We start from the raw sequence: 71,830 nt of genomic DNA, 5'->3' as shown, positions 1-71,830 counted from the left end.
TGTGTTTTATTAAGTATAAATGAGTGTGCATATAGTGTGAAAAAGTTTAAGGAGTATTATTACCTTTTCACAGCACCACAGTAGCTGGGTGTCCATTTCAAATGTACACAAAATTTTGTAAATATTCTGCTAACCTCAAAAAAAACAACAAAAAAACAAATTTGTTTGCATGATAAGTCATTAAAAAACATGCCGCACCATCATCCTCCAACTGCTTCCTGCCATCATCTTCTTCATGGTTTACGCCAGTGGTAACATCCGGTTGTTGATCATGTGACTCTTGATGCCAAAAAAGTGTTTCCATTGCAGTTTTATGAATACGGACAAAAAAACTCCCAACTCATCCCACCGTCAAAACTTCATATTGAGAAACAAGAGGTTTTTCTAAATTGCCCTGTTTCCAATCAAGTAAATTTATCTTTTGGAAAAATCCGATTGTAGGATTATAAGGTCAATGGAAACGCAGCCAGTAGTCTCTTGGTAAGCCTTGCATCTGGCCATATTGATAAAGATCATTTACTCGGATCTCACTGAACTTTAAAGTCTGTTAACTCTGGTTTTAACCCAAGAGAGTGTGTGTTAAAAGAGCTAAGTTGTGTACTTCTGTCTCTGGAGTTAACTTGACTGGACATCTTCATTATGGCTCAAAAAATACAAGTATAAACTTATTTTAATAAAGCCAACACACGATTTAAGCTGAAAGTATAACCAGTCCAGATGTTCCTGATGAGGACCAGATTCAATCTAAGACTCACTAGGATCAAAACAATCAACTTTTACAGTACTGTAAATGCAACACAGCCTAAAGCGATAAAAGATGAAATACTCCAACTGCTCAGTGATGTTCCTCTTTAATTGGCTGTGTTGTAAAGAACCCCCCCCTAAAAAAAACAAAAAAAAACAAAACAGGATTTTTCAAAGAATATCTGCTGGTCCTGAATAGATGATAAAGAAACATAAGTATGAAAAAAATAAATAAATATGTGCTCTGTTTACTTGCCATATACGACTACTTTATATCAAAGTAAAAATCAAAAGCATGTTTTGATACAAATACAAAGCGGAGCCCGAAGAGTCAGAAAGTGGTGAAGTTGGAACTAACACAAAGATTTCTGTTGCTCTAATTTTCCCTGATTCGTCTGTGCTGGACGGCGGCTCTGTTGCTAATTAGGATTCTGTTTGTAGTGTTGCACCACAAAGATGGCCGGCGTCATTTCTTCTCCTCTGACAGCTGGCCGTTGATCAGACCAGACTCCCAGAGATGCCACAGAGGAGCCTTCTGACCTCCAGCTCTGTGAACTTTCGCCTCCTGCTGTGAGATAAGACAGAGAAAAGACGAGGCTTTAGAGCCGCAGATAAGCAACTGCAGCTTGATCCTCTCCATTTCAGCTCTCGCTCTCAGCTGAGCATTTGTAAAAACGTTTGGACATAGTCGTTTCCTGTTCTTGTACGTGGAAGAAACATAATGGTTGAGCTAAGAACAAGAAGATTAGATTAAAGCTCATGCTGGCTTTCAGATATTGTCATGATTTTTTTATTTTATTTTTTTTCACCTGCACCTCCCCAGATTTCTTCGGATCCATTTTAGATGGAGGTGGCCAAAGTCTCTCCAGCTTTCCCCTGGACTGTAGCTTGTCATCTAAAGGAACGGATAAAGAAAAGATAAAGACAATTAAAGTTTGAAACTAATCCAAGCTTTTTGGCTCCTGTTCATATTACAAATGTTTATTAGGCCTCAGTATGTTCAGCAGCACATGGATTCCTGGATAGCTTTTTTTTTCTTGAAATGTTGCAATTCATTTGTTTATCGTGAGAATAGCAGTCATTTTAGAACAAGGCTACGTGAAATACCAAGACAAATTGTGGAAAATGTGAAGAAGCTAACCTTAGCTTTTTTTAGGTTGAACAACTTGCTAACTGACAAATATTTGAGTTTTATTTAGTTCAAACACAACATTTTTATAATTAACTTGTTTATCCTTGATACAGTTTTCATTTCAGAATAAGAATGTTTGGAATATTATATGGAAATTGGTGAAATATGAAGAAGCTGATGCTAGCTTAAACTTTTAGCTAGCCCACAAAAATAGCATGGAATCTGATGAGACACTAGATTTCAAGGCCTTAGGTTTACTGTATGTTTAAAAGTATTTAAATCAATCAGTCTGTACAGCTATAAAAAGATGTTCATAGTTCTTTAGAAATTATTTTTATAATCGGCTAAGATTCCTCCAGATTTGTGCAGAGATCTGTAATTTTTCATGTAAGCCTGGTCAAAATAAAATCTTTCATCTAAGTCCATGTCAACACAGTCTTCTGTCTGAAGCTTTCTAACATGGGCAATTTAAAGAGGAGCAAACTTTTATAAGTTTAAACACAAGGGTAGGATATTGTTAATGCAGTCCCACTTGTTGAGCATACAGTTCCCACTTTAGAACAAGATTGCCTGAGATTACTCCTCCTTTTAGGAAGAAGCTGATTTTGGCCTAAATAGAGATATAGAGGCCATAGTCCTCAACACACCCATCTATAGTCTTCCTTCTTCCTCTCTCTGTTTTATTTCCTGTATTGGTAACTTTCAATAAAAGCACCTAGTGACAAGAAAACATCTTAAACTACATCAAATTTATATTTTCATAATCTCTGTGATGGACTGGTGACCTGTCCAGGTTGACCCCGCCTCTCACCCGTTGACCGATGGAGATGGGCACCAGCACCCCTCCCAACCCCAATGGGATAAGGGTGTAAGAAAATGGATGGATGGATGGATTTTTATAATTTCCCAAAAACATATCATGCAAATTAATAATATGTCCTCCAAAATATCTAAGCTATTTGAACTCATCAATGGAGCTCTGTAGTAAGTAGAACTCCTGTTATAACTTAATGGTTTATCAAGATTCATTTTGTGTTTAGAAACTAGGATTAAAAGCACCTAATGCTTAAAATTCACAAATATCCCTATCTTGTCACACTTTTCCTGGGTGGCTATGCTGTCCATTAAAATGTAAATGTAAAATAAAGACAGATGAAAGGCCTCCTGTTGTCACTCAGCCTGCTGGCAACCACAGACTCAGATCAAGCTTGTTTCTAAAATAACTGCCCTTGACCACAAGTGACAAGGAGGACAACAAGTTTGTGATAAGACTCATTAGATAACACTATTTGATGTTAATGTTGAGAGGCATACATTGAAGAGCCAAAAGGCCTGGGAGGTTGGGATGAATACAAATGCCTGTGATTCTTAAACTAGACCTAGTCGACTGATTGTTGAAGCATCATAGAAGGAAAAGTTCTGCTGGATAAACTATTATTTTTCTCAGTTTAATGCTTGTATGTTCTCAGTTGAATTAATGTTTTATCGAACGCATCATGCTGATGCAGACTGACCTGATTTAAGCGTCATTGTACACCGATGCTTTTCTTCATCTTCACTTTTGTGTCTGTCCTCCCCATACAGAGTGCACCGCTGTCTGCGCAGTTCCTCTTCTCTTTCCTTAGCCTCACGAATGTCCTTCTCCACCTCCGGCTGCAGGGCCATGGCTGGGCGCAGCTTGAAGAAAGGGTTTTGCCTCAGGATGGGGGATCCTTGCCTTTCCTTTGTTTTACCCCTAGACTCCTCAGCATAAACGGAGGACTCGCTATTTATCGAGTCCATGCTCCTGTGCAGTCGTAGGTGCTTGTCATGCTTTGAGTAAGGGGATAAGCGCATTTTGTCACGAGAACCCCCAGTTGGGCTCTTCGATCTGAGGGTTTCTGGACTTTTGTTTCCTTCGAGGGTTGTAGAGTTGCACAGCCTCAGAGAGTGTGCCCTTGAGACCAGACAGGTCTTGAGGGAAAACATCTCAAGGCTTCGTGTGCGCTCCAGAACAGAGGGGTAAACGGGACCCTTCATTGCTGTGGTAGGGAGCTTCCTGTGCCTTGTAGGTCCCCCCGTGTTGCCCTGCTGAAAAGCCTCAAACAGCAGTTTTGTCTCCTTTAGCTGCCGGGCCTCCCCTTTGCAGTACTCCCCAGGAATCTTACCCTGGTTGACCAGCACCAGCTCCCTTTGAATTTCCTGGCTTATCTCTTTCTGCATCTTTTTTTCAGAAAACTGCCACTGGCTTTGCTGGACGGTACACGTCTTCGTAAGGAGTGACTCAAGAGAAACATCTGTCTTGAATGGAATTTCCAACACATCCGGATTATCTGCGAGGTTGAAAACACCCCCAGCCCTCTGCAAGTTCTGCCTGGCCCTGGCCGCCTCCTGGATCTGTTTCTCCATTGAAGTTTCAGCAGCTGAAAATCGATGCCCAGCAGAAATGAATGGTATTTCACCGGGCATTTCACCAGGGCTGTGAAGTGGCAAAGTTGAAGATAGCAAGATTTCACTGTAGTCGTCCAAAGACTCGTCTGCATCTTTTGTGTCGATCTGCTTGTTCTGTGCCGTTCCTGGTGGCGTCAACAAACTGGTCCTTCCTTCTGTGCCATTGTCCTCATTGTTTCCTTCCTTTGTCACATTTGTCCTCAGTTCCTTCTCCTTTGATGCACCCTCCTCTTCATATTCGTCACTTGTTACCCTCTTTCCTCTAAGTCCCCCGTTGTCAACCTCAGACCTGAACCTATCTTCTTCCTCAGCTTTTGCCGCTTTGATAATCTCCTGGGTTGTATTTGGGATGTCATCATGTCGTAGCTGCACCATTTGCAGACGCTGAAGCAGCTGCTCTCCCTGTTGGATGTCAGAAGCTATTCTCCGGTTTCCATCAACCTGCTCAATTGTTTCTTCATATTCTTGCTCAGATCTTGTGAGGATGTTGCCCGAAGATCTGGTTCCGACATACTCTTCCTTGCTACCGCACTTGGTTCTGTCCTCCGTTCCATCATTGGTAAATTCTAATGGCTCTGAAGATGTGAAATCATTGATTTTATTGAGATCAGACATTGTCCTTGATAACTCCAAGTCTCTCTCATCAAGGCAAGAAATACCTTTGTAATTTTTATCACATTCTTTTTCTTGATTAGTCGTATCCCCCAGATTTTCATCCACATCTGAATATATTTGTGTATAGTTGTCTTCTTCTTTCCATGGCTTTGGGTCATCTTCAGGCTCATCGTTTGATTCTTCATCCCCTGATGTGTTATTCCTCTCAGTTTTGTCATGGCGTCGCTCCACCAGACAAGTCGAGTCATCCGTGGATTTTTGGTCTTGATAATCCATTGGTGTGGAGTTCATGTCATTGGAAAGCAATGTGTCATCCATAGGCTCCATAGAGGGCTGCATTGTACTAGTTATCTCTTCATCCAGCTCGTTCCGTGCTGCCATTAACTGCTTCTCACCATGGTGCCTGTCTAAGCTGCAGGGATTAGCTTTTGTTGCGTCAGCTGCTTTGGTTGGTAGGATCACACCAGAATCAGCTGGTGTTGCGCTTGTGCTTCCCTCTGTTGGCGAGAAAACAGCCCTGCAGGGCGAAGGAGAAGGGGGCTGGATGAACACATCATCCGGCCCTTCGTCATCCATCAAGCTGTAGTACCGTTTGATCTGTGCAGGAGCATCAGAATGAACTTCTGCATCGTCTTGGGAATTTTTAAAGATTTCAGAGGAATTCGTTGTATTTTGGGTCATGTCTTTGGAGTCCTGATTTATGCACATACATCCATGATTCTGGGAGAGAAAGCTTGATGAGCTGAGAGATATTGTTGAATGACAACTTTTAGAAAAACTCAGAGGTTTATTGGTATTTTCCTTTTAGAGCCAATAAGCTGCAATAAAACAACAACATAAATTGTTATTGAGGTAGATAAATTAATTATGCCAATAGTTTGATTATTCTGCTGATATACAAAGGGCAGCAAACATTTTGACCATTCATAAAATTATGGTCATTGTTTCCTAAAAGTAGGAAACATCTTTTGACAAAAAAACAAAACAAACAAACAAAACAAAAAAACGAATTGAGCCATTACTTTAGTAAGGTGATGATTTTGAACAGCTGAAACTTTGCTACATTCTAAAAGGTCGTATGGTTTATTTCACGGATCTGAAAGTCTACAATCCAAAGATGGTGAACAACTTTTCTTTTAAATTACCTTCCCTTTAGCAAAGATCATGAACCACCAGTCAAGAGTTAAGATGCATGAGGTAGCATTGTTCATGAAACCCTATGAAAGATGTCACTAAACTTAAGACATTTATCTGTAACCAGACATTTACGTAAACATTCTGTCTGATGTTAAATCAGAGCAAACTTTTCCTGTTTTAGGTCAGCTAGGATTATTTAAATGTGTACATATGGTAATGCTAGAATAATAGTTTTTTATATGACATTCTTCAAATGTAAAAGTTTGCATCTACTGAAATTGCTAAACCTTTAGGTAATGTAAGTAAGCCCAGATGATGATGTCGTGGCTTTGTAAGCTTCTTGAAGACTTAAATGGAGGCAGAGCTGTGAATGTATTTTAAGGCAACACCTCACACACACGCACACACACACTGCTTCCCTGTGTGACCTCATGGACAAATCAAAGGAAACCAACTAAGGAGGAAAACTTTGGACCTTTGAAGATGTTGTCTGAAGCTAACAAGAGAGTGTCATTGTCCAATTAAACCTGTACTGAAAGGCCAACAGCCAGGAAGAGGCCATTCGATTAAAAAGCAACATAAATGTCAGATTACAATTTATAAATTAACTCAAGGCAAGGCAAGTTTATTTATATAGCACTTTAAAACAGTACCACTGACCAAAGTGCTGTACAATCACAAGATTAAACAAATAAAAATCAAAATTAAAACACATCAAAACCAACAATGCAGTGACGTAAAACACTCTATATAATACATAAACATACCCAGATTAATACAGAAAAGCAGCATCTCAAACTGAATCAAAGGCCAACCGAAAAAGATAAGTCTTAAGAGCAGATTTAAAAATTGCTAAAGAGGGGGCCTGTTTTACCAACATAGGTAAAGAATTCCAAAGTTTGGGAGCTGCAACAGCAAACGCCCTGTCTCCTCTCTGCCTCCTGGAAGTCCTCGGCACCTCCAGGTTCATTTGGCTCGCTGATCTAAGAGCTCGAGGAGGACAGTGTATATGTAGCAGCTCAGAGAGATAGGAGGGAGCAAGGCCATTTAAAGATTTAAATACAAATAAAAGAATCTTAAAATGCACTCTGAAACGTACCGGCAGCCAGTGCAGAGAATATAAAATCGGGGTAACATGTTCTCTCTTCCGCGATCCAGTTAAAAGCCGAGCAGCCGCATTCTGGACCAGCTGAAGACGGGACAAGGAAGACTGGCTAACACCCACATATAAGGAGTTACAGTAATCCAGTCGTGTTGTGATAAAAGCATGGATTAATATTTCAAAATAATCCACTGGTACAATATTCCTAATCTTAGCAAGCCGCCTCAAATGGAAAAAGCTCGTTTTCACAACGGCACTGATTTGTTTATCCAACTTAAAATTTGCGTCCATTACAAAGCCCAAATTTGTAACAAATGGCTTTACGTAATGTGATAGCGGACCCAAATCCACAGGAGTGGACTTGCAGGTAGTACCAGGGTCAAAAATAATAACTTCCGTCTTTCTTTCATTAAAATTCAAAAAACTCAGACCACAATTTTTGGAGACATATCTAGTGACATTATGAAACTACAGTAAAAGTGTTTGGTCTTAATCACCTTTTTCTACAAAATGGATAAAAAATGGAGAAACTTGCTCGTTGAAGAACATCTTCTCAACTGTAAAGTACAGTGGTGGCAGTAGCATGTTATACGAGTTCTGCATTTCATGAAATACAGATGACATTAAGTAGAAATACTGAAGCAATCTCTCAATACATCAACCAGGAAGTTGAGGCTTGGACATAAACATGTCTTCCAAACAGACAGTGAGCATAACCATGCCACCAAATAGATGACAAAACAACTTAAGGGCAAGAAAATCAATGTTCTGGAGTGGATATCAGAAACTCCTGATCTCTGGTCCTTAGAACCAGCAGCACCTCAGACAAGGCCAGTAAAAAACTAAATTTGGCCATTTCCACCTTTGGTAGGAATATTTGTAGACAGAGTTCAAGAGGTGTGTGTGAGTAAGCTGACCAACAAATCCAACACAGTTACTCTTGTTCTGTTAGCAGAAAGGGGCCAAATTTATTAAATCAAACGGGTGTGAGAAGCCTATGTGAGCAAACCCAAAATGTTTGACACAACTTATCCAGACAAGATAAACAAACAAACAATAAAAACAACTAGAAATAATTTGGCAATTCTACCTGACCTACAACAGAAAAAAAAAACAAAACAAAAAAAAAACGTTTAGTCTGAATTATTGTCTGGCATTGAGAAAATAAAAGGTTACATTATTTTTGCACAGTGCATGTAAATATGGTTTTAAGTGTATGGATTAATGAAGCATCAAAGCAACCAGGAATTCAATTAGCTTCCTGTACTTATCTTGGTGCACAGCTACGGTGTTGCCTGGGTGACATTATTCTGCCACCGTGTCCGAGTCCTCAGTTGTGCTGATAAAGGGAAAGAGTAATCGGCTTTCCTCCGTCTGTCTAAACAGAGGAAAGCTGTGTGGACAGCGTCTGCCTGCCTGGCTGGCCACTCAGACTCCAATACTCTATTTGGCGATTTATGTAGGTCCAGTAAATAAAGTGATCTGGGACATGACAGTGGTTTAATAGCTCTAATCAAACTACTCTGCTCTGACTAGACAGAATTTTATTCTCATGTTATTAATCAGTATACTTAGTATCTGATTACCTTTTTTTTATTTTTTTATTTTTAAACTTAGCTTGTTGTAGACTAATTATGATTTACAACAACACAGATTTTAACCAGCTGGTCTATATTTACACCTGCACTGAAGGATTTAAAGCCAGTCACATCGCACCTTTGGATTATCAACAGTAGTTCACTGAGCTCTTCCAGCGAGACATATTAATTCACTTTAATGAGCTTAACCTGTTTACACTTTATTTTTACAGAACATTTTGTTTTACTGCATGAAACCAGTAATTTAAACAATTGTATTTGAAGTACTTTTGTGATTTCAGCGTTTACCGTCTTGGACAGCTCCCATGTTTGTTTATTTCCCGATGTGGAAGTGTATTTTCTGAAACCTTGCATCAATCTTAACTGCACATAATCTTAGCTTTACTCTAAACCAACCTAAACCTAATTTCTGAAAATAAGTCTCGATTTTCCCCATAAATCACTTCATGTTTTCGGCAGATCAAACTGTAGCCCCCTTTTTTTGGGGTCCCGTCCGGTTTCGGACCTGGTCATGATCAAATAAAAAACTCACACAGAACAATGCACACAATTAATCTGTCGGTACTCATTTTGGGAAAAGCAACACCTCATGACTTGATAAAAAAATGTCACTACATTTTACATTATTACAAAAACAGTGCCGTTCAAACCAGGCTGTTTTTGAATATGACAGACAACAAACACATAAAAAAATTGTTACTTTGTGTGGATTTTAAAGGAAGAGACCAACCTGACAGAGCTGCTGTCTTTGCCTGTGCGGGGTAGTACTAACCTCGATGGAAATATGAATGATCAAGGTGATCTGCTTAGCAGCTGTATCCTCCTGTCCTCTGTGTTGCGCACAAACGAAATCCTCTTCTTTGAGAAGCAGCTTGGTTAAAAATAATCCAGAGCAGCAGCAAAGTTTATGATCTACAATTCTACTGACGTCAAATCTGATCTATATTTCAGACGGCATGTTTTAATGCAACTCCTTCACAGAAAACAACTCAAATACTTCAGTATTTAAATAATGCAGTCAACACGCTTTTCTGTCCTAGATCGTGTACTGGAAGAAAAAAGTTGGATCCAAAAACTCACACTGAAACATGCAACTTCTCAGTTTGCAAGCACAACTTCATGACAGTTTCTTTGGGGTTGTACACAACTGATCAACACAGGGTGCAGAACTGTGAATCAAATGGAAAAATCATAGATGGCTTCTTTAGGATTTTACAGACTTAAGATTCAAAGTGCAGCGTTAAGCTGATAAAGTGTGAAATGCTTATGTGGTCGACCCCTTTTGATATTGATAACCCTACGTATAACCCAGGAAAAACAATTTTATTAATCCCTTGAGGAGCAAGTTGTTTCCAGCCAACCAGTCTATAGAAATAAAATAACTATAACTATACGTAAAACCAGGCCTGCACAACTGCAGTTTACAAAACTCAAATTTACAATAAATGACATAATAATAGGAGGAGTCAAATAAAGGAACTTCTGCAGTTAAGACAATGTTTATACCACAGTGAGAACACATTGGTGAAGGGCCAATCATTTTTGTGCATGGCAACCAGTTGCACAGCACAAAAGAGATAAAAAAAACAAACAAAAAAACAACACAGACACAAGTAAATGCAAAGAAAAAAGTTTTATTTATTTGTTCATATTTACATTTTTCAAGAGGGGGCCATGGGCCCAGCTGCCCCTCTCTTGGAAGCGACACTGGTTAGAGAACAAGCAGCATCATAAAGACTATTAAGTAACAGAGTGATAATGTCATAGAGCCGTAAGCAGGGTCAGGTTACAAAACATCCCAAGCTTTAGCGAGTTCATGGAGCACCAATCACCTGAAAACGAGAAGGCTATGCCACCATAACAAGGATTTACTAAGATATAAGGAGTGATAAAAACCTGTTTCATGATCAGTAATTTATCAGTGCATAATATCCTGCCATCATTCTGAACTTAAAATTACTACATTAAATGATCAAATATACAATTCATATATATATATATATATATATATATATATATATATATATATATATATATATATATATATATATATATATATATATATATATATATATATATGTATTCTACCTCAATTTCATTAAAAGGTAGATGACAAAGTAGCTGAATTTCCTGGTTATGTATAATCAGAGTCTGTTTATTTGGGTTATCCTCCCATTCTTTGAAACATGAAGCTTTACCTATGATTTAAGTTATCCTGATAGAGGCAAAAGGTTGATATTCTCATGTTTTAATCTGTATTTGCTTTGGAATATAGCATTATGAAATATAGGAATAATGTGGATAATTCTTTTTGAGAGGATTTAGGGGTTTTGATGCCATTTCTTCTCAGAATGTGAGTAGAGAATCACTACCAGATGATTTTATTTGTCCTGCTGGTTAGCTGTATTTAACATAAAAGATTAGTACACGGTTAAACCTTTTTGTATGCGTAGGTTTAAGAGGGTTCAAAACACGCCTTTGTTAGCACCACAATGTAATAGAACATTCAACTTTACATCAAGATTATTTATTCGTTCTGTATTTATTGAAAAAAAAGGCACAGACGTTAGGAGTTAGGTAGGCACAAGGTGTTCTTGTTATACAACAAACGTAAGAAATGTAATATATAAAGTTATTAAATAGCCTCAATAAAAGAAATAAATTTAATCCAATAAGGCAGTCCGATTTGAAGTCAATTCAACATATTAAAATCTCCTTATTCTTTTCAGCAATCCCTCCTACATTAGCAAACTTAGACCAAAGTATCCATAGCGGCACAACCATGTTTTTGTTCTTTGTGGCAACTGCACTCTTGAAGCATCTAGTCAAGAGATGTCACAGTTTTTATACCTAACAAGAACATAAAACTTGACAAATTACACATTAAACCAGGCAAAAACATGAAAAATGATGCAGACAGCAATCCCCAAACATACAGTATCAAATTCTTTTGGCTGTTGTATGACCAAATTTTTTTGCTTGAGTCTTGAAAAAGAAATTCTGTGCTCTGCCCACTAGGAGGGGGAAGCAGAGATACATCTAACTTTGATGAAGACTGAGCTCAAGGGAAATACGTGTCTAAAAATGCACCATCTTCCATTAGTTATCTTCTACATGACAGAGCAACAGCGACATTTCTTCTGCCCGCCGTCATTCCCAACACTGTCTTCTCTCTGGGTTTCAGGTTCTGCGTTATCATTCAGTGGAACATCCTGAAGGGTCGTGTCTTGAGTCTTTTTCTGAGTCTCTTGCTCTCCTTTGCTTGCCGAGGACGATTGTAGTGAAGCAGTGGTTTCTGGCTCCACTACGTGTTCTTCACCGTCCTCAGTAATAATGACCCGCTCTGCAGTGAGCATGCCTTCGTAGTCCTCTTCATTGTGATCCTCCTCAGGCGTTGCATCAGTGTAACCCAGGAACACAAGGGTGACTGGATCTTCCTCCAGGCTTTGACCCTCTATGTTCTCCAGAATTTCTGTAGTGTCTTTGGTGACGATCTTGGTTTCTTTATCTGGGATTCTAACACTTGCACACTCTTTTATCCTCTCAGCTTCCCATTTATAGCCAGAGCTGTCCAACTGTGTATAGTCCTCCTTTGATGTGCCATTAGGGGTGATGAAACTCAGGACGTGATCTTGACTTTTGTTTCTTTCTACATTCCCAGTGGTAATCTCTATCTTGTTTGGCGTTACTGCTACGTCATCCAGCAGCACCGTCATCCCAACGTCATTAATGACGGTCAATATCTCGCCAAGCTCTTCGGTCGAAGGTTCGCCTACCGAACCGCCAACAGTGTGGATGCTCTTCCTCCCATCGTCAAAGATGGTTGTAGATGTTGCAGCACCAGGAGGTGAGGAGATGGGGGCCACTGATTTGATGACGGTGGCACCCGTCTTTGGGTCTCTCTCCACCTGCACAGCCAACATCCCAAGGACTGCAAAGACAAAGTGAAGGTATTTGACAAACTAGGTGGTTGAGAAACTAGATGGTACACATGAAGATAAGCAATGTAAGCTACTTGATTTGATTTGCATTAAGAGTCGCACATCTCCCAAAGGGAAAAACTGGTACAATCACAAGTAAAGTAAAAAAATTGAAGTCATTGAAGTCGGAACAATGGGTTAAGGCAGTGGTCTCAAACTCCAGTCCTCAGTGTCCTGCAGCTTTTAGAAGTCTCTCTGCTTCAGCACACCTGGCTCCAATATTAGCTCATTAGCAGAGTTCTGTAAAGCTTGACTGCATGCTAGTGAGGCAGTTTCACCATTTAATTCAAGTGTGTAGGACAAGGGACACACCTAAAAGTTTCAGGACTTGGCAACTTACAGATGCTAAGTCTAAAGGTTTGAAGCCAAGGGGCTTCAAACTGCAGTTCCACAAAGGTAAAAACGACCCAGTTTAGAAAATCCAGCTCCCCCCCTCCACCCCTTTCCTCTCAGGCCTCCAGCGGCCATAAAAAATTAACATAAAGAAACAACAAAAAGCTAAAAATAACGTAGTTCACATGCTGCTCACTGCAGTTTGTACCCTTGGGGCTGAATTTGGACACGACGACATTGAATAAAAATGACATATTTAGTTGGAGAACAGAAGAGCAAGAAAAAAAACATGAATATTAGCAATGATTAAACTTCAATCAATTAGAAGGAGGATTGTTTTTTCTCACCTGATCGGCCATCTTGTCCACCAGCTTCATGAGACATTTGCTGTGCCATTTAACTGGATTAAAGATCGACCCTTTCTTTAAAAACTGCAGAAGAAAACATGTTTAGACGTCAGTAGGGATACGTTATTTTTAAACCGTCACACCCTGAAAGCAGATCAACGGCATCTAAAGAGCTCAAAATGAATGATATTCATGCTCACGATGAGTAAACTTTTCTTGAAATGAAGTTTGATTTTATTATTACTAACCTTGGTATGTTTCCTGACTGCTGAAAACAATGTGGCCACTAGATGTCCTCGTTAAACAGTTTTAATGGGCTGCTATAGGAATCATTACAAAACTGCCAACACATAAAGCAAAATACTCAACCACATTTCTGAGCTTCTTTCTTTCTACTTTTGCCCATAGTGATGTATTAGCTGCAAAGCTTTTAGTTTCACATCATCACTTTTTGTGTTTCCACTTCAACCTTTATTTCAACTTTATTCACAGTGTTGACATGTGATGAGGACGGGTTCGCATAAGTCCCTGTGACAGCCTGATCCCGCACGGTGGAGAGACAATTACAGACAAGGGAGCTGTTGTCTCAAAGCCGAGCTGTTTTCCTTCCGTAGCTCCGCTCTGTCACTTTGTTTTAAATTCTTTTTCTTCAGCTCAGGCCTTAGCTACGGTTAATCATCTTCTGGGAAAAAAATAAATAAAAATTTCTAGACAGGCATCACAAAGAGACTGATATAGTGGAGAAATAAGCTAACTTCAAGCTAACGACCCGTACTTTCAACTCTTGACCTTGTTTGACCTTGTTGATGTCCGTCCCCAGGCGAGGAAAGAGAGGTTTTTAGGGGCTAATTACGCTCACAGGCTTTAAATAGACACTGACCCTATAATGTGATCCCTCTCAACCCCTCTCCCCCCCCCCGTCTCCATTTCCTGAGCCCATGAACATTTCAGTCATAGTGAGACAAATAGCGAGACAAGATTAGCTCCATTATGTCAACAGGCGATGTGGTTGTGTTTTAGCCCAGCACTGGGCTGCCATAGAGGATTGGATGATATGTCGACTGTACTCTTAAAGTTTGACTACAGCCTCTCACAAAAGGATCCTAACTTTCTTACACTTTGCCACATTGCAACCAGAATGAGTTTTATTGGCTACATTGTATTCAAAAACATGAGATTTGACTTTTGCTTCATGCGCTAACAGCTGATGTTAGCATTGAGCCGTCAGAAGAAAACATAAAAGGAGCAATGTGTACATAGATATTGATGTTCAGCTAATTACAGTATTATGTTTTCCATCCACATACTGAAAATTTATGGCACATTCAAGTAACTATGTAACCTTCAGAAGTTATAAAAATGATGTAGAAATATGACTTGAAAGAAATTCATAATTAGCAATTTTGCCATGAAGTTTTTTGCATAGAAGTTTAAATAAAAACACACTAAACAGGTTTGGGAACCATTCAGCTGTGCAAAATGCCTGGATGTACCTAGCTCTGCCTTCGAGGACGAAGCTCCTCCTCTGAGCTGCCTCACCGAGCAGCACACCCCTCCAGAACTCCCCAACTCTGTTCCTTCAGACTAGCCAGCAGCAATTAGCAACCAACTTGGTGGAACTGTGAGTCTGTCGAGCTGATCACAATAGCTATTTCTGAGTGAAACACTGGTAAAAACATTATTAAAGGGTTAATAGAGTAATGATGTTGAGTTTCTCTCTGAAACTCCTGAAGACAGAGTTGCAGAAAGAGCAGGAGCTTCTTAAAGAGAAAGAGACCCAATTTCAAGGTGTTAAATTATGAAGTCAAATTTGATGTCTACAGCATTTTTATAAAAACTGAAGGTAACAAAATGGCACCATGTGTCTCGTAAAACATATTTCTGCCTCTTTAACAGATTAGAAGACAATGAACTGAAATGCCCCGTCTAGATAAATTTATCACTGAGCTTCAGTCTGTGAGAGAATACACCATGTTGCCTTTTGTGTATTTCGTCGTACCCAGTAGTCGCTGTGTGTTTGTGACTGCAGTAGAACAGTTGATAGTCTGTGTTTTCTTGCTAAGAGACCTCCTTTCTGGCAGCAGCTGCCTTTTTAGTGTCCTCCTCAGGCGTCTTTTGACTTTTGGTTTGTTTCCTGACAAACACACACAGGCACACACACGCACCCAATGCCAAAGACAAAATATGTTTCAGCACAAATACAAACACAATATAGCTCCTAACCAGTGATTCACAGCAGTGAATCAGGGAGAAGAGCCAGATGTCTGTGTGTCCCAAATGTTCCCACTTTGTATAGAACGTGGAACAAGCATTTCATAAGTGTTTTTATGAATGTTGATAAATGAAACTTTTCTGGACCAAGAGTGGCTTATTTCATTGGCTTCTGCTTGTCCACTTGCTTTAAAGATGTCAGAATGCTTCCCCTTATTTATTGGCTCATAGCTGAGTAGGGAGGCCTCTGATCTCCATTCCTACGATTGGAGAAAACTCTGCACTGTTTTTCATACAGCTGGAAAATTTTCACGTTTATAACACCTGGAGGAACTACGAATCTGCTGAGCTCATTATAGGAGCTACTTGTCAGTGTAACAATGGTCAAAATGTTGTTGAAGGGTTAATAGAGGAGCCATGTTGAGGTGACATCTAGAAGGCAGAGATTCAGAAAAAGCAGGAGTTTCTTAAAGAGACAGTGGTACAATTTCAAGATGTCATAAGGAAGACAAATTTCTTTAAAGTCATATCTAATATATGACTTTAAAAAAGTCATTAAAACAAGGGAAGGTAACAGTTACGTGACTGTGCTATAAAACTGGCACATTGTTCTTGGAAACACATAGTACTGCCTCTTTAAAATCACAAATACTTTTTCTCCCTCTTCATAATTGTGTACAACTTTGTGTTGTTGCTTAAAATACCAAAGTATATAATTTTAACAATAATAATACATTACATGTTTATAGTGCTTTTCAGTTACTTCAAGACGCTTAGATGTTACTGTAAAATGACAAAATGTGAGAAAGTCCAAGATGTCTGATGACTTTCGGAAGGCAACGTACCTTGAAACTTGAAATAAGTGTTTCCAGTACGACAAGCTGACAGTGAAAACATTGTGTCTAAAAATTGCAACACCACGCTGCTTCGTTTGCTGAAAAATTACACAGTCTGACAGATCTTTTTCTCTGCATTTACGTTTTTGGATCATTTAGAGCCACGGAGACGCGCTTTGACACAACAAGACATATTGCACAACGGGCGGGCGCATTGCCGCATTTCTTAAGCGCTCGTTCAAGAGATCAAGATGAACAGCTTGCCATCTGGCTGCGGTCGTCTGTCATTTTATCTCCACTACAACGAGCTGAACAAAAGCTTGTGGTGCTGCCATCTTGGATCTCATTTGGGATGACTAAAGCAAACAGGCTGCTGATGTCAGACAGGGACTGGAGGAAACACACGCCGCAGATTGGTGCTAAGCGGTAACAAAATCACCTGCCTCAGATGCTAATCCACGACAAGATAACTTGAAACCCATTGTTGGGATTGAAACCAAGTTTATGTTTAAAGCACATTTCAGAAGGACAGCATCTCAAAGTGCTTTACATCATGAAAACAATCGAGAAACAAGCAACAAACACCAGATACATTGATCAGTTTTCCTTTTACTTCTAATCAAAGGCCGTTTTGAACAGGTGTGGGTTTAACCTTGATTTCACAAAACTCAGTGTTTCGGCTGTTTTGGAGTTTTCCAGTAGTTTTTTTCCAGATTCAACCGTTTAACAATGTGAACAACAAATAGCAGTGTGTAACTTCTGATGCCTGAACTGGTAAAAGAACTCCAGATCCCAGCATTCACAGCATTTCACCTTTAGAGGGGAAAAGTCAAACCCATTGGCCTGATAGATCCCTAAATGGCAGAGTTGACCTTTGACATCATAAAAGGCCACGACAAACCAAAACACAGAGAGAGCCTGTGGATTTTCCTCGACATAAGGAAGCACAACGGCAAACTGTAGAAAGACAATTATCCTGAACTTTCTGTCCTAGTCAAAGACCTCCCTGTCTTCAAAGAACGCTGGGTCTGAAGCAATGCGGTGTGCATCTGGTGATGCTGTAAAAGCCTGAGATATGTGTGTATCTTGTGTGTAACAGTTTTTTTTTTTTGACTCAAGTAATCCAAGTGTAAAGCTGGGATATTTAATTTTTAACTTTTTGATTTAAAGATAAGTTGTGTGTGACTTTGGCATTGATTGGTGATTCAGAACGCAGGTTGTGGGATTCATTTCTCTGAACCACATCGCATCCAGGCTGGTACTTACAGAACAACAACAACTGATGCAGACAAAGTGTGAAGCTATTGATTTCTGACTATCAGGTTGTGCCAAGACTTAAGATTTTAATCACACATCACTCAGTTTTATCAATAAAGTAAAGCCGATTTCCCCCCCAACACTCAGTTTTAACTTCAAGAGTAACATATGTGGCTGTCAGGACATCATCTTCCTCACTGTGGAAGGTTTATCCTCCATCTTCACGTTCCACCCGTTCACCTGCACTACGAACCGTCTGCAGCTGAGGAAGCCTCAGGCTGGGAAACGGAGTGTGTGTTGCACTGTGTGGGAGGCTGTTCCAGTGAGCATGAGCAGCCACTGGGGAGGCATAATGTAGTGTTGTTTATCCTCAAATGTGCGTAGCCTGCAGGAATCACACAAATAGTTAATGGAGAGCCTTTTCGTCCTACATCAAATAAACGCTACATTGTTTTGACATCTCTGCTCCCATTCATTGACTTTTTTTTTTTTTTGTCCGATATTGTTAGATTTCTATTTTTAATGTGTCTTTTCTCCTCTTGATTCTGGAAGATCCTTGAAGTAATGTTCAGACTAGGTGAGGATTGTTAAAACTTTAGGTTTATGTAGCTTAGGTTGGCAAAAATGGTTTTCAAATGGCAGAATAATTTTGGATTCTTTAAAGTTTAACTTAATGAAGTTGATTATGATGATGTCATGACTTTTGAGTTAATTCAGAGGCACACCTGAAGATTTATTTTAAGGTACGCATGCAGATTTTTTCAAAGCATCATATACATATCTAAAAATGAATCTACAAAGTTAAAAATGGTTCCGAAAAATTCAATCATCCCTTCTGTTGGTAAAGTTTTCACAGAAATTGTAGGTCGTCTGTTGTCGGGTCCCACGTCTCTCAGGAGATTTGTTTTTGTTTGAAAGCTGCTGGTGAGACTGAGGAGCGAATCCAAAACCGTAACGAAGTCCAAGCGGCCTCGCCCGGAACGCTACATCAGAGCACGACCTCAGCTTGCAAGCATCTCGGTTTGGCAGTGACAAGGCATGACATGATGTGAGAGTCATGGGACACACCAATGGTCAGACTTTAACATGGGAGGACAATAAAAAAAAAATCAGACTGCCTATACCTTCAATGATTGAATGTAGTGTGAAGTACTTAGAAGTCCTGTGGACTTAATAAAGGGCTGTACAAGTACAGATTGTTTAATGTTTTCTACCATCTCATCTGGTTCTACTTCAAAATCACTCCACCGGACTTTGCGTCTTTAAATCAGACTTCTATCCAACAGGTTTTCCTCTCTGTCTTCTTCTTCTGTGGTAATTCCCTCCTACTTGCAAAGCATCAGTACCAAGGCAGTTGAGGTGTGAGTAGTACAGAAATCCTTGTTCACTATTTTGCACTGCCCAAACTCTGAGAACTTTCTAGCCACCACTGTCTCTGAAACTCTGAACTCTGAACTCTGCATCCAGCAGAGGAAAGTCCTTTTGATCTCACTACATTCCATGTAATTCTGAATCTATAGGTACTTACCGTGCAGTTGGATCGGTCAAATGAGGCAACTCAATCGATCGCGTCTCCTTCCAGTGAAAGCGATCTGGTCTCGGTTGTGAAAACTCTAGTACGTGGTGTGGAAGACACCCTTGTTTTGATATTACACTTCGGCAACTCCCTTTTTGCTGTCATGCTCCCTAAAGACAAGGCGTTCTCTGTATATAACAGGCAGAGAGAGAGAAAGAGAGAGATGGAAGAGGGGATATTTTTAGTAGAGAATAACGAAGGGAGATACAGCTGGCCGGAGAGTAGGGGTACGAGAACGGATAGTTTCAGTGACTCAGCAGATTGTCTGCATGCTGAGGGATCTCTGCGCTCTTACTGGGAGTTGTAAACAAGCTGGACTACGCCGTGTGTCGGTTGCTGCTGTTCCGGCTTGATTTGTATACGAATGGCAGAGCAAACTCCGGCCAGTCCTTCAGAGGATTACTGATGGAGAATTCAGGCTCAAATGTCAGGCTGTGGAGCCACTGTTGATCCAATGGGAGGTGAAATTTAATGACAGAATGAATCCAGCATGGAGAGGAAAAATGAAAGAGTGAACTCTACTTTTTCGGTGCTTTGCTGTCTATGTAACCATAGTAACCTTGCGTCATATGCAAAACTACAAAGCTGAACAGTAGACGTTTTCAGATCACAATATGATCTGAAAATGATCATAAAATCACAGAAAAGACTGACGACTTCTTCAGCAGACACCCTACGTAATGAGGTGAAGTCTAAAAAGTGAATCACTTTTAAAATATTTCTGATTTTTCTCTTACTTTTATATTTCCTGCCCAGCAGGGTGGCACTAAAAAATTGATGTTCTAGTGTGAAGGTGAGGCCCAACAGATTCACTTTCACAAGCGTAGCGTTACGGCTCTCACCATCATGCTCCACTTGATACATCTATGAAACTTTATTAGAACTATCTCTGGGTGTATTTCAGATGTAATGAACAGAGACATGAAAAGGGGAAAGTCTGCCTCTAAACCTGCAGAAAGAGAGAAAACCAAACCTAGAAACCACAACAATCAACATACACATAAATAACATTTCTGACATCATTGGAAAGTATAAAGTACATGGATATACACACATTGTGCTTAAAAATGTGAACTTATAATGCCCTAATTCTTTCCTTTTCATTTCAAATGGCTAATATAAACATAGCCACACTGTGAGATGAGTGGGTGGGTGTCCCAGTGTGGACAGTCTGTTTATCAGGAAACACTGTTTTATGCTGATAAGTCTCAGAGCTCCCACAACATGCAAAGCCTCGGCAGTTTCCTAAAACCAAAACAGAGGCGAATGGTGTGAGTTACAGAGAACTACGGCTCTTTTCAACAAGACAGAATCATCACATCTGGGGGACGTTGAACAAAACACATCAATTTGCAAAAAAAAAAAAAAAAGACATTACAGTACCTCTTAGTTTCAGTTCAAATGTGGGGAAAAAATGAGTTTTTTGGAACAAATTCCTGCCCAAGTCAAAGAGACGATGTGTTTGTTGTTGAGAGAGAATGGCTACACCCAAGAAAACCAACGTGTGACTGGATGAAAGTGAGATTTAGTGATGAAATATTTTTTTCTTGCAATGACATCTTTGTCTTCGAATGTCGATTAAGATAAAACAGAGCAAATAATCGCTGATTCACTCAGTTTGATTGGTTGGAACTAAAGACGTTTTTGTGTTCGATTCCAAATGCAGGGCGGGTCGGTTTTTAATTGCATTTGATTGAGTCAGATTTTGAACGTAAACTGGATTAAAAAGGTTTAGGGTTGAGGAAAAACCAAATCTGATTGGTGATCAGGTCTTGGTATTTGTTTCTCACTTAGAAGCTGACAGAAAATAAAAAGCTGCATCACTTTCCCAGACTCTGTTGTGTGATTGTCACTCGCCTCATGCTTTGATTTTACTGTTTGTTTTCTTCTGTTTCTGTGTAAAACTCTTTAAAAACTGATTTTCATGTCATTTCTCAGTTCCTCCTCCAAGCTTTTCCATCCCAGTATAATTTAGTTTCAGCTTCAGATGTGACTCTTTAGATAAGGTTACTTTCTATTGCCATTGCAATTATTTTTGACAAATATAAATAATCATATTCATATCAAAATAAGTGCAGCTGATCATTTATTTTGAGACTCGTGCATTTCTAAAAACTAGACTTTAGTCAAATAATGAACCAAGTTTATACATGCCACATTTCAGATGCTAAATGGATAAATAAAAATTTAAGTGGAAAAGATGGAGTTGGAAAGCAATACTTTCACCTTTCACCCTTTTCTCACGGTGTTAAAAGTACATTTTTATGGCTCATTTATCAAATCCCTGACATTCCTCAGATAAAAAAAAAGAAATGGCAAGAAAATTTAAAATATAGATATCTAATTAACTTCATCCATACTTTGAACTGTTAGCATGACATTCATAAGTCTGCTAACTACTGAATTTGGCGTTCCCTGGTGGATTTGCAGCAGAAGCCTGGAGTAAAAGGAGCGCTCCACGGTTAGCGGCGCAGCGACAGGCCACATCAAAGCCGCTCCCCGCTGAAGGACTCGGTGTTTGAAGTCAGGTGGAATTGGATCCCTTTGAGATGCATCATCATTTACCATTGATGGCTGTTTATTACTGCGGCAGAGATAAGGGAACGTCTGCTTCGGAGCGCCTGATAGGCCTCCTTAGACCGTTGTCCGTGTGTGAACTGAGCTAATGGAGTTCTGGTGAGTTTAGGAAAACGGCCTGTAGGGGCTTTAATTGGCCCCTCATCCCGCAACCACATGTGGAGAGAATTATGATTATTTGGAAGGAGAACAATGCTTCTTGTATATCAATGCAGTAATAAAAAATATATTATATAATATTATCACCTTCCAAAAATAATGGCTAAAGTCTTTTTCTTTTGCCTAAATCATCTTTTGGCAAAAAAGAAGCCTTTTATTCATTTTTTACAGCAAAAAATGATGTAAGCCATTGATTTAGAAAGGTAATGATGTTGAAAACCATACAGATACATCTATAATACATAATAAATATAGTGGAAAGTTCAATAATTTTTGTCGTTCATTTCAGAGAGTATCACTCGTATATAGATTTATTATATATTAATGAAATATAAGGTTTTATTCCTTGTAATTCTGATTTTCATTGCTTCCACATAATGGAAACCCAAAATTTTGTGCATCAGAAATTGAAATAATGTGCAAGATTATTTCTTTTCTTAAAAAAAACAACAAAAAAAAGGATATTTTATAAAGCGTCCTCATATTTGGTTAGGTTACCTTTAACATGAACTTGAAACTTTTCCCACCACACGTTTTCCTTCCTTCCAACTTTACTTGCTTGGAATGATGGTATCAATTTCTTAAGAGTTTCAGTAACATGTATCGCTATGTGTATGGAGTTTACATAATGGATCCAGTTCACTTTCTGAGATGAGCGACAAAAAAACTTTTGATGTTTTCAATGAAACTCTAAATTTCTGAAATGTATCGGTGATGATGAACACTGGTAAAAATATATTTTTAGATATCATACAAACTATTTTAGCAGAGACCAGGCAGAGGAGGTTCGTTCTACAGAGAAGAGGAGAGGAAGTCAGCTGAAACGAGAGACTAGACGTGTAAATAACATGAAATAAATCAGAGGGAAAAGAAGAAAAGGGCAATAAAAAACAGAAAATATACTTTAGTCATTTGATAATTGGCAGTAAAACTGCATTTTTTAAAAATGTTCTTGTATGAACCATTGAGAAATAGAAAATAAATCATACTTTTGTTTTTTACTATAAGATGGTGTTCATGGACAAAGTGTACATCTACATTCCAACAAATCCTTGTTTCCTGTCAGTCGAGCCGTATGATGGATCCTGTCATGACGCCAGGTCCAGATCGCTGCTTCTGACTGACGGTGGACTGAAGATGTCAGTCAAGCTAAAACGTTTCCCTTTGCTTCACCTCTGGAACAGAAACATTATATAAGAAACTCAAGTTTACACTGAGGGTCTTAGTTTAAAGGCGGTATGTCATAATGAGAGGTACCAGGACTCGAAGGCAAGCAACAACTACGGACACCCAAACTCAGTTTACAGATTTATTGAACAGGAAGGTGTAATGGGGAAAACGATGGAGAGGTGAAGATCAGCGGCAGCAGGGAGGAACCGGGCCAGAGGAGGAACTGAGAAATGGGTGAGCAGTTAGACAGAGGAATAATGACAGGAATGATGATGTAACCTGATGAGGGCTTACGGATTGGGGGTTCAGGTGAGCAGAGGAGGGTACAGCAGTTGGGGCAGCGAGGGGTCTCCAGGTGGGGGAGTTCCAGCAGGTAACTGAGGGTGGACAGGCAGCAGCAGGGTGGTGGTGGTGGAGGAATCCAGGGGCTCGGCCAAGCCGAACAGCGAGGGCCAAGTAGTCCAGGTGATCTGATTCTCAGAGAGAGGTCAGGGCTGGTTCTAGGAGGAAGAAAGATGGGAGAGGCGTCAGGAACAAGTTAGACACTTGAGACAGCACTGAGAGCTAGAGTGTACCACTGTAGAAGCGGAACCATCTGGCATCTTCTTCTGGGAAGCCTCTCCTATTTAAGGCCATTGTTGATTGGAGATGACGAGCACCAGCTGGATCCCGTCAGCCTGCCACCCTGAAAATGTAGAGAAAACACTCCCCCGCAGAACCCAACACGGTAAGAGAGACGGCTTAAATCAGGGTTATGTTGTTGTGCCTTTTTACGGTTTAGTCAGTTAATAAATATTAAAAATGAATTTAAACTTTAACTATAGAGTAAATTTCCATAAAAAAAAAAAAAAAACTGAAATTTTGAGATCAAACTCAGAAGTTTTTTTTTAGGAAAAAACCCCCAAAACATGGACATTTCTGAATCAAAAATGAAATTCTTTTATAATTTGGACGAACGTTGAAAATCAAAACTTGGAAATTTTTAGCTTTTCAAACTCAGAAATGGCCTTGTTTTTTTTTTCCTAGAAACTTTCTGAGACTAATCGCAAAAATTTTTGGCAGAAATGTACTTCTCTTGTTTTCCTGTCTACAATGACTCTGTGATGTCAGTCATTAAAATTATTCACCTAAACAGAGTGGCACTAGATGAAAAGGCAATGAGTGATTACAAAATGGGCAAAGTGACAAATTAACCTGCAGTCTGTCAAAAATCCTTATTTGTAAGTGAAAAATTTAAAAATATTAATTGGATCTTTTGAGAAACGAAGCTAAAATTGCATACAGAGAAAAAATGTCCATTAAGTTCATCGTTTTCCTGACTTATCCGACTGAAAATATACGGGGAAAGACGACACACCCAGATTTCGAACCATGTTGAGCTTTCAGCAGAGTCTTCTCTTCCTCTGCCGTCTCTTTTCTGGACCAACATGGCCTTTTATTGCTGTCGCCTCCTGTTAGCGTGTCGCTGCTTTCTCAGGTTTTGTGAGAAGTGACACTGAAGCGGTTGGGAGTGGCTGTGATCACTTCACACATCGGTGTGACTAAATACAACAGATAAGGCACCAGAAGATTCTAGGTTTAAAAAAATGAGGTAAAAGAATGACCAGAATCTGGAGGAAACATGTTTTTTTTATGTTTCTGTTTTAAAACAAGAAAAGCTCAAATGTCCGACATCATTGGTTTTGGTATGATGGGTATAACACAATATTAAAGGGGCAGTATCAGTATTTTATAAAATCATCTTATTCCCCTCATCAAAAACATACCTGGAGTGTTGCCTTGGTTCTTTTATTTTGTTGGAGAAATCCTTTAATCTCCCATGGCAACCATTCAACCTGGGTGGATCTAGCCCCGCCTTCGACACTCAGCTCCTCCTCTTAGCTGCTGTTTCCAAGCTTCTGAGCTTTCGCCTCACAGACCAGCCCTCCCCCCTGATGACCCCACCCAGATCCTTCAGACTAGCCTGCAGCAATTAGCAAACACTCATCTGAGCTCATTGCAGTTAAAAAAGTTGCTAAAATGTTAATAGACGAGCCATGTTGTAATGACTTCCTGAAGGTGGAGTTTTCAAAAGAGCAGGAGTTTTTAAAGAGACAGAGGCCCAATTTCAAAGAGTTAAATTACAAAGTCAAATTTCTTTGAAGTCATATTTGCTATTTTTGTAACAACTGAAGTTCGTTACTTGACAGTGATGCTGATACTGCAATCAAATACTAATTGACTCTACTTAAGTTAGAGAGGATTTTATTTAGGGGCGTCCTTCTTTGTTGTTAACAGTCCTCGATACTGATCTCTGGCAGCACAGTCTGCGAGCCACCGATTGTGTCTTCCTTCAGAGGCCTGCGTGCGGCCTGATGTCAGCGTGACTTACTTCATCATTGACTCAAATCAGCATCAAAGTCGCGGCTGTTGCAGACGGACGCTGTGGGCCCCGTCGCCTCGGCTCGTCTGAGCGGCGCTGTAAACTGCTCGTTAATTAGGCAGAGCCGTGTTTCCCATCAGGCCGAGCTCTGCCCTGTGCAGCCGTCGGTGTTTAACCCTTTCCCTCCGCTCAGGCGACAGATTGGTGAGAGCTGATGTTACTCACTGTTGCACGCCAAGCACTTTCCACATATCTGTGTTTCTGTCGCTCCATGTTGGACGCTACGACTCTCTCAGTCACCCTTTGGCATGCATGTTTCTGTCTTCTGATCAACACCCGAGTGGAAAGTGATGCTCTGTTCCTTGTAGTGAGCAGACTGGAAGACTGGTGGAAGAAAGTAAATTCTTTCATCCACCAACAATCTAAATTGAACAAGAACTTTATTTATTTACTTCTTTCAGCTCATGACTGCATTCTTAAAGGGGCGGCATTATGTATTCTCTAAGCACATAGTACCATTTTATAGCACAATCAAGTAACTATGTTACCTTCAGTTGATAAAAAAATGCTCTATATATCAAATATGACTGAAAAGAAATTTGACTTTGTACTGTAACGCCATGAAAATGGGCCTCTGTCTCTCTGCGCCTGGTAACACTCCAGGTATGTTTTTGATGACATTATAACAGGATGTTTTTACATAATACTGCCTCTTGAAGAAACTGAAAGCAGAGAGCTGAAAACTCTCCTTTATCTCCACCCAGTCAGTCGTGACTTAAAAACCATAACCATAAAGCTAAAACTGACTAATATTACCAGAGCCAGATGTGATTTGGTAAGCTATTAACGACCCAAAGTAAGAACAATTTCAAAGCCACTAGATCAAAAACTCTTTGATTCTTGGATCTTCTCTTGCCGTTAAGAGTTTGTGATTCTCCATTGGACGCTTCTCTCCTGCTAAAGGAACTCCAGGAACTGCTTCAGCCGACACATCATCATCATCATCATCATCATCATCATCATCATCACATGCAAACACCCATAATCACCCAGAGGTAGCATATGATCTACCCAGTATACACACACTGACTCACCCACAAAGTGGCCTGAAGGACGTGTAGCATACTGTCTGCACAACCTGCTCAGAGCGACAACACTCAGCATACGTACAGATGAACCGTCTCTCTGTCCCGTGACCTAAATAACTCTATTTCAAGTCTCTGTTTTCGATAATCTTCATGCCCATTACGATCAGCCGCCCTTCCTCCATCCTTCTGCTCTTCACAGCGGCTCCAGCCTCCCATGGGGGTGAGGGATGAGAGGGGAACCGGGGCGTTTGGCTTGTCTCACTGAAGGTCGATTAAACCAAGACGTTCCCTTTAAAACCCCAATCTACCGTGACGTTGTCATGATCGGACCTTTGCGACGCGCCTGGATTTCCCTGCACCGTTCTGTTAGAATAGAGCCATGGCGGCGTTCTCTCTTATTCACGATCCATCAAAGTTAGGAAGCAGGATTCAGCTTCAGGACGTCCGTTCAGCCTGTTCATCAGGCCGATGCTGCCGTGTGAAAACAGCTCATGTTCTGGGAGCTAAACAAAAGTTTCATCATTCAGCTCAGCTACACGTCTTCTGTGAATATAGAGCGTGTTTATTACAAGAAGAAAAAAGTTGTGACTGAATATTTTCACTATTACGCTCCCCTAAAGATTTCACAATGCAATTGCTTGAAATCAGAGGTGTCTGGACAGGTTGCCAGGCTGAAGAGGTCTAATTATGTTATATGTTAAACTAGAACGCTTTATTGTTATCCTGTGACCTTAAAGGGGCGGGCGGACATGAGGAAACTTTTTGTTAAAGTATGTATTACATGTAGCTCAGTGAAGTGTCTTTTGTGTTTAATATCTGTAGTTTTCACACCAATAAATCCAGTTTTTCTTCATAAAAGCCTTTGAAAAAAAAACCTTTTTACTGATCTATCATAGATTTCTAATAAACTCCAATGACTTTTGGGTTGTAATCTATTTTCAGGTTTTAGATATTATTTAGAGTGTAAAATATATGAATCATATCAACAGCTGTTATTGTCCCACAGATGGGAAATTTATTCAAGCAAATGAAATTGATTATTGCTTGTATTGTTGTGCAGTGTTTTAAATTGCCAACCTCTTTAAGCCTCAAAGTAAGAATAGTTTTCCAGATGGGAAGGAGAACTATTTTTGGATAAAGATATTTCTGGCCTCTGCTGATCCGTCCTCTAAAAATATTTCTGTTACTCAGGTTGTTTCTTTCTTTTGATTTATTTCTAGTCTTTTTAAAACACAGTTGAGAAGAAAAAGAGACACTAAAACACAAGAATGTATTTTTTTCTTCTTCTTAAAATATAGAAATGAACAAACACAACAACAGAACACCACTGGGTGAATGTCTGATCTCTTGAAATTGATTGTTTTCATTTTATAGTTAGACCAACTTTACCTAGATGTGACTTTACCTGTCACATCTAGGTAAACTCCCTTCAAAAATCAACTTTTTTCAGCTTTATGTCATAATGTTATTAAAATGTTATTAAACTTCAATAAAAACATACCTGGAGATTGCTTTCATTCTTTCATACGTGTTTGACAAATCCTTAAATCTCCCACGGCAACCATTCAGCTGTGCAAAACGCTTAGTTGGACCTAGCTCCGCCTTTGAGGATGAAGCTCCTCCTCAGAGCTGCAGTTTCCGAGCTTCCACCTCACAGAGCAGCCCTCCTCTGCCACTCCCCCACTCAGCTCCCCCAGACTAGCCAGCAGCGATTAGCAAACACCTGAGCTCATTATATGATCTACTCCTCAGTGAAATGCTGGCAAAATCTTGGTTAAAAGTTTAATAGAAGAGCCATGTTGTGATGACTTCCAGGAGACGGAGTTTCAGAAAGAGCAGGAGCTTCTTGAAGAGACAGCGCCCCAATTTCAAGCTGTTCAGCTATGAAGGAAATTAAGTCATATTTGATATATACAGAATTTTATAACAACTGAAGGTATCATTTGATTGTGATATATGATTGCACTACGTGCCATTTGTACCTATACTGTTAATTTTCCCTTACTGTACAGTTTCTTCTTATTATTTTGTGTTTAAATATTTTTACTCTTATAAAGAGTCTGATTTGCCCCTACAGAGGAACAAGATGTTTCTGTTCTGCTGAGACAGATCCAGTGGTGAGTCTGTGGTGTTGAAGTCGATGCCGGTGGACAGACGGCATAAAGGTGGGTTCCATTTGTAGGAGTATTGACCAGCATGAACTGCCAGCGCAGCATATTGAACGTGAGGAAGAAATCTTTCTAAGACGTGAAACTTTTCGTCTGATCCTCCCACCGCTCCTCTGCCTCCGCTGCTGATCGTCCCACCAGAGGAGGCTTTCTGCCTCACTGTGTGGGAGTCTGAACGTGGAGCCTCGGCGGCTCTGGGTTCTGATCCTGGATCTGCCGAACACAGAAGCTGTTTTCCCACCTCTCCGCCTCCTGGCAGCAGCTCCATACCAAATATCTGTGCCTTTTGTAGCTACACTTGCTGTGCTTCTTTGCCAATTGTTGACCATTTCTGTTGGTTTTGACTCTGTAAATGTTCATGTAAAATCTTCGTTTTCATCATCTATTCTGGATTTTTCTTGTGCTTTTCAGATGTTCTTTACTCAGCCTGGTCATCACAACACGGCTCCTCTGATCACCCTTTAATAACGTTCCTCTGAACGGCAGCTCATATAATGAGCTCAGCAGATGTGCAGCTCAATAAGGTGTTTGCTAATTGCTGCTGGCTAGTCTGAAGGAGCTCAGTGGGGACCGAGTGTTTTGCACAGCTGAACGGTTGCCACTGGAAATTAAAGGACGTCTCAAGCATGCATGAAAGAATCAAAGCTCCAGGTATGTTTTGGATGAGATAATAACATTATGACATGATGTAAAGCTCAAAAAAGTCAATTTTACATAATACTGTCCCTTCAAAACAGAAATGCTTTTGTTTTTTTTCCTTTTTCATACTCCTGAACTCGTTTCATTTGGTTTACGGCTCTGACTAGTTGAAATTTGCAGAGTTCAAATGTACTTTACATTTATGTAGATGAAACGTAAAGTAAATCATCTGATAAATATACATCTACGTCACTAATAGGCGTCTTCAGACACTTTTTACTTGGATAATCAGTTAATAATTAGCCATGTTAACATCTCTACATTTTCTCATTGACTTTTGTTATTAGACAAAAAAATGAATGCAGGACAAACACCGTAGTCCAAAATAACATTCACCATCTTAGCGTTTGCAGTGCTATGTTTAAGAGCTAGCTTGTGCTAGGCGTGGTTTCGCCAATACAGCTGATTTCCGAGCAGGTCTTCAACCTGTCACTCACATCGCTTTGCACTGCCATCCACCATTAGGAGCTGACCGCCGCCCCCTTGATCTACGTCGCCCTCATTTACATCTAATCATAGAGAGATTGTAGTTTTACCTCGGTGCTCCTCGGCCTTAGGGCCCCGTCTGGTGTGATCGCAATAACATGCATCATTTCACTTTGTGGCTCGGGGGTTTATTGTTAATAAACAAGGGACCACTCCACTGGATCCTGAGTAAGTGGGTGGGGTGGGTCGGTGGGAACAGCCAGTCACAGCTCGAGAAATCCGAATGCATGAGAAGGAATTAATTTTTTCAATCTCCATAAAACAGGAGCACACCAGCTGGAGCCGTCTCTTGGTATTTGTAGACCCTTTGCGTTGATGCGTTTATGGTAATTATTTGGCTTTTTTTTCTTTCTTTTTTGTATGGCTGTGCAGGAAATCAGAAAGTAAATATGCAAGGCTCTCAATAAAACCTCGCAAAATCTCTCTTCTGCTGACACTTTACAGAGGAGGAAGAATAGCTTTCACCTCATCCGGTTTAATCAACATCAGCCATAAACTAGGAGGTCATTTTGAGCAATAACGTCTTAATCTTCACAGTCAAATTAGAAACCACTAAAAGAACTGATGATAACCAGATTTTCTTACAAGGTCTTAAAGTCTCTTCTTCTTAATCTTGATCGTATGGAAAGTCAGCAACAACATATTCCTTCAAATCTGGATTATGAGACTTCAAAAAAGTCAACTTAGTTCACGTTAACTTCCTTTAAAGTTTCTGCCTCCCAAGAGCCAAATTTCCAGGTTTGTTTCCAGCAGGATGTGATGTTCATCTGTTTCCAAACAAGGTTTGCCTGTTTTTACGTCAAAGAAACGGCACTATGTTCCTGGAAACACACATAGTGCTGCCCCTTTAAGATCCTTAACCCCTAACGCCTGTAATGGGCATTCCTCATTCCAGACATCAGGTATGGAGCATGGAGGGATTTCCTCCGTTGCGTCTGGAGACCGAGTGGGGGAAGCACATCACGATGAGGCCGGGTACACGGCCAGGTGGAGAGTAGACCCCTGGGACAGCCATCTGCTGTGCTGTAAGCCATAATGGCTTGATAACTGGCAGATTTCTCATTTTCGCCCTGCTCAGGCCATATCTCATCTACCGCTATGACAATCCCACTGAGACCCACACTGGGCAGGACAGCCGACTCAGCACTGGAGGAGGGAGGGAGGAAGGGTCCAGTTAGGTGGTAATTAGGAGGGAGTAACAGAGAAGAGCAGTGGATTTCACTGACAGATTATTTAGGGAAATACCTATTCCTGGACTTGACCCATTTCTTGTTTTGCTATTTATTTAACGAGCAAATCTTAAAATATTGATCAGGGAATGTCAGTGTGACACAGGACCAGTAGAGGCTACTACTTCCTCTAAGATAATGATGATGATGAAGCGTGTGCATTGCCAGGCAACAGACACACCCAAGATGAACCTTGTTTTACCACTCCTGTAGAGGTCCATGTTACAAACCAAATACATGGCTTCTGATCAAAACTTTTTAAAATTCTATTTAGGTCATTTGATTTTTTTTAAAGAAAAAAACATAAAACTAATAAAATTTCTTATTTAAAAAAGTGGAACATTTTAAATGATAAATAATCCAATAAAAACATGTTGACAGATAAACCATTACACCGTTTCTGATCACTGAAATTCATCCACTAACAGAAGTCTGAGAGTACAGTGTGCGCTACAATGCTTTTGAGAAGTAAACAGACATTCATACTCGTTGGTGGTCGCATTGAGAAGATTTAAAACATCCAGTCAGAACAGAACCGATACACAACGACTCTCCTCCTTTAGGTTTACCTCCACTAATGTAGCTGGACATTTATACATGGAGACAAACAGGAGAAATTTGATGAAGACATTCATGGAGAAGGAGATCCAAATAAAGGTAACGTCACGCAGAACGATGGTGACGACGGCAGGAATCTGTGGTTTGAATCTGTGTCCGTTTCCGTCGTTGTGTCCTTGGACTAGTCGCATGCTCCCTACATTACTTGGCTGTAATGTAGGGAGCATCTCCAAGGCCTAACACCAGGCGCTGGTTGGGGACTGAAGTTTGTGGTTATAATTAAGGCTTCATGACAATAAATGACTTGCAATAAAGTCACATTTTCTTCTCTCCTCTCTTCTCCAACTGTGCTTCCGATTCTCTTTGTGAACTTTAGCGTGTTGGGAACTGCTGCAGTGAGACTCCATCCAACCGGCTGAATAACTGATTAACATCCAAAGTGTGAACTCATTATACTTGGAATATATTAGCAAACCCTTGTTGTATGCTAAGTAGTCCATTGTGCTACTAAAGCTGAATACAGTGATGTTGTAACGATGATCGTAGAATCTCTCGGGGCGACGGTGGTGACAGTGGTAGGAGTTTGCCGGGCAGTTGGTCGCCAGTTCGATTCCCAGTCTGTCTGCCTCTGTTGTTGTGTCTTTGGGGAAGATGCTTCACCTGCCTTGCCTGCTGGTGTTGGTCAGAAGGGCTGACATGGTAGCCAGAACGCCCCAGTAGGTTGCCATCATTGGTGTGTGAATGGAAATGACAGATTTTCTTGCAAAGCCTCTTTGAAGGTCCTGGAAAGCGCGATGCAAGTCTGATGTCATTTCATCTTGCAACCAGATCCAGGCTGTGGAAACTGCAGCAGCAGAATACGTCTTACAGCGGAACATTCTATTTTCCTCCAGATCATCTTGGTAAACTTTGATTTCCCATCGTAGGGATATTTGCAGTTAAAACATGAACAGATGTGTGTAGTGGCCATCTGCTGTGGCCAGCCTCCGTCTTTGTCTTTCCTCCTGCGTCTCTGTATCAGTAGCCATGTGTCATTAACTCACTTCCTGTCCTCTCGGCACCTCTGCCCCTTAGTTTGCAGAATTCTTTCATCACTCTTGCCTCTCCCCCCGCCTGGGTCGTGGTTCACGGCTGAGAAAGGCAAAGGAATGGAGGGACGAACTGTAGATAAAGGGGGGAAGATGGATAGAAGGATGGAAAAAGGCAGGGATGAAGAGGCAAAACAAGCACTGAATACAAATGAGCTGACACACATAATGCTCTCCCTCCTTCGCTCCCTCCCTCCATTTCCCTCTCTCTCTTTCTGCTCTCGATCACTGTCTCCCTCACACCGTTTCTTCCCTCTAGTGCACGTTCTTGCGCTCTCCGGCTCCGCTCGGTGTCCTCTCTGCTGGATCAATGGAGCGCAGGAGGTGATTTCAGCCCCTTGATTTATTAGTCACCCCTGGTTGCTGGAACAAGCCAATTAAAGAGGATTCCGAGTGTGTGCGTGCGTGTGCGGCCGATCCTGAGACAGAGACGATCCTGAGACAGAGACGATACTCTTCGGCTGCTCCCTCCCGGTTTTTACTGTGGACCAGGAGGCAGTGAGGAGAAGAGGGCTGCAGGGTGGTGTGGGGAGGGTGGTGGGTTTCTAGGACGAGGAAGAGAAGAAGGAAGTAACGAGGGACAGGCAACTGGGTGGACAATTTCACGCCACTTTAGCATGTTATGTCATGACCAGGACATAGGACTCCACAGCAAACGTCAGCTTGGCGGCAAGGTACCCAAGGTAGGAATGATGTGTGTAATGACAGACGGCAGGTTTTCCTTCTCCTTTTACTGTTGATGTGTTGTGTTTAGGATCCTATGTGATTGGGGAGCTGTTAGAAAGCAGCTACTATTTGGTTTCTTTGATTTTTTTTCCCCCTTTTCCATAAAGAATTTCCTTCTACCCAGTGAAAGGTTTGCTTACTTGTTTTTTCCTAGAGGTTCTCCAAGCGTGCCTCTTGGGTTTCCTCCCGAGGGTGTTCTGAGGTATTCCCCAAACTGAAACCCCAATTATACAATGCCATATTAGTCCTATTATGGTTTCTAATCCCCACTCTGTTCTTTTCATTAGAAAAGCTGTTCGTCACATAGCCAGTGGACTGCTGTGTGTGCGTGTGTTTTTGATGGTTGTTTGTGGGTCAACTTCACAATCAGAATAGCCGTGTTGCACATGTTTCTAGCTCCTATGTGCTCAACCGACCAACGGTCCTATCAACCGGTGGCAAGTGTGAGGCTACAATAACCACAGTGTGTGGGAACTTTGGAGTTTGCGTGTGTTGATATTTAGTAGACAAGGCAAACTAACAGAGCAGCTAACCTCTCAGGCCTACCTGCTGAAATGTTGTAGCAGAAAAATGAAATTTTACACCTCCATGGTGATACATCCTAGGAACATCCTAATGATTCTCTTCAGAATGGATGGGGAAGCTGGTCCGCTTGTATGTTTGTTTGCAACCAGAAATTAGCTCTGCAAATCACGCCGACTTCCATGGAACATGGGTTGAACTTACAGCTCTTTTCCAGACATTCTGTCCGGTCAAAACGCTTTATGCTGGAGCCACATTCACACTCACAAATTTATAAATGGAGTCGCAGATTGCCTAACTTAAGGTTAAGGTAAAAGGTTTTAAAAAAACAGCACATTTTCTATTGCTTTAATGCATGTGCAGTCAATGGTGAGAGCCCCAGGGGAATTCTGGGAGAAAACTTATTGAGGCTGTGAAACATTTGAGATTAAAGATTTTACACCAACTGATATTCACGTCCTAGAATGGCCTAGTCCAAACTTAAATGATTTCAAAGTAGAGATGCACCCATCTAATATCAATATATTGGTCTGATATTGAAAAAGAAATCTAGATCAGATATCGATGATTATGTGTCCAATCCATAAGGGCAGCTTTAGTTAGTATAATTCTTTGCTTTGCTGTTTCTTTTACATTATATTTAGAGTTGCTCTTTCTGAGCCATTTGAAAGGTTTGTTCAACTTATTGTTTTTGTCACTTTCAGTTTCTTTATAATTTTTTTCCATGGGCTGTTCTGCTCCTAATTACACTAAATGAACAAATTAAAGTTGTTATTTTTACATGTTTGACCAGGCTTGTGAAGCTATTGGTGCATTTAAATGTGCTGTACTGGTGAGAGTTATTAAATACATTTATAATTCAGGACATTTATGTTCATGATTTAAAAACAAACAAAAAAATAAACATTTTAAGTCAGTTCAGCACGTTTTTTCCGTATCAGATCGGTATCGGCTGATACTAATCCTCAGATATCGGTATCGGAATCTGAAGTGGAAAAAGGTGGATTGCTGCATCCCTAGTGTGAGGTTTGTGGTGAGACTTGAACATTATTGTTCACAGATGCTCTCCATCCATCAAGCCTGACTGAATTATCTGACACATAATGGAACAAATGCTCCCAAATTGTGCAGATCTAAATTAATCTCATTACAATTTTTAAAATCTACCACTGACTGTTGCACGGCAAAAAAATAACTGCAGCCCAGAAATATAAAATTGTTCAAAGGCATTTAAAAAGAAGAGATTGCTCGTGATAAAACCCGGAACCTGAAATGGTAAAAATTCAAATGACATTTTAACACTGCTGCATCTTCGCGAATGCTCCTGCAGCACAAAATGCATATTGAAGCAGAAAACGGTACAGAACATGCAAGGCCATTTGCTCTGCAAGGACAAAACTGATCCGGACCCAAACCGTTGTGTCCAATTACTCAATGTGTTTGCATTTTTTCCCCTCCTGCACACATGCACAGCTCTGTGTTTTGTCTGTCCTGGAGCGTGGTGGCAAAAGAGAGGACAGATGGCTGCCTGGGTCTCTGCTCTTTGACCAGAGTCCTTGGAGCGGCAGAGCATTCAAATGTCCTGCTGACCCTGATGTTTGGGTTTGTGTGTGGGTGAGACAGTCAGCTTCCTCTCTGTCGCTCCTTTTCTCTTCTCGCCACCACCATTTTGATTTCAGTTCTTTCATGGTTTCATGATGCTGTGGTTTGTGGTTGGAGTTCATTTAATCTCAATCAATCAATCAATCAATCAATCAATCAATCAATTAATCAATCACATAATAAATTAAAAGAAACTAAATCATTTTCATTTGATTTTTCCTTTTTCTCTTTTCTCCCTCTCTTTTTACCAAAAACTGGATAATAAAAGTCTTCAGTCTGGTGCTTTGGTCTCAACTAGATCTTTTTCTTTTGAAACACATTTTTCTTTACAGAATCTCATAATTCATTTTATTTGTTGTTTTCTTTATTTATTTTGAATATTTCAAATGTCTTCCAATTCCAGTGTTTAAAAGTTCATTCGAATTTAAAGTTTATTGATCATTGAGAAAGTGTTCTTGCATTTTTATGGCATTATTAATATTAGATCACTTGAACATGGTCTCAAAACAATAATATTATCGTTTATCGCAATAAGTTCTGGGACAATTTATCGTCCAGCAGAATTTGTTGTTGTGACAGAGCTAATCGTCACCTTTCAAAATTAGTAGTCATTTTTTGCCAAAAGTGAACAAACAGAGGTAAGTTGTCAATTAAACGACTGGTACAATTGGTAAAAGCAAGGACACCTCTACTGTCGCGAAACAAACTAATGTTAATGGTTCAACTAGATTTATAAACTTATGTTTTATATTATAGTAAGCAATGAATTCAGCTAGTTTAACCTGAGCCAGCCATGACAAGGAGGCGTTCATAACATTTCTGATGGAAGATTCAAAAGAACACAAGAATATAGACTGCTACAGTCTTTATTCACAGATACCCAACAAAACTACACTGGTGAAGAAAAATAAATTAAGCTTAAACTGTGCTAATGCTGTGACTGGAATAGAGTTCTTTTTTCTTATGCCGTCTATTAAGTTTCTGTTCTACTTAGCACAGAGTTGGTACAATGTGTATGGAATATGACTTTAGTTGTAAAGAGTTTTACCTTATTGAACATAGGAATTACTGTGGGTCTCACCACATCTGTCTGTCTGTCTAGCTATAGATATTGAGCTTCTATCTATCATTTTATCATATAGATATCAATCTATCAGTCTATCTATCTATAGATAGCTACCTATCTATTTAGCCAGCTAGCTATAAATAACTAGCTACCTAACTAGCTATAGATAGCTATCACTCAATCTAGCTAGCTTCCTATCCCTCTTAGTTAGCTTCCTGTCTGTCTGTCTGTCTGTCTGTCTGTCTGTCTATCGAGCAATCCAGGCGGATAGATGGATTTTTGGGGGTAGCTGGTCTATTGAGCTACCCCAACAAGCTAAGTGGGGGATCCCAAGGCATTCCCAGGCCACAAGAGATACATCTGTAGTCCCTCGTATGAGTTCTGGGTCTGGTGACGGGTCTTCTACCTTTAATTCCAAGAAACATCCTGATCAGACGCCCAAAGCACCACAACTGACTCCTTTCAATGAGAAGAAGCAGCAACTCAGAGTTGAACTTTGACTACGCCCTATCTGTGAGGATGTGCCCGACCCGTTTCATTGGCTCTATCTTGTTGTCTTGGTCATTATCTCTATGCAGACTTATCTCATTGATGGACCTCTAAATCTTTGCCGTTTTGCTCAGCTCTGTATCCACTACAGCGGAGTGGCGCTTGTATTACTGCTGTCCCGCTCCACCTGGCCATCGCCTGTGAACAAGAGGCTGACATACTTTGAACTCTCCTGCTTGGGGAAGACGCTGACCCCCTGACCCGAATCATAATCTTCCGAGCTCATTCTTCAAACTCGACATGATGACGGAGGGTCTGTGTCAGCCTCCAGCGTCCTTTGCGTGCTTTTTGAGAGCAGCGAACAGATTTTTTGTCACACGCTAATCAAGCCTCAAACTTGCCAAAATCTATCATTACTTTACCCGTGCTAACTGAGTCAGCTCAGCAGGCTGCATATACCTCAAAGGAGTGTAACTTAAACTTTAATGATCCTATTCCTTTGAAGGAATCATCTGCTTATCAGATATTAATCATCTGCTTCATCTTAGGCCCGTCGAGCCTTTTCCTCAGTACATAAGTGGACCTTTGGGGAACCTGCCAACGCCAAACCCTCTGACGGGCCGAAGTGTGGGAGAGTTCCCCCGTGCCGCCTCACACCGAGCCAATGAAACACAAAGTCACATCTCAATTGTTCTCTTGAGGTGACGAGACAGCAGCCATTTTCCCCTCTGTTTCACCATCTCTTCCTCTGTCTCTGTTGGTTTCCTTCGCTCGAGGTTTCTGCTTGCTCGCAGTGACAGCTACTTGCTTCTTCTCTTTTCTTCTTTGGAGGGGGACAAGTATCACACGCACACACCAGTTAACCATGAAAGCAGCCATGGTTGGCACGTTGTGATGTCCTGAAGGCTGTTAAGAGCCTGGGTTTTATGTTTTATTTATCCCTCAGGCTCATTTTTTATTTTTTTTCGTCCTGCGGAGAGGGATTTTCAAAGAAAGGATCTCCAACACGAAGCACTTGTAGCAGTTAGCCTTACAAATTCTGGCAAACAAAATTTGTGTAAGTGTGACAGCCACTATCGCGCAGTGCTTGTTGTTGGCAGCTTGCGCTGGTCTTTAAAGTGTTTGCTTGTGGGATCTTCTTCCTTGCTGATGCTGTGAGCATGGGCCGAACACGAAGCACAGAAGCAGAGATATTTGGCAAAAAAATAAATAGTTTTGCATTTCAGGAATATGAGTGGAAGCTCATTAAAGCTGTTCACAGTGCAGAAGCTGTTCTCACATTTGACACAGAAGCAGCTGAATATGTCTGTTGTGCATCGTAACAGGGAGGCACACATCCACTTTTTCACTGCTGATACCGATACAGAAAAACAGTGTTGAATTGACGTAAAACGATTCTTTTATTTCTAAACACAGACATAAATGTGCCGAATTACAAATTTCTGTGGTAACTCTGCACAAGTGCAGTACAATTAAATACACAAATAGCTTCACAAACTTGGTCAAACATGGAAAAACAACTTTAGTTTGTTCAGTCATTTCAATTAGGAGTAGAACTGCCAATATAAAATAAAGAAACTGACAAAAACAATAAGTTGAATATTTTTGGTCAAACATGTAAATAATAAGGTGCAACAAACCTTTTTTCAAATGGTTCAGAAAGTGAAATCAGGAATTATACATATAATGTAACAAAGATAAAGCATGACGTCACTCAGAGCACAAAGCGTAGAACTAGACTGAATAGATCTGCCCTTATAGATCAGACACATTGTCACCCGATTTAGAATCTTTTTCAATATCGGGACCGATACTAATATTAATATCGGATCGGTGTGTCTTCACATAAGACTAATTTGAATGTAGCAGAGTGGGGATGTTAGATCTTTTAATTTAATATTTAATATTTAAATTAAATTAACTTAGATCCATTTAAATGGTTCAGTGACACTGAGCCCTCTTAGATAGCATTCACACTGTTCAGTCTGCTTTACTTTAACTCTAGTTCGTTTTCCTAAAAAGTCTGGTTCGTGTGGGGACGTGTGAATCCACAACCAAATTCTGATGTGGATGAATAAAGCTAACGCTGGTCCACCTACAAACCTGTAGGTCTCTGTTTGGATGAAGTGAACTTTGGTGCGGTTTGAATACATGAATGTCAAGTGGACAGAAGAGAGCTCCAAAAGCAAGAGTGGACTGTAGTGCAAGGCATTCTGGGTAAACACAACCAAAACAAACGTGCTAGTCTTATGCTAGCGGGAGAAATCGCTCGGTTTTTTTTTAAATTTTTTATGTTAAACTCTGTGTCCTATTTTCATTTTTACCTAATTTCACTTCAAATAGAGACTTCTGACTGGCTTGTGCGTTCACATGATTCCCTGTTTTTGTCTCAGGTTAAGGGAAGTGACGGCTGGGCCAGGTCAACATGGCGCTGGAGGAGAAGCCTGGTGTAAAGAGCAGCAGCTCTATCGTCCCCTGCTTCCTGTTTGTGGAGGTAAGAATTACGATGCATTTCACATAAGCACGCATGTCGACCATCTCAGAGTAGTAACATCTATTGTCCATCACCTGTTTCTGTATCTGGACTGTCTGGGCCAATATCGTGAACTGAAAAGAACTCACAGGACAAAAAAAAAATAAAAAAATAAAAAAATAAATAAATAACTAATATATATATATATATATATATATATATATATATATATATATATATATATATATATATATATATATATGGTTTTTGAAAGCTACAAACACCAAAAATACAGTGATTTTTTTCCCCCTACTCAACAATAAATTAAGCATGAACTATTTTAATTTAACAATAAAGTATTCAGATTTTTTGGAAAGGCGGAATTGCAAATTTCTTGTTAAATGAAACGGACTGAAAAACACAGAATATTACTAAGTATTTTTAGCCTAGTTTCTAGTGCCAATATCTCAGTACATTTGAAAAAGACAAAAGTAGCTTACAAAGAACTTTTCAGCAAAATATAAGAGCTTGTTTTAAGTCAGTAATTCATCTATACTGCATATAAAAAGTACTGATATCACTGGCAGATTGTAACATGTCTAAGGGAAACAATCTTCCAGTGGAATATTCATCAATATTAAGTAATTATTGACTTAAAACAAGCTTCTATATCTAGTAGAAGAGTTATTTGTAAGTTAGTTTTGTCTATTTTTAAAGAAACCAGAAGCCGGACCAGAAATATTTAAGATTTTTGAGTCACTGTTTGCTTGTTATTTTGGTCTCGTTTGAAGAAAAATGAAAAAATATTTCAGTTTGAAGGTTTCAAGTCTATCTTCATTAAAAAAAATAAATAAATAAAAAAAACTTGGTCGCAGATAGCGTCGAAACGGAAGGAAAAGTTGGAAAAGATGATCATTTTGTGTTTTTTTAAAAGTAGATTTGAATATAAAAGTTGTTTTGTCTTAATTTACGTAATTTTTGCGTTTGGAGTGGAAATGCAAATGGCCGCCGGGCCTCACTTTGAACACCCTTGTTCTGTACGTTCTCATCCTGTCCCTGCAGCAGACGTTTTCCTCAGGGACAATCTGAGATTTTACACTCTGTCTGACCCTCCAGCTTCTTCTCTGCCGGTTTTCTCTTTTCACATCTTGTACAACCATCGTCTCTGGTGAATATTTCAGGACCAAGAGACGAGTTGGGGACAGCCTGGCTGACGTTCTCGCAAGGGCATCACACATCCTACGATGTTCCAACACCAGTGACTTCTCAGCATGTGTAAATGGGCGACAGCTGCTTTAATACTTTATGTTTCATTTGCAAACTCCATGATTCATTCAGGTGGTTACGTTGCAGACCGACGCATTCAGGTTTCTAATTTGGGATTTGGAGTCTTGTTAAACAGACAGCCCCAGAAGTCGGCCTCTGTGGAGGACAGAGAGTTCTCGGACTCGAACGCTGCTGCGTCTCTCGTCTGAATCGTGTTCTCCGTTGTTTGTGAGAGCGGTCAGACAGATGACTCAGAGGGCAGAGGAAGTCCCTGAGCACTCTCTGTTCTCTAAACTAGAACTGAGGTGGAGTGCGGTTGACATACGTCATCCGTTCATGTCAGAAATACAGAAATAAAGTTTTTTGCTATATTTTTGTTGTGATCAGAGATTTATGACCAGTTTTCTGATCAATGTTTTCACTAAAAGCTGACAGGGCAGATTTCATTTGATTCTAGTTTCTCTTTAAAACCTTCATCTTGGCGTTGAAACAGGATTTTGCTAGCCTCCGCTAACACTGTCGTCTGAAGAAATGCACCATCCCCAGTCAAAAACAACCAGTCGGAGCCAGGGGGAAGGCCTTAGTGCTGTCAGTCATGCTTGTGAACGCACTGCTCAATGTGGTAATGTTGGAGAAACAGCTCACCATTCCAGTTAAACCGTTTGTCCACCATCATTGGTGGCTATGCTTACTAGCCTTAGCATGCATAGCAGGCTTTGTTGTGGGAAAAAAGCTGTAGCGTAGCGGAAAGAAAAGGGGAGAGCATCAACAGTGAGTACACAAGCATGATTGACAGCGCTAGGACCCTAACAAATATGTAAAACGTATTTATTATGTTTTTAATTCAAAGTTACAGCTTTAATCACAACTGCTTCTGATGTCATGGTGGCACCACAACATGTTTGCTTTAGTAAACTCAGAAAATGCAGGAAGATGATGTGCTTCTAATATACATGCATGATGCATAAAAGTCAAGTTATATTTCTAATAATAAACAATTTTTCTATTATTTTCTATTTTAGACCTGATTTTGGATCGTCTTAAGAAAAATAATTCAGATGTTTTAAAGTATTTTCTTCGCCGTGGTAGTTTCACCACCCCGCTCCACGTGTTACTTTCAGAAACAATGCAGAGTAGCGGCCTTTTATTAGACCACTTTGCCAAATGCCTCCCACACATCTGCGCTCAGGTGTCAGTCGGTTCATCATTTCACTCCACATAAACGAGTGTGTGTGTGCGTGTGTGTTTGAGAGACGGTGTATTTCTGTCTGCTTGTACGGTGTTAAAAAAAACCCTTGTGAGCAACCAGGGCTAAAGAAAGAAAAGCATCTGCTGAAGTCTTTATACAGAACGTTATTAAAGACAGTAGATAATTGTAATTAATTGAACAGTAATTTAATTTACCATCTAAAAATTATTTTATCAGCTTAATTGATTCAGCAGTGAAGGATTAGCAACTTATTGTTATTGTATTGTACAATGAGATCTGCTTTATTTATGAGGATGTAAAAGATTTGAAAGTGAACAGCCTCATCATGGTTCAACGCCGTAACGAGGTGTGTCTCTGTAATATTCATCTTTTTCTTTGCTCGTCTCTGCAAAATGGAGTTCGTTGCATGGAGTCAAAGTAAATCCTGGGGTTTGGTAGGCTGCCTCATTACTCACATCCCAGAGCTTCACTGCTGCTGATTGGATGTCAGATTCCATCTTAAGAATTTTCTTCTTTCCTAAGAGAGGATTTTCTCAGCCCTACATCTGAAACACTTCACAAGATAAAGTGTTAAAAAATAAATCGTGCACTTATCTCGCCCAACTGCTGCTGCTGCACTTGTTAAAGCTGCGATGAGTTTGGTCAGACTCTGAAAAGAGGGCATCTGATGTTTATTTGGGTAGGAGAGAAAGTGAAGTTTGTTGGTTACTGAGGATTTTTTTTTTTTTTACCAACATTTGGGGTTTGGATAGAAACCTGACTTTCTCTCTGTCTTTTACTGTAAATAACAAACATCACTAACAATTTGATCGTGGCAGACACAACTGACGTTTCCTTTAACAGATGTTGCTGCATGAGTAAACCAGTTCACACTACAGGCGTACCTCACATTACAGCTTGCCATGCATAGATATTTTGCAACGTGATGTAACGCGTGTGAGATCCCGCCTTCCAGCAGGAAGCCGGAGGGCAAAGAACTGTTCGCTGACCATGATTCTCCTTGGTTTTAGCTGGTAAGCTGTTGACATATTGCACTAAATCTTAAATGTGTGCATGTTATGTAAAGGGACAAATGGGATGCAGTGCTTTGCTACTGATTGTCAACTCTACGACAACTAGGTAAGGTCAGAAAAATGTTCTAATTAAAAAAGAATTGGTGACAGAGCAGAATGTAGGTCAGTCATGCTAGCTTGACTTTGACAACAATACCATGTAGGTGTGGTGCAGAACTTGATGTGTTTTGGTTCAGTTAAAAGAAATAAGGCGACCCTCACACCCACTTTCTGACAGATGTTTAGATTAGCTAATCAACCATCACTGTGTCCATATGGTCACTTAATAATCATATAATAAATATCAAAATTGAAAACATAAAAATGCCACAGACTGAATGTTCTGCTCTTTGGGTGGGAAATGTTTGTGTTTTTTTTTTTTTTTTTTGTTGTTCTTTGGTGTTGAATCCTGATACATTAGTGGAGCTGTTGTCAGTCAGTTGCTATGGCAACAGGTCTCTGTGGCCTGTGAACTAAAAAAAAAAAGAGAACGAGTAGTTATGAGTTTTTCTTCAACGTCAACGCTCCAATGAAGCCATTTCGTATGTTTACCTTCGGGCGACCAGTTTCTCCAAAGTCTATTGATATATTAGCATTTTGCTGGTTGTTCCATCTAGTGAGAAGTTTTGTGCCATACATTTATAAAGTCACACTTCACCATCTGGCCACAAACGTTGGTCTCGTCGCAGATCGGTTAAGATGTTGTTTGAGGATGATTCTGCAAGTCAATCAACAAATGCAGTTTTCTTGCAAATCAAGTCGTTTTTGTGCATCGCCAAGCTGAGTCTGGCTTACACCACTCCTGAGGTCGTTCCAAAAAAACAGGAGAAACCAAGTAGGATCCGATTGAGGAAGAATCTGGTAAGGCCACGCCCGTGGAGAAGGGGTTTCAGTTTCCTATCAATTTCCACATTTCTTCACATTTTAGCATGACGTTTTGCTTCTCAGATCGTTTGGCCTACTCCGTGTTGTCAGACGGGTTCTGCTTCAATAACTTCTTGATTTGGCAGATCCGGAATTGATCAGGCCAGAGAAACTGAACTAAAAATACGGTTTATGACTGTTCATGATTGAACAAGGGGGACAACATTTTCATTCAGCGCCTGGTTGGTTTCAACTGGTTTCCTCGCCCTGCGCCCCCTTTGATAAATTAAATCATCTTTTAAAACGGCTTTTTCCGTCTGCTCATATTGTCTTCGTCGGATACAAAAACGTGTGTGTGTGTGAAACCGACGAGCTGCCGAATGCATTAGTGAGGAGTGGAGCTGATTGATGACCGGCCCGCGGAGGGCAAAGGTGCGACTGTCGATTAAACACGTCACTCGGTGAGCGCGAGGTGACAGGGATCCATAACAAGAACGAAGGATGCCGGCTCTTTTATTCAGCCCTGCGCTCCTCATCAGCAGTTACCATGGCAACCAATCAGCCAGACTCTCTTCTTTCTTCTGACTCCTTTCATCCTCTCTGCCCTAATCACAAGTCACAACCTTTTCTTGTCAGTTCAGCCCACTCAGCCATCTTGCTCTCGTGGTCTGCTCTGTCCTCTCCGTTTTGTTGTGTCTTTACAAATTTCTCAGTGGGACTCCCTCCCCGAGAGGGGAGATGATTAATCTGGGATTTTAGCACTTAATCCAGTCATTCAAAGCCTAAACCAATGTTCTGTATCAAACCTCTCTTGGAGCATGGAGTAGTTTGAATCATATTCGCCCATCACTACAGTCATCTTATTATCACCTTGTGTTTTCCCCAATAAAAAAAATATTTTTGTTTAAACAACTGATCAGAATCTGCTTCATTGGTCAGGATTGCGTGCAAAAAACAGGAATTTGACTTTTGTTTTCAACAATGAAACCCCGACGTTACGCTTGAGGCCAAGACTGAGAATAATACAAGCTCTGATGTGTTTCACCCTCAACAAAAATCCAACTGACTCATACATGCAAATGCATGTATGTATACTGGGGCCCCATGCATAATAATCTGGCAATAGAAAAATACATAAACGATAAACAGACTTTAGCGTAGAAGAGCACAAAGTCAAAAAGGAGGGATACTGGAGACATATTCAGAATGATTAAAATTCATAAACTGTTTATTAGCAAGGTGTAGTAAATTAATCGATTTTCTTTTTTTTTTAATTCCATACAGACATAAATGGTCTCCTGTTGCAGATTGTTCATCACTCTCTGCTGGATTAGTGTGGCTGAAAACATTTCCTTTCCCGTTTAAACCACCAGTGGGCTATTTTTTCTCCCCCATTTCCCTAGAGTACCTGTCCTTTAAAAAACAACCAAAAAAACAACAAAAAAAAAACCCTCCCCCCAGAAAATTAGAGGCTGTATGTCTTCTAACTCTTTATAAAACAGAAACGTTTGTTTTAATAGTGAAAATGTGGTCAGAAGACGCTGCTTTTCTTTCCTTTCTCCAGTAATTTACCGTCAGTTCACAGGCGTTTACATTCATTTGTGAAGATTGGATGGATTTCCCTTAACTCTGATACTTTGTCTAATTTAATGTAGAACAGAATATTGTAAATATCCACTGGGTGGCGCTGTTGTAACATGACTGAAATGCCACTGTAATATGAACTACGGCTGTATTTTTTGCAAATTGAGCTTTCAGCCTGTATGTATGCATGTTTCTGATGCAAATTTCAAGTATTGGATGATTTGAAGTGAGAGGAAAAGAAATGGGTTCTACTATTTCTTTTTTTTTTTACCAATGAAAATCAGAAAAGTGACGTGTTTGTTTTTCTTTTTGACCCAACACCGTATGTAAAGCCGCTTGTGGCTGCAACTACAGCTGCAATGCCTTTTTTTTTTTTTTTTTTTTTTTTTGCAGTGCTTCAACCAGCTTTTGTACTTAGTTGCCTTTTTTTAGACCATTTGCATTTTGATATGAAACAGATCATTTGTGAAAAGATCGATCTCTTCCACCTCCTAAGCTACTGCTTGAAGAAATGTACTGCTGCGACCAAAAGCAACCACTTAGAGCCAGGAGGAGGGTATTATCGCTGTCAATCAACTCTTGTACCTGCTGCTAAATGTGCTAACGACGGAGAAACAATTTACCATTACAGAAACCATTTGTCTGCTAACTAGCCTTAGCATTCATGGCAAGAAGCTGTATCGTAGCAGAGCAAGGCGCACCACTGAGCGGGACAAACACAATTACGATTGACAGCGCTAAGACCCTCCTCCTGACTCTGATTGGTTGTTTCTACTTAGTACTGGGAGATGGCATATGAGCTCAAATTTTTTTCATATTATCCGTATCATGCTATACTGTCACAGTTTCAATAAATGCACAAAAACTATATATTTTTCTTTATAAAAGTTACGTTCTGCAGCTTTAAAAGTAAAACGAGTGCATTACTATTATTACTATTATTTACCAGAAACCGAAGGAAAGCAACACATTCTCTCCTGTAAACACACCTGATTCATCATAGTAAGTGTTCAGTCGCACATAACTCAGCAGCAGCACAGTCACACAGTGTCTCAGCTGCTGCTCTGCGCTCTGCCAGCCTCGCTGTGATATTATTTATTGACGAGAAGGGGGGGAAAGCGTCACGGACTGCAGACCGCAAGAACCAGCAGACAGGGCCTGGAGCTCGGGGCCAGGTAGTGAGCCAGTACTGGCTGCTGCTGCTGCTGCTGCTGCTGCTGCGCTGCAGTCTGATCTGTGTGATGTGCACACACAGGCTCTCCCCATGGGCACGTGAGCTCTGCAGATGCGTGCCTGACCGGTTAAAGCATGCAGAGCGCCGAGAATCTGATGCCATCTGTTTTTTTGTTGTTTTTTTTTGCTCTTTCTCTTTACACAATGATTGTAAAAACTCCCCTCTGAGACAAGAAACAGAGCAGAAAACAACGTTGTCTTTGTCTTTTTTAGCACAACCTTTTCTTCCAGTCCCTTCTCATATGAAATACAGCAGGAAAGTTTCCACTCTGCTTTCTGCAGTTGCTTTGTTTCACCTTTTCCACATTTTTTTTCGAAATGCAACCTTTTTCCAAACCACGTAGTTTCTGTTTCCACTGATTATTTTAAATATTGTACTGCTGAAAACCTCATGCCTAGAGTGTTGCTTTGATTCTTTCATGCATGTTTGAGAAGCCTTTCAATTTCCATGGCAACCATTCAGCTCTGCAAAACGCCCTGGTGGTCCTAGCTCCGCCTTTGAGGATGAAGCTCCTCCTCTGAACTGCACTTTCCAAGCTTCTGAGCTTCCCTCCCCCACACCCAGTTCCACTCAGCTCCTTCAGACTAGCCAGAAGCAATTAGCGAAACACCTAGTATGTGCTGAGCTCATTATAGCAGCAGCTCCTCAGAGCAACGCTGGTAAAAATGTTGCTGAAGGGTTAACAGAGGAGCCATGTTGTGATGACTTCTTGAAGGCAGAATTTCAGAAAGAGACAGAGCCCCAATTTCAAGGCATTGAGTTACAAAGTCAAATTTCTTTTAAGTAATATTTCATATATGTAGCATTTTTATAACAACTGAGGGTAACATAGTCACTTGATTGTGTGATAAAATTTCACTATGTGCCTGTAAAATACATAACTCTGGCCCTTTAAAAAGAAAAAATAAATAAGTAAAAATAAAAAATACAAAACAAGCACAGAACAGCTTTGATGTTTAAAAATTTTAACTAAAAATATCACATGTTCTGTCACAACACACGTGGATTTGTATTTATTTTGTAATGAAACCAAGCAGCAGAAAGCAAAGACGTGTAGAAGTTCTCCGCGTGGGTGTTGATGGTGGACGTTTGTGACTTTAAATGGACTCAACCTTCCACCAAACAATAGGAAATCAAGCTCTCCCAGTATCTGTTGTCTTTTTACCTGCAGGTAGGAAAAGCTTAAAACGTCAGCTCAGTTATTTATTGTGTTCTGCTGAGGTCCCGTCGTCACATCAGGTCGAACGTCTAGTGTCTCATGGAAGAACACAAATGCCTGTTAATGGAACTTGCATACATTTACTTAAACCTTACATACTTTCGACATTTCTCTTTGAATTACCTTTCAGCATTAACTCTATTGCTTTCCCAACCTTCAGCTCCGTCCCATCAGCTTAGTTTCCTCCCTCTGCAGTGCTGCCATGCAGGTCAGGTGCAGCGTGGCATGAGTTGATGGCGGGCTCCTTAATGGACAGCCGGTTTCTGATGGAGGACCCCTGAGCTTTCCTGTCCTGCTGCTCCGCACCGTCTGTCCATAAAACACAAAAGCACTCTTTCCAGGTTCTAACAGCACCCTGGGAAATAAACATGTAACCAGAGTAGATGCAGGCTGATATTTTCAAGTTTAAGAGTTAGGTGGAAGTTTTTATGCCAAAACACTCTACAGTGATTTACAGCATGTGGGAGAAAGAGGGCGCTGTGGTTCCAAATGAAAAAGTGAAAAACCTTAATATTGACTGATGGGAAGATTTTTGCTGTTCACATTTTTCTCTGTGTCCTTTAGTGCGGTGGTGGCTTTTGAACTTTGTCCTTCTGTCATGTAACAAAGGCTTTCTTTTGACAATGTTTTTTGTCATTGTTCCATATTTCAATTTTGACATTTTGAAATTAATTCACCAATTTTGAAAGAAAGAAAAAAGCAACTCCCCACTATGGTGGGGCGAGGTAATTTTGGTCGTGTCAAAATTAACATATTTCTATAAAAGCTGCAACAGAATCACATCATCGACAACCGGATGTGACTACTGGCAGAAACCACAAAGAAGACGACGACAGGAAGTAGTTGGAGGATCTTGGAGCAGCATATTTTTAATGACTTATCGTGTGAACAAACTTATTCATGTGTAATTTTTATTTCGTTTCTTACGCAATGGAAACACCGAAATTGAAAAATTTTGTTTTTTCAACAGTAGTGGAATATTGACGAAGTCTTAGACTTGTAATGGAAACAGAGCTAATGACAATGGATGTTCTTAAGGGTCTCAAAGTAATTTGGAATGGATATAATGCATAGCTGCTTTCCAGATTTTAATTTGTAAAAAAAAACAAAAAAAACGACAACACAAATATTTTCATTCAACTTTTCAGATATTTGCTGCTTTTTGTTGGTTTATTGCATCAAATCTTATCAAATTTCTTTGAAGTTTGTAAAATATACTAAAAGAAAGCTAAAAACGTACAAATTCTCTGCTCCACGTTTTATTGCTTCACAATAAAAAAAGTCACAATTTTAGAGGTCGACTCTAAGAGAAAAGGCTACAGCTCGAGGTGAAAACTCCACCAGAAACAAATCCTTAACTCTTTATTCCTTGTCGTGAGGATTTGGGGTGTTTTCTCGTTTAAGCAAATCACAACAGTGAGTCAGAGGCCGTCACAATATGCTGGGTGAATGCAGGGGAGGAGCGGAGCTCTGTCACACAGCAAGACGAGGGAACGCTTTATGAGTCACACGACGAAAACTCCTCGTCTCTCCTGAGCAGAAAGCTTGGAAGCGGCAGAGGAACGCAAACATTTACAGAATAACAGGCGCAAACCGTATGCAGTACCTGGAGACCATACGGCGAGAACACTAAGCCTATTAAACATTCTAGAGGAAGACTTCATCGGATTGCTGCAGAGATGCTAAAAACACAGACACTCCTCAGTCATTTCTTCACCATGACAACCGGAGACTTCAAAGTACATCTCTCTCAAGGGAGGCAAGGATGAGGGAGGGTTTGATCCAAATATATATATATATATATATATATATATATATATATATATATATATATATATATATATATATATATATATATACACAGAAAAAAACAACAACAACAACAATGAGGCAAAGAAGTTAGTACTAAACACAGAAGAGCATCTGTGCATCTGAATACATAAACACTGGTGATATTTTTTCCATACATGCAGGAAACGTGTAACTATGTTAGACAGATGAAGCTAAAGCAACAAGTAACCAGGAGTAAGTGAAACAAAACAACTAAATACACATTAAAATCATAACATATGCCCACCAGCCAAATGAGAAAATTCACTTTATTCATATGCTTATTAGAATGTTAGTGAAAATAAGCAAAGATCTGATCTTACTTACTGTTTTCCTATTAAGAAAGTGATAAAGTATTCACTAATCTGGCTTAGGGAAGTCAAATCAGAGCTAAAAAAAAAACAAAAAAACAGCTCAAAATAATTTTCTGATTTAAAATTGCAACTCTAGAGAATTTTTGCTATATTTTGTTGTGACAGAGCGCATGAGAGAACAACTTTAATTAGTTGATTAAATTATAACCAAAATGCTGATCACACAAATTTGATGAGTGACAAATAATTTTTTCTCCTTCTGTTTCACGTATTCTCTATGTGCCTGTTTCATTTTCACAAACCGTTTTTTTTTGTTTTCATAAAACTAGGCTTTAAAAAATCAGTGCATGATGCTACAACCATATAAGTAGAATCTTGTGTTTTTGTGAGTTTTGTGAACTTATGTGGTTGAGTAGTTTCACTTCATATTTCACTATATTTTGTGTAATTATTGAGAAGTAATCTGTTCGTGAAGATGCAACAGAAAGATTCTGATTTGTTTTAGTTGCATATTTTACATATAAGTTGGCATTTTAATGTAGAAACTTGCTTTAGCAACATTTATCGAAAATGCTTGGCAACTAAGACAGGAAATTATCTTTTATAAACTATTTTGTTATGGAATTATTATTATTATTATTATTATTTTTACAAATCTTTCATAATGTTCATAAAGTTTGTTCAGCGAACTTTGGCATTCTTCTAGCTGCATGGTATAGTTTATTTTGCTATATGTACTATAATCCACAAAACGCTACTCCATCAACCAATCAGATCTTTTGCCACGCACTGCATATCTTTCCCTAAACAGCGGAAAAGTTGGTCATATTCTCAGTTAATGCTGTTTTGTGTTAGCCTGGCCATTGCTATGCTATTGATTAAAATCTGGGCAGACAGTCTGGGCTTTCTCTCGTTTATAAGGATTTCTTAGAATATCTACTTGGCCAGTCAGTGAACAGAAGGAAACTTTATGAACGACGATGATGTCGATTGTTTTGGGTTGTTTTAGAATTAGAGTCCGCCTGTAGTTTTTCAGTGGTAGTAGAGGAAGTGAATGAAGCCGTCCACGCTTCCAATTACTGAATTAACATTTAAGAATTGTTCAGCTTGGACTCTCCTGACACATTAAACACATCGTGGTCAAACGTTAGCGATTGGAAAAACTGAAAAACTTCAACAGACTCCAACCTTCCAGGAAGCACTTGTTTGTTAATAGCCGAGAATCAAGTGTAGTACAAGGAGCTGGTTTCTACCAGGCTAGTTTTGTGTGTTTATATTTTATGTGCGTTGTCGCGAGCTGGTGTCACATTCTGGGTGTTGCGTACTTTAACACGTTGTTACAACAAACGTGCCTGGCGCTGCCCAGAAACACAGCCGTGCTGGTGGAAGTATTTTTGGGAGCACTTTAGTAGAGACATCAGCAGACTGTTTGAAGCACGTGTCTGCAGAAACATACTTCACCACCCGGCGCACACGCTCGCGCGAGTCGCGTCACACATATTTGTATGTTCCGCGCGCGCGCTCACACACACACGCACACACACACACACACACACACACACACACACACACACACACACACACACACACACACACACACACTGTTTCTACAAATACACTCAGCTCAACAGTAGTAGGTTCCGTGAGTGCCAGCCCCAGAAAGGCTCTCCTCCTCCCGCCTTCCTCACTCTCACATCATCTCCGTCCATCTCTGCCTTGTTTTCTTGCTCGTGCTGTTTTCAGAGCTGCTTTGATGTTTTCTTTTGTCAGTCTATGAAGCGAAAAAGCGTCATTCTTACCCCCCTGTCCGTGTCGGATATAACCTCTCACTCTGCCTTCTACCGGGTCCGGGTTTCCTATGCATCTTCTCCCCGTGACTGAGGGGAGCAGGGACTCGGTTCTCCCCTCTTCATCCCACTTCCTAACGCCGGGATAATGTTCTATTTCCAGCTGGTGATCATGGCTGGGACGGTGCTGCTGGCTTACTACTTCGAGTACACGGACACCTTCCCCGTCCACATCCAGGGCTTCTTCTGCTACGACAAGAGCTTCTCTAAGCCCTACCCCGGTCCGGACGACGCCAGCAAAATACCGCCGGTGCTCATCTACTCGCTCGTGACAGCCGTCCCTACGGTCACGGTAAGAGTTGGATTGTTTTAGCTGCTAAAGTATGAGCAAAGTATGCTAAAAATGAATTATTTAAAAGAAAAGTTCAAGTAATGTGATAGGTCTGTTCTGTGTTTTTATTCGGAGTTGGGTAGTAACTAGTTACATTTACTCAGTTACATTCGAGGAACTTTCTGGACAAATTGACTTTTAGGAGTTGTTTTTTTATTTTTATTTTTTATGACGGTGTACGTTTTACTGTTACTTGAGTAACTTTATTACGAAGTATCACTACTCTTATTTGAACACGATTTCTGGACCGTGGGTAAATTTATTGAATGAAGAGCAAGCAAGTTTTAATCTAAAATTCACCATAGACACAGACCTGCAGTTCTTATTCACGTTTCTTAAGTCTTATATTTGGATTTTTTGTGTTTTGTAACTATGTTATTTTTATTAATTATGTTCATTTTAGTCTTTAGCCAAACCCCCAGACTTAGAAAAACATAAATAGTTCAATCTTGAAGATGGTTTTGTAGGAGTACAAGATTAAAATACGTTTTACATTTTTTTCCTGTTTTTATAAGGTTTTATGAAAATGTGTTAATATTACACTTAATATAAAGGATGCTCTAGTTTGCTTTATTTTAAACAAGTGTTGGCTAGAAAGGAAGTAGTCATGTTTTAGACATCGTAATGATCTCCCAATCAATATTTGTGGGAACAAATATGCAAATTTCTTATCCTATTGCATTTCAAGAGAAAAAAGTCAACATTTGTCAGTTTTTTTTGTTGTTTTTGTTTTTTTTGCTTGTCTGTTTGAGAGATTTTGTTGTATTACTATAGTTAGGTCTTACAGAGTTAAAATATCTAAGTGTCTTCGTAACTTTATATTTTGGTTGTTCTGATAATGCAATTTTTAAATATTAAATTTGATATTTACTGATTACTCAGTACTTGAGTAGACTTTTTGCCACATTCCTTTTCACTCTCTATTGAGTAATTTCTTGGAACTTTTACTTATACTCCACTTGAAACATCCTGAAGTAGTGCTGCGCTTACTTGAGTACAATTTCTGCTACTCTATCCACCTCTGCTTGTGAGTCATGCAACAAATTACTTCCTGCTCAGAAGATCCCGAGAGCAGATCTGCGGGGTGCGAGGAGGTCGTCCAAGTGTGTGTGGATGAGTGTGTGCGGAGATTAAGGAACTAAAACAACAGTCAGTGCTGACCGCACAGAGACGTGATGAGAAGAGGCAGACAGGTCATTAGAGGAAGACGAGGAAGAACTAACATGAGAGAAAACGAGGGAGAGAAAGAGAGAGAACGAGCGCGGAAGTGTTAGTGAAGACGTATTGATAGTGACAGTGAGCAGATGCTGTTTGAAGAATCGGACTCGGAAGAAGCAGATACAAAAATAACAAAGGTGCCAAATTACGAAAGACCCTGTTCATGTTTTTGAGGTTTTTGTCAGAAGCTTCAATGGATTTTATCGCGACTCTACTTGACATTTCAGCAAAATAAATACATAAAGTGACAGAAAAGTGATGCATGGTTTTTTTAAATTTTCACAAATCGTAACCTGTTTTTTGTTTTCATCCCTCTGATTTAAACACTTTGTTTGGAGTTCTTGCCATACATTACGGGCTACCTTATTGGAACATGAACTTCCAGCCCAATCTTAAGTCTTTTGTTGCGTTTACCAGGCGTTCTTCCAGGCTCGCCCTGTATTTAGCTCCATTCATATTCCCATCAAATCTGACCTACTTCCCTTTTCTTTGATTATTTTTTCCCAAACTTTGGCTTCTTCTGCACTTTTTCATAAAGGCAAAATTTCACAAAAGCTACATAAAAAAAGAGCTTAGTTAGCTTAGCTTATTGAAAAGGTTTGATTTTAAAATGAAAAAAAGGCACTTTTATATTTGCTTTTCTGTATTAAAACAAAGAAAATAATTAAAGTTGTCAAACTTTATTTATACAAAAGGAATAAACACAACTTTTCAATGGAACGTAGAACATAAATTTATATTTTTTTAAAAAGCACATCCTTTGCAACCTAGACAAAAAAAACTACTTAAGTTATTGAGAACCACAGTGGACGACGCTCTAAAAACCCACATGCGATTCTCTTTTTAGACAGGCAAGTATTCTGCCTGTCTCATATTCTTCCATTTCTTCACTTCTACTTCGACATCTGAGGCCTTCAGAGAACAGACAGATTTACAGAGCGATGAAATTACAGACAACAAAAACTATTTACTAACAAAGCCAATTAGATGCACTGGAATTTTAACTTAAGGCTATCAGAAGAAAGATGTCTGAATGAAAATGCAGACTTTTACATCTACTTTGTGGTTTTCCTTCCACTTCGTGTTGGCTTTGCGGTTTTTGACTCTAAATAGGTAAAATGTGGAAGAGTTGAGAGCTCTATCTGTTTGTCTTGTGTGTGTTTCTGTGAGTTCAGCTGCTAAAGCTCCTTGTGAGACGGTAGGCAGCGATCCTGATCACCTGACTAAGCACAGACCCCGAGCCGAACCGCTGACATCCCCTGTGTGCTACAAACAACACAAAGCGCTGCAAACAGAAACAGCCTCAACGCAAAGCAGACAGATAACCGGATTACACATAACCGCGGCGCGGACTTATCGCTAAGGAAACAATACCTTCAAGCTGGATCACAAAACAAACACTGCTGATGCTTGTAAGCAACGTACATTAGAGTTTCCTCCTGAGGAACGGCTGCTGTTTGGGATAGAAGAGTCTTTATGAATGTGGTTTAAAAAAGGAGAGTTTACAAATCGTAGAAAAAGGAAGTGACAAATCTTGGAACGTCTTGATCAGACCTGACCGTCTCCGATGATTACCTAAGTCATTTTAGGACATGGATTGTAAAATAAAGTTAATAAAACATATGTGCTTGAATGCTTGGTAGCTTTAAAATGGAGGAACATTTTAAAGCTACATTTAATAAAAATGTAATAATTAATAATTTTTAAAAAAGTTGCATCTGTTTGTTTTTTTCCACAGCAAAAATATTTAGTCCGAATTGGAATGTCTGCAGGTTAGCTCAGTTACGAATGCAGTCAGCAAAAAATGGCAAAGCATAATCATTGGTTTGCAACCATATCTAACCTTACTTGATGTCCTGTTCCTACTCACTATGTTTCCGTGTGAAGCAGTTCGCCATTGCTACGTAAGCTAACGTTGCTCTATGTTTTGTTGCGACTTGTTGATAATCCAGCTGCAATTTCAGAGCAGCTCTGCTTAATTATGTGTGAAAAAACTCACAGAGAAGTTGTGAGTGAAATGGTCAAAATTGCTTTCAACATTATAAAATCTAATGACTACACATGACGGAGTCAGCAATCCTCTCCTGTCAGTATAGTACTTTGAAGGCAAAAACTGTTTAGCTTACATTAGTTTGTTGCTAGGGCATCTGTACAAGTCCAGTTTATCCCAGAGTATTTAAAAAAAATGTTTTGCTGTCTACTTCCTACAAACTGAGATGAAAAAGAGGCGCGGACACGTGATGACAAACCCCAGTCATACATGTTTAATTTCCAGTGTTGGCAATGTATTTTTAATGGCTACGTCTTATTAGTTGTAGAGAAAGTGAAATATAAAAGTGATAAATAAATAAAAGTACGGCATTAAAGCAGGTGTAATTCATATATTTATGACTTAATTTTTATTTTATAAAAGTACATAAAAGAAGGGTGGGTGGCATGGACTTAAAGCAGGGGTCCCCAAACTATGGCCCGCGGGCCGGATCCGGCCCGCCACATCATTTGGTCCGGCCCCCTGAACAATGCTGGATCCGGCCCGCCTCCTCATACCAGAGAGCATTCAGTGTTTTTTTTTCATATATTGTATTTTCCAGTTTAAATGTGGATTTTTCTTCAACCACCAGGGGGCTTGAGCAGATGTGAAACTAACTTTCCCTCAATGGAATATATACTAGTCAGTGCCAGTCACCGTTTCACTCACGGTTTTTTCCATTTGCATTCTGGGTAAAAATCTATCTAAAAGCCCCCCCCCCGCCCTCGAAAGTTTCAAAGACGGAACAGCCACCCACCCCCTCCCCGTCGACAAGAATTTTCTAAGGTTTCTTTCTCCAAAAACTAAGACCGGCCCCCGACCAGAGAAAGGAACAGCTATGTGTCCCTCGCAGGAAAAAGTTTGGGGACCCCTGACTTAAAGTTTTGTCACAATGTCATGCGAAACTTGCGATAATCATAAAAGTGATAAGAACTATTTATTGCTTCTTTTTTACGCAACTGTATGTTTGTCACAGCAATCATTGCTGTTCTTGAAAATCATTCCCATTTGTAATACGCTTTGTCACGACACCAGTCACTAAAAGAAGTTTGATTTGTATCACTGAGCTGCACACAGTGCATACTTTTAATCATATTTTCAAATGTATTGATATTTGACAGTTATTAAACAAAAAGTGGAGAAAAGGGTAAAACTAACAATCCTCATAATACATACAGTGACAAAGATAAATCAAAATTCTTATCCCGGTAAGAAGTTTATCACAATACATGATAAATGATACGATAAATGCCCATCCCTAACTTGAAAATTTGATTTTGTGGGGGAAAAAAATCAAGGATTTTACTCAATATCTTTTATTTGGCTTTGAGAAAAGTCATTCCAGGAATCCTGAAAGAAGCAGAAAATGAGTTTAAATATAGGGAAACCCAGTTAGCATGGTCTTTTTTTCTCAAGAGTGTCTATTACTTTGTACTCCTTGCCAAAGAAATTTACGTGGCACCACGTTGCTTAAAACGTGGTCCCTGCTTGAGTGTTTAACAGCACTAATAAAGCTACAATTTAACTTCGTAGCTCTGAACTACACCCAAAAACCCAACGTGAGGAAATCCTTAAATCCGCCTTAACAGAGGCTAAATTACTTGGGATGTTGAAGTGGGTCAGAGCACACTGGATGCAGTAGTTTGTCTGCTATAACCTGTGCTGACAGGGACCATGGTGGGCAACAGCAGCAAAGTACATCGGAGGCGTAACTCGCGGCAACGGAGCAATCTGCACGGCCATTTGCTGCTGGTTCCGGATGAGTCCTATCTCTGCTGTGCCTTGTGTTTGGGGCTAAAGTGGCTGCAGAAAAAAAAATAGATAATACAGAGCCTTGACCTTTTATATGAGCTTAGGGTAAGAGGTTTGGGTCTATTTGTTGCCAAGCAACAAGACTATGGCAAATGCACCATTGTGTGGGGGCAATTTTATAATCCTCTGTATATGAATCGCAGTGAATTTAAGAAAGAGCAAAAGAGATATTAAAGGAGCATTAATTATTGCTTTTTCAGGAATTAATTAGACATAAACAAAATTATTCCCCAAAGATGAGTTTGCGGAGTCCTCTGGGCCTGACTCAGGTCAGACGGCTGCACTCGGGCTCCAAACATTTAATTAAAACCATCAGTCACATTTTAAAGCTTCATTACACGGAGCCTGCCGCCATGTTGCTCCTGAAACGCATGAGGACATTGTCTTGTTTTCAGGTGTGTTAAGCCTCAAGTCGTCTTCTGTTCTGTATGGATATAAAAAGAAACAGTAAATGTCAGTGGCAGCTCCCATAGTAATGATAATAAAAATAGTCATAATTTCACAGTATCTTTTCAGCCCACTGGACAAACATTTTCTTGGTCCATTTTATTGTTATGACATTTTTAAAGGCGATACAGGATTTGGTAATTTTGTTTTGTTTTTCTTATGAAATGAATAAATAAAAAACATTTTTATCCATTTGTGGTGGCTTGTTTGAAGAAAATCAATTCAGAGTTTCAAAAGTAATCACGTAGACCCCTTTGAAGTTTAAATTTCAGTAGGAAAATGTTTAAGTTTTCCACCAACCATAGCAGAAAAAATCAGTATGGCTGCCAGAGATTTCAAACCCTGTGATTAGGGATGTTTGATTTCGATACTTCAAAAATATATTTTTAAAAAAATGAAGAAGAGTGAAGAAGAGTATTTTATTTTTCATACAGAACACTTCTGTGAGATATCTTGAACTATTTGACTTGCACATCTGGCAGTTCGTATCACATTGGATACTTCACACATATAACTGCATCCTGTATTTGTTAGCTTCTTCCATTCAGAGAGACATACATTATTTTTTATTTATTCATATTTTTTTGGGACATGTCACCTTTTCACATTCTGCCCACACAACATCACAACATCAGTTGTGTATTGGTGAAAATGTCTGGCATTCATTGTTTTTAGGGGACTGGTGGGCATGCTCTGTGGTGGGAACACTTCCGCTAATGCGCTAATAGCAGAGCTTATCCTTTGTTTTGCACTTTAGCTAATGTCTAACTCACTTATGCTTTCCTTAATCAACTTCTCCATATACATTATAAAGAGCTAATTTACTAAACTGTTGTACATTTTCAGTTGAATAAGATAAATTTTCAATTTTGGTTTTCGCCCATTAAAAGAAAATTATGTAATATTAAATTTTTCTGTACATCATGTTATAATGTTTTCCTATCACTACTTACTCCTGTTTCCTGAACATAGAACTCCCACTGTAGGTCTGTGTGTTGCTGCCCCAGGCTAACCGGACAGATGGTTTGGGTCGCTTTTTTAGGAGAAGAAGAGTAGAACTAACACCATGTGAAATCACGTGATTGGAGGAAACATTTGCACAGCCTTCTGTGTCAATTGTTTGCAACAGTCAGAAAATAGAAAGGAGGATAACTTCATGGGAGTATTAATAGATAGAAAATTAGCTGTACTAAAGAAATACAAAATCATGATTCCCACATCCCTGCCGCTCATTAAGGAGCCTCTATCTCTTCTATCTTTGCAGGTAATATCCATAAAATCCAGAAGTTTTTACTGCCTGCTCTGTTTCTGGACCTCAAATGGAAACAGCTCCCATAAAACTGCTCATCAAGATAATCAAGATAGTATTAGATTATGTTCCTGCTGCCAAGTTTCCAGGATCTCCTTTTTTCATCGTCTCATCAGAAGATGAGTTGGTGCCTCATCTTCTGACGTGTTCTCACAACAACACCCATTCAAATCTACGGGATTTAAAGCACGTTCTCTGTAGTTAATTATCCAGTTTGGGAGAAACAAAGAATCAATGCAATAAAATAGATGACCTGAACAGTTCTTATGTAGTTAAAAAGCTTTTATTTTAAGTCAAGTTTATTTGTATAGCACATTTCAGGAACATGACCGTTCTAAACATCATAAACACATTATATAGTCAACAATTGTGAAAAACCAGTAGCAGTCATTGCATTTGTCAAATACAATCATTAACATCAATTCACATCAAATATGTGGGTCAACGTTCCATACATTATGGTCCAAAAGCAACTCCAAACAGGTGGGTTTTTAGTCTAGACACAAAAGGAATTCATTGTTTCGGTTAAGTTTGGACACAATAAGATCCTTTTGTTACTATTTTGATTAATTTTGTTATTCTGTCATGACCCAACAGAGCCTCCTCTTGTCTGTATCTGCTCTGCTTAGCTAGCGGTCTTTTGTTAGCGTTCGTTTCCACGCGGAAACTGTCTTGGTGAAAGGTCCAAGTGGGTCCAAGGGAGTGATGATGTATTCAGACCAGTGCATTAGCCCCCTATTTTTACTCATATCCTGCATCGCAGAGGCTGAGGTCGCCGTAGATGATGAAAGATAATGGAACGTTAGTGACAGGGAGGCATCTCTGTGTACTTTACACATGAATAAGTTCCCAAATCTTGTCAGAAGCATTAAGTCCTAAAGCTTGCAATGCCGCGCTTCGTCGAAATGGCTCTAAAGACAGCGGCGCAGATTAGTTTCATTAGATTAACCGTTCTAAATATGTCACCGAGATGTTTTGCTGCTAAATGTAGCAGCAGCTCCCGTCTCGACCTTTTTTTTAAAAAAATTTTTATTTTGGTTTGTTTGTTTTTCTTCCTGGTTGCATGATTTCCCCCAAAACTGCCAGAAGTAATCAGATGAAGCTCATTGGAGAAATTATTGGGATCACTGGTTAAAGTGTCGACGTCTGTTGCTGGTGTTGGTGGGCTAAAACGTGATCAAACTGATGACTTCTCTGTAATCGGCCTAAAGGCTCTGGGTCAGCTCGGTCTGTAGCTCAGCTTTAGTTCAATAAATAATGACTCAGGGTACGATGTCATGTGTTGTTGTTGTTCATCCGTAAAACCTTGAAGCTGAAAGCAGCGCTTACATCATAACTGTATCCTGTTTTATTTATACAGATACTTGGCCTTGCTCCCAAAATGGCTGCATGTTCCTCAGTACCTGCAGGTCTTCAAGAACCCGTAAACATTAACCCTCTCCCCCCATGCCCCCCAAAAGCATCTAAAGTGGCTGTAAAATGCTAACCAGAATTAAATGAGAGGCAACACTTGGTGTCCGTAGAGATAATAAATAACCTAACCCACTGTAGCTGAAACTATTTTGTAGTTTTTGACATTGAAACGCACAGAAATGTATCTTTTTGATTATCTTTGTTTTTAGGACTATAGATATGAACTTGGAAATCAAATGAGACTATCAAGATAAGTCCTACCAACTACTAGCCTGGTAAAACCCAGCAACATTGTCAACATTTTGCTAAAATTCTACATCTAAAACAGGGCAGAAAATCAAAGTCATTGTCCGTCTCCATTTTTTCACTGATTGGTCGGGTTGAAATTCTATTGGAAAATCCATCTCAATGGGAGAAATCCCAGACGAAGCAGTGAAGGGAGATGAGAAACAAACAAGATTTCATAATAAGTCAATAGCCAGGCTAGATTTGGTGTTTGAGGCAAATTTGCAATAGTGTTTCACAAGGAGTAAAACTTCCTCATGGTTTTTGACATTGACAGACCATGTAGAAACTTTTAATCTGAGAGTACAAAATTATTTGTTAAAGTGCATGATGAGTGTAATGCGATTGGACCGGTATATATCTTGCATTTATTTCCATATATGGAGGAATAAGCTGAATGAGCTGAGAAGCATGGAAACAATACATACAAAAATTAGACAATATTTCAAAAAACGTTAAAAACTTTTCATTAAGCAGGTTTGTGGCTTTTATTTTGCCAAGTAGTCAATTATTCCCATTTAGGTATTCAGATATTTTGGCTCCCTAGTGGGCTAATAAAGAAGTTTAATGTAAAAGAAAAGGAAAGAAAGAGTATCAGATCACGTAGATGAACTTGTGGCAAAAAGGACGACAAATTGGAAGTGGTAAATTATTTTTTTCAATCTGGCTACTCCAGTTGGCTGAAATTGGTATTGATATCCACAAAAACAGTTGTCAGAACTCGTCTAGATTTTTGGTCCGTACATATGTGATTTAGTCACAGATTTATCTAATAATACTGTCATTTATCGTCTTCCTTGACGTATTTAGATTTTAATTGTTGATTTCATGGCTATGTATAACAAAGACAGTCGGATATTGGCGGAGGGGAACACAGAAGCAGCCTTTGCTGTGCAGCACTGGGACTCTGACTGATTTGGTCTTTATTGACGTATTTCCTGCTATCTGTGACGCACAGCTTCCCAAACTCGGGGAAAAACACTCAATATCGACACGGTGAGTAAGCTGCCACCGGGTTTGGAAAACAGTCTTAAACACATTGACAAAGTAGCATCTTCTGTTGTAGCTCCATGATGTGCGGATTTGCAGAAATTCACACATTTCTGTAATATGGTGACACAAACAGCGACCCAGTTACTCATATGCACAGCTCTCTGTGGCTATAATTGGGCTCTATAGTACTGATGCTATTCTTACATGCATGATGAGTAAATCTTTACTCTTCTCTCCTGTTCTCAATTATTCTATTTCTGAATGCTTTTATATGTCCTTATTTACACCATTCCCAATCTTGTAGTCCTTGCATGGTGTAAGTCAGGGGTGTCCAAAGTCGGTCCTCGATTTCTATCTGCTTCCTCGAATTATATGAACGCAACAGACACATGAATTATTCATCCTCCTCCAGTTCTGAAACAGTCTGCCTTTCTCTTTAGCGAGCAAGCCGTTCTTCAAAAGAAATAAAACCTTAAAAAAGAAATTAAATTCTTTCATTCATGTTTTACTGAAAGTGTAATTTAGTTTTATCCAGAATGTGGGAAAACTATGGATGGAAGACTTGCTAATTCAGCTTTATTTTTAAAAACTTGAATTGAATACAGATGGAAATATTGTGATATCAACTCTCTAGGAAAATAAATGTTTTTTGGATTTGTGAGTTGGTTTTGTTCATTTTTATTTCTCAAAGTGCTTAACTACCTAGAAATATTAAAAAAATATACACAATGTTAAGTATGTGGGAGCTGTTATGCTTAAAGAGGCGGTATTATGTATTTTCCAGGCATTCTGTATCATAATTCAATAACTACGTTACCTGCAGTTGTTATAAAAATACTGCATATCAATGTGACTTAAAAGAAACTTAACTTTGTAATTTAATGCCTTGAAATTGGGCTCCTGTCTCTTTAAGAAGCTTCTGCTCTTTCTGAAACTCGGGAAGTCATCACAACATGACTCCTCTATTAATCCTTGAACAATGTTTTTACCAATGTTTCACTGAGAAGTTGAGTGTGTAATGAGCTCAGCACATGTGCAGTTCCTCCAGGTGTTTGCTAGTTGCTGCTGGCTGGTCTGAAGGAGCTGATTGAGGGAATCGCTGGGGTGGGCTGCTCTGTGAACCACAGCCCATACATGGACCATGACCATGTAAGGAATCTATGAGAAGATATTTAACTTCATGCTAACAGTCATAGCTAGTTGTAAATGTACTTGTTTAACAAAATGTTTCTCAATCTGTTCCAGGCTGAGGATCACTTTACTCATTTAACAAACACTCACCGACCACCTGGCTTAAAAGTTTGGATTTTCACTTTTACAGTAATGTCATATAACATGGAAATAAACTACAAGTGTTGTATGCATTAATAACATTTTAGGGCGACTTGTAATTTAGAATCAGACTTGAGTTGTTTAGGCAGGAAAATAAAAATGTTTTTTGCACCGTTAAATATAAAAATTATTCACATATTTCAAATGTCAAATGTTTTTTATCTATTCTATTTAAATCATTTTAAATTAAATAAAAATAACACGTTGACGTTTGTGCTGAGCATTATTAGCAAGTCAAGTCTTTAAAAACGAACAGTTCTTGCTTATTGGTCATGACAAATAAACGTTTTCATGCAGTACCACTAGGGGGCGCCCGCGGACCTTCAGTGGTCTGGGAACCGCAGTTTGAGAGGCAGATTTTACTTTAAATAAAAGGGATCGTCTCAATTGTCTGTTTTTGTATTTCCACATTGCTGGCCTTGTACTTTTATACTGAAAGGGAAATTCAGTCTTTTTATTGTTACTGAGCTGAATTATCAATGTGGCAGAGGGCAAATACCACCACACACTTTGTAACACCAGAACATTCAATCCAATGTCTCATATATTCTTTCAAAAGCAATATAAACTGGAGGAATGGGATGACAGACAATGTTAAAGGTTTCAAAACTGTGGAGGTGAAAAGTCTGTTTTTCAGATTTTTGGAAGCATTCACACTCATCACTGTTCTTTGATGAAACATTGTCATTGTTAGGATTCCAATTATCTTAAATAAATAATAATAGAAAAGGAGTCAAAGATTTTCTGCCTCTATTGTCGTCTAACTGGCTGCAGGCATGTGCTTCTTTCTTGTTCCCATAGCAACTTTCTCTTTATAATTACTGCAGTTTGCACCTTTAAAAGCTCTGCAGAGCTCTTTGGGTTCATACACTGGCAGTCACTTATCTCTCAGTTTTTTAAATAAAATTAGATAAATGTATTTTAAATCAATAAACTGCAGACTAATGATATGTTTATGTTCTTTTAAAAATTAATTGTGAACAAATGATGTTTGTTCTTGACACCTTCATTAAATAAATTGATTTCTTTGTGCTCCTTAATTATGGACAAGCCTCAATGTTTACACCAGTGCACATAAGTGGTAAAACAGTTTCTACCTCAACTATCCAAAAGTAAAGTAGAAGAGTTTGAGTTGTAGCATTTAACATACTGAGGTGGTGAGTCGCGTTCAGAGGGTCAAAAATACACGTCAGATGTGCAGGATGGAAATGTTAGAGCGTTATTTACCTGAAATAATGTATCTTTGTATAGACAGATATGCAACAATTTGAGCAGTATTCATGTTAAAATGGCCACATCTGTTGCTGTGAACAACAAAGAGTTGTAGTTAAAGATTAATTTAAAGAGGTTCTAAGTGTTGGTGTGAGATTTCTAGTAATGCAGATGAACTTCCATAAATATCTCTTTCTTTCTGCTTCTTCACATTATCCAGGTTAAATGTTCAGTGTGACTTGTACATCAGTGTTATTTGATGTTTTGTGGGCTTTGTTCAGGCTCAGACACTGCAAAGCAGCCGTCCCCATGGAAACGCCACCTATCCTGTCTTTTAATTGCCTCAGAAATGCTCTCAGTGTGCTGATTCCCCTAATATATCTGATTTAACCCCTCGCACCCTTCTCAGCTTTGATTTCATGCTTGTGTTAGTGCTTAAGAGTGTTGCCATGGAGCACCCAATGGGGCGTTGTTGTTTTAATGGGAGAAACCACTTGGCTGGGCATGCACTTCACAGGACTGGTGCTTTGGCCAGGTCCCTGCATGCTGCTAACACTTTCAACATGGCTGGATCCAGATGATAAAGCTGAAAAGGCGCAGGACTTTGGTTGGAAACACGGTCGTTCCCCTCATTTCGCTCTAACTGTCCTTGTTCTTCCTTCATTTCCGTCTGCAATCACTACACAGGCAATTTTAGTGGCTCACTCATTGCCAGAGTCAGGCACAAATGGAGCAGAATGTTAAGTGTGCAGATAGAGAGAGACTGATGGAACACCATCACTGATAAAGTGGGTGCCACTACACTCACAGCAGGCTGAGCGCATTGTCGGAGTGAGTTTACAGGTGAGGCGTCTCTGTATTGTAGAAAACTATTCATTACTGAGTCCTGGGATTTGGTATAAGCTCAGGTGTTTGAGGGCTGTAGGCCCCCATGCTTATGAGCCTCACAAGCTGCGTTTCCATTGCAAATGTGCGCAAAACTTTGTCAATATTCTGCTAATGTCGAAGAAACACAATTTTGCAACTGCAGTGTTTCTATTACGTAAGAAACAATTAAAATCACACGTGATTTTAATTATGATAAGTCATTAAAAGGCAGCCGTGCTGTCAAACGAGTAGTAACATCTGGTTGTTGGTCACGTGACTCGTGTGATGCGAAAAAAAGTGTTTCTGTTGCAGTTTTGTGAAATAAAACTCAGCAGTATTTTGATACAGCTGAAAAAATGCCACACGCTAGTATAAAAAAAATGTAATCAAAAAATGTGAGTCTTTTGAAGTTGCCGTGTTTCCAATGAGCAAAACTATTTTCGTAATTCCAATTTGCACAACTTTAAGTTGCGTTTTCATTGACCTAAAAGTTGTGAAGATTGGAATTATGAAAACAGCAAAACTGTCCTTTAAATAGTTGAAAGAAGGAAGAAGAAATGGTGTAGTACTGTAAAGAGGACTAAAGAGGTAAGTTTTGACCAAAATAGCCTTATTTCATTTAAAGAAGAATCGTTATATTTGCGACGTAACGCAGTGCACATCTTATCCAACATTAATGTTTCATTCCTAATAACTGTACCACGATAATGCCCAAACTCCAACACAGCTTCAACATTGTTGCCAGATACACCAAACAACAACATGATGAATATTACACTTTTCTTTGTTTCTCCTTGTGTTGCTCAGATCCTTGTTGGGGAACTTTGTGCGTTCTTTACCAAGACAGAGGGAACCCAGGAAAAGACCATAGTCACCGCAGACTGCTGCTACTTCAACCCCCTGCTCAGGCGCATCGTACGCTTCTTAGGTGAGGATGCAGCAAACACAAAGGCCATAGTCTTTCTTCTTCATTGCTAGTGATGTTATTCCACTAACTTAAAAATTACAAAGTAATTGCCATATCCTCAGTTATTATTTAATGTAATACACCTTGAATGTGAATTAAAAACTTTTATATTTTAATTTATTAATATAAAATCAGCCCTTGTAAGATTTTGTGGGTAGTATGGATGAAAAACATCTAATGTGCACAAACGTTCGGCAATGTTTCTCACATCTGTGGATTCATCAGTGGCTAATGAAATGCAGTCTGCACTCTGTACAGCTGCATTGTCATTGTTTGGTAATAATTCAGATTTTTTTGATTGTCATAAAGCTGACATAGAGATTTGTTTAGTTTTTTTCACAGCTAGTATTTTGTAACTCAAATATTGCAATAAATGACCCAAGAGTATTCTTCAATCTCACTCTGTTAAGCTGCTTGCACTGGAGAGGATTCTCTCACCTCCGCCTGCTTAATGCTTGAAACTGGAAGTGAAACTGACAGCTAGGCCTACTTTCTGAAATAGTCTTCTAAAGGTGATTTTTCCACATGCAAGGCCTGCATAGAACATTTTAATTTTATGGCAGTTTATCTTTTATGAATTAAACAAAAAATAAACAAGAGAATGGTGCCACAGTAAAAGTAATGTACCCTGTATTGATGCAGCAGGACACAGTGAGTCCTATACTCTTGATCCATGAACGTGCCACAGAATCCCTGAAATTTCCTCACATTTACATTGCATAAACAGCATTTTTCAAGCTATTAGTGTACATGGCAATACAGGAATCAGTCTTACAGTGAGCTTATCTTCTTGTGAAAGCTGTACTGTGTCTCATTGAGGCTTGAGGATGAATGAAAAAGATCAGGAAACAAGTCAGGCCATCATGACAGACATAGCCACAACACCTCAGTTTGTCATCCAGTCCTGGTATATGAAGCTGTTAATTGGACGATTAAATGGGCTGTGATGTTGAAGGTAGAACATTCAGGATCCCTGCAGGGAGACTTTCATGAATATTAAGCAGCTTGCAAGTTTGCATCTTGAAATGAATCAGCTGAGGTGAAGACTCCTGCGACGATTTCACACCTTGGCTGATAATAAAGTGTTAGCACTATTTTGAGGAGAGGGGATGGGGTGGGGGGAGTATCCTGTTTTTTCTCAAGGCATGTGTACAAGATTTGATACTAATCTCCAATATTTATCGTACTTTCATTTCTTCTCCCATGTGCAAAGATAAAATCTTTAAGATCTTATCACCGTATCCACTAACGTTTCCCGCTCCCCACTGCTCCTCTTGCACCCAGGAGTATACGCCTTCGGCTTGTTCACCACTGCCATTTTCGCCAACGCCGGCCAGGTGGTGACAGGAAACCAGACGCCTCATTTCCTGTCCGCCTGCCGACCAAACTACACAGCATTGGGCTGCCAGTCGACCATGCAGTACATCACCGAGCGCCGCGCCTGCACGGGCAACCCGCTGATTGTCATGTCTGCGCGTAAATCCTTCCCGTCTAAGGACGCAGCGCTCAGCGTGTACTCTGCCTTGTACACTGTGGTAGGTCGGCGCATGCTGCTGGTTGTAAGAACAGCTAGTTATGAATTTGTTCCAAGTGAGGTTCCCTGGAATGCCTTGGTTATATAAGAAGAAACATTTCCTTGCTATTTGAAAAATCTGTCAAAGTATCGAAAATTAGCCATGGAACATGCAATTTTTGTCACTGCCTTGTGCTTCTGTATACTGTGCTTTCCCTTTTGACCGGCTCTCTGCAGATGTATGTGACATTGGTGTTTAAAACCAAAGGCACCCGGCTCACCAAGCCCACCATCAGCCTCACTCTGCTGTGCCTGGCCGTGCTGGTGGGAGTGGTGAGGGTCGCTGAGTACCGCAACCACTGGGCCGACGTGCTGGCTGGATTCTTCACCGGTGGCGCCATCGCTGTGTTCTTGGTGAGTCTAAAAGCATGAATGCATTTTTTTTTTACCCCTTGTCTTATTTTCTCGTGAAATACTCACAATGTAGGTTTTTAAATGTTTTCAGTTTGATTGGAAGTTTATGTGATATGACTAACACAACAATGTGATAATTGTAATAATTAAATGATAAGAAATACTTTAAATGTGAATCTATCTGGTTATCTTTCTAGCCAGTAAACTTGTTATCCAGCTACTCTAATAGCCGTCTTGCTAGCTAGCTTGCTTCCTTGCTATCTCTCTATCTAGCTTGCTCCCTGGTTACCTACCGAGCTAGCTAGGTACTCAGCATCAGTGTTTTCCACTGCTAGCACAATCTTTGCTGGGGTCAAAGTCAAATTTAGTCTTAGGTTGCCTTTTTATGGTGAACTTTGACATATAGGTTGCTTTAAATAAGCCGTACTTACCAGCACCACATAATACAGTATATTTACCCACTTTTGTTTGTTGAGAAGCATTTACTGTAGCTTTATTCTGAAATGAAAAGTTCATTTTTCAGCATTGCCTTTTAAAGATGACTAATCAAAGATAATCTCCAAGACTGCAGCTTCGTTGTATTTCAGATGTATTTCCCCCCCTCATGATTTTTCTCTTCCTTTCCAGGTAACTTGTGTAATTAACAACTTCCAACAGTTTCAGCCAAGCCCGCCTCCGCTGCGACCCCAACGTCCTGAATCCATGCTGGGCATGCCCATGGTGACACTGCCTTGTGTGGAAAGTCCAGTTGAAAAGTTAAGTGGCCCTCAGGTAAGGGCGGGGATGGGTGTAAAGCACAACTGTGCCCACCAAATGGCTGAGATAAACACCCCTTGTCTCTTAATTGGATCTGTTATCCTCCTTTTTTTTCCTGCCCTGTATCAAAATGAGCGTGCATGCGGCCCATGTTCCCAGCTGAAACACCCGAGTGAATCCTTTAAATCTGTGCACACTTAAGCGGGCATCTGAAAAGGGCATAGTGGGGTTTCCTACATAAGACAGACAGAGAATGGATCATTATATTAGCATAACTAGCTATATAACCAGGGGTTTTCAAAGAGCTAGCTTCCCCTTAGCAAATTCGACAACCACGCTGCCAACTGCATCACTGCTATTATTTTTGTAAACTTCTGCTGTTTTTTTTTTCTTCAGTTAAGTTTTTAGCAAAAATAACAAAAAGACACTTTGCGCATCAGTTCTGGAGTTTAGACACGCACAAGAAAACTGACCTATAAACGGGGTTAGTAAAAAGTGCAAGTAGCGATTAGCAGAACAAATCAAGTACATAGTTACTAGTAACGTTTCAAATGTCCATCTATACATCATATGGTAAAATAATTCCGCTTTACATTAATTGCAAATGAGCTTGCTCAATAATTCATTAATCATGTTCTGCAACAAATATTAAGTCATCCATTAAAAATACATTCAGTACTCTGTTAGCATAAACAGAAAATAATCACAGGCACAACCATTTCATTAGCAGTACTTACAATCCCGGTCAAGCCTCTAGATGTGCAAAGCTAGCAAAGATGTACCCTGAATTACAATCCAACAAAAACAAAGACATAAAACTTTTCAGATATTTATTAGTGAAACTAAAAAAGCTCAATGGAAACACGTCAATTTTGGAAAACAGTCGCTAAAAAGTTTATGCGCTAGGGTGAGGTGGTGTTTCAGTGGTATTGAAATTGTTTTTCGCTAAACTGCAATGGCATTTTTTTTTTTTTTTTTTTTTTTTTTTTTTTTTTTGCATTACGCCAGTGTGCATACAGCTCAAACAGCTTATTTTTAGGCATTGGCCTCTTTGGACAGCCTGCGAAGTTGTGTTTCTTTCTTTGTTTTTCTTGCACAAATATGCGACAAAGTTTTCACACAACTAGTTTCAGGTTAGACCTTGAGATCTCCTCAGCGTGAGTCATCAGATTGTCTAAAACACAGCGACAGCAGCAGTCTTGACTGCCCCATAAAGTTTTATATTCTCCTAAAAAAAAGTGCTGCATGTCCTAAAGCGATTCTCAGCGGGGGTGCTGCCCGAGTAGCCGTGTTGATGTCTTTCGTCCTCTGTTGGTCCGTCTCCGTCACTAACCCTCGCCTGACAGGTTCTCTTTCCTCTGTCTCTCCACTTTGTCTTCCTCCTCTCGATCTTTCACTCCCCTCCAGCACCCTGCACTCTCTGCCTCCCCGCCACCTTTCAATGCCTACATCCAGCCATTCTAACCAAACCTGAACCCCCTTTTTGTTACCGTCATCCCTCCACTATCTCTGTCTTATTTCTGTTCGCACATCCTCTCTCTCTCCCCATCACCCCCAACCCTAAACAATCAGTTCATCCGACACATTGCACTGGATTATTCTTCTCTCCACCCTGCCCCTCTGTCCCCTTCGCCTTCTTCTTCTTTTCCTTCTTCTCCCCCTCACCCCTCTTCCTCTCTCTCCTTCTCACTCCTCTCTCTACCCCTGCAGACTCCGCGGGACTCTCCATTCACAGAGATCACATGACCATCAGCCCTATCGGTTCCCCGCCACCCCCGATGTCCTCGTACCGTCTCGCTCCATTTCCAGCGAAGTCTAGACCAGCCGGAGCAGCAGCACTCACCACACTGCGCGGCCCACGGGTCGGGTCGGAGCGCCATGCTGCATCGCTCCTATTCCACGCAGGTCTAGACCCAGCGGACATTAACCCCTCCCCGTCCACGCCCCATAGACTTCCTTAAACGCCGGGGAACCGATAGGCAAACTATTTCAGACTTCTTTCTTCTTAAAATACTGTGAACGATCAGCAGAGTCACCCATCTCTCTTGAGTGATTCATTTTTACGTTCTTTTGTATCGAATCAGTCGCGATGGATTTCTCCGGCTTTGACTTAAGAGAGTTTTGTACCGCTAAGTTCACACCTGTGGAACAGGAGGCGGGATCTGACAACCAGAACTGGGGGGATGACCTCGGCCACATTGGACCAAAGACACTCGCTGCAGGCAATGTGTCAAACTCTGTTAAAAACACCTTTTTACCAAGCCACACACTCAAAATAATCACAAGCTGCGTTTCCATTAACCACATAATTGCTCAATTTGACATTTCTGAAAAACTAATTTTTTGATGAAAGCGGCTCTACATGCTAATGAATCATGGGGTGTACTTAGATTTGTCCATGACTATGTTAGCAATCAAATGAATTTTATTTCTTCATAACAGTATACCGCAAATGTTTTTGATTTTAAAGTCCCATTTTAAGTTCTTAATTGTTTAACAGTTTAATACGTGTTGGTATTTCATCACTATGACTTTTAATAGCGTCATCGCCTAAAGTCATATTTAGGCCAAATTGAGATATCTGCGTAATAGTGACCTCTTTACCCTGCTAACGTCAAAATACATTTGCTTAATGGAAACATGCTAATTTTGAAAAAACTCGTTTTTCAAAATGTTTTGGCGCTAAAATGAGGTGGGGTTTTTTTTGTTGTTTTTTTTTTGGATATTTTAAAACTAGTTTAATTCGCAAAAC

At 39.8% G+C, this 71,830-nt stretch overlaps 3 protein-coding genes and 1 long non-coding RNA gene across 4 annotated transcripts in view; 1 reads left to right on the top strand and 3 right to left on the bottom strand.

Moving 5' to 3' along the window:
* LOC106923459 (uncharacterized) overlaps nucleotides 1-6,163 on the bottom strand; it is a 6,247-nt gene extending 84 nt beyond the window's left edge. The window contains exons 1-3 of the mRNA XM_014996489.2: nucleotides 3,391-6,163; nucleotides 1,554-1,639; nucleotides 1-1,312 (exon numbers count right to left, since the gene is read on the bottom strand). The exon at nucleotides 1-1,312 is cut by the window's left edge and continues 84 nt beyond it. Of these exons, the coding sequence (XP_014851975.2) occupies nucleotides 1,211-1,312; nucleotides 1,554-1,639; nucleotides 3,391-5,629 (2,427 nt within the window). The 5' untranslated portion in view covers nucleotides 5,630-6,163 and the 3' untranslated portion in view covers nucleotides 1-1,210. The remainder of the gene's footprint in view (nucleotides 1,313-1,553; nucleotides 1,640-3,390) is intronic.
* A 5,106-nt stretch (nucleotides 6,164-11,269) lies between these two features.
* LOC106923460 (uncharacterized) lies at nucleotides 11,270-19,807 on the bottom strand. Its single transcript, XM_014996490.2, has 3 exons — nucleotides 19,251-19,807; nucleotides 13,419-13,502; nucleotides 11,270-12,689 (listed from the first exon to the last, which is right to left on the bottom strand). The coding sequence occupies exons 2-3, from the start codon at nucleotides 13,465-13,467 to the stop codon at nucleotides 11,869-11,871; spliced, it is 870 nt and encodes a 289-aa protein (XP_014851976.2). The 5' UTR covers nucleotides 13,468-13,502; nucleotides 19,251-19,807; the 3' UTR covers nucleotides 11,270-11,868.
* A 3,522-nt stretch (nucleotides 19,808-23,329) lies between these two features.
* On the bottom strand, nucleotides 23,330-24,059 carry LOC106929482 (uncharacterized). Its single transcript, XR_015764015.1, has 3 exons — nucleotides 23,780-24,059; nucleotides 23,499-23,704; nucleotides 23,330-23,427 (listed from the first exon to the last, which is right to left on the bottom strand). It is a non-coding gene; the product is annotated as an uncharacterized LOC106929482 (long non-coding RNA).
* A 15,268-nt stretch (nucleotides 24,060-39,327) lies between these two features.
* Nucleotides 39,328-71,161, top strand: plppr2a (phospholipid phosphatase related 2a). The gene is made up of 7 exons (XM_088008105.1): nucleotides 39,328-39,781; nucleotides 52,284-52,472; nucleotides 66,236-66,356; nucleotides 67,680-67,930; nucleotides 68,146-68,322; nucleotides 68,950-69,077; nucleotides 70,789-71,161. The coding sequence occupies exons 1-7, from the start codon at nucleotides 39,713-39,715 to the stop codon at nucleotides 70,895-70,897; spliced, it is 1,044 nt and encodes a 347-aa protein (XP_087864231.1). The 5' UTR covers nucleotides 39,328-39,712; the 3' UTR covers nucleotides 70,898-71,161.
* Nucleotides 71,162-71,830: the final 669 nt, after the last annotated feature.

Source organism: Poecilia mexicana, unplaced genomic scaffold (assembly GCF_051168715.1).
Source record: "Poecilia mexicana isolate PSO_F unplaced genomic scaffold, ASM5116871v1 scaffold_8, whole genome shotgun sequence".
In the NCBI taxonomy this organism is placed as follows: Eukaryota; Metazoa; Chordata; class Actinopteri; order Cyprinodontiformes; family Poeciliidae; genus Poecilia; species Poecilia mexicana.
The sequence above is the reverse complement of the archived record's forward strand: the minus strand, read 5'-3'. Positions and strand labels throughout refer to the sequence as shown.

What these genes read in the sequence shown, in the direction of transcription:
- LOC106923460 (XM_014996490.2), bottom strand. Translation starts at nt 13,467, where the DNA reads ATGGCACAGCAAATGTCTCATGAAGCTGGTGGACAAGATGGCCGATCA. An exon ending in TGGACAAGATGGCCGATCAG is followed by an intron (nt 12,690 to 13,418) that starts GTGAGAAAAAAC and finishes TTGTCTTTGCAG; the next exon opens with TCCTTGGGATGTTGGCTGTG.
- plppr2a (XM_088008105.1), top strand. Translation starts at nt 39,713, where the DNA reads ATGGCGCTGGAGGAGAAGCCTGGTGTAAAGAGCAGCAGCTCTATCGTC. An exon ending in CCTGCTTCCTGTTTGTGGAG is followed by an intron (nt 39,782 to 52,283) that starts GTAAGAATTACG and finishes TTCTATTTCCAG; the next exon opens with CTGGTGATCATGGCTGGGAC. An exon ending in GTGGAAAGTCCAGTTGAAAA is followed by an intron (nt 69,078 to 70,788) that starts GTTAAGTGGCCC and finishes CTACCCCTGCAG; the next exon opens with ACTCCGCGGGACTCTCCATT.